Source organism: Camellia sinensis, chromosome 3 (assembly GCF_055761805.1).
Source record: "Camellia sinensis isolate YWXY chromosome 3, ASM5576180v1, whole genome shotgun sequence".
Taxonomy (NCBI): Eukaryota; Viridiplantae; Streptophyta; class Magnoliopsida; order Ericales; family Theaceae; genus Camellia; species Camellia sinensis.
The window spans coordinates 65,961,628-66,033,716 of record NC_138963.1 but is presented as its reverse complement, the minus strand read 5'-3'; the positions used below and the strand labels follow the sequence as shown (position 1 = coordinate 66,033,716).

At 33.8% G+C, this 72,089-nt stretch overlaps 2 protein-coding genes across 10 annotated transcripts; both read right to left on the bottom strand.

Moving 5' to 3' along the window:
• Window positions 1-26,243: 26,243 nt before the first annotated feature.
• Window positions 26,244-27,957, bottom strand: LOC114255830 (zinc finger (C2H2 type) family protein). Its single transcript, XM_028195380.2, has one exon. The coding sequence runs from the start codon at window positions 27,669-27,671 to the stop codon at window positions 26,562-26,564; it is 1,110 nt and encodes a 369-aa protein (XP_028051181.2). The 5' UTR covers window positions 27,672-27,957; the 3' UTR covers window positions 26,244-26,561.
• A 33,130-nt stretch (window positions 27,958-61,087) lies between these two features.
• LOC114323834 (uncharacterized) lies at window positions 61,088-65,038 on the bottom strand. Of its 9 annotated transcripts, none has more exons than XR_014364040.1 (7): window positions 64,611-65,038; window positions 63,405-63,489; window positions 63,089-63,116; window positions 62,665-62,964; window positions 62,400-62,513; window positions 61,481-61,630; window positions 61,088-61,348 (listed from the first exon to the last, which is right to left on the bottom strand). XR_014364040.1 is itself a non-coding variant. In XM_028271530.2 (7 exons), exons 1-5 carry the CDS (start codon window positions 64,652-64,654, stop codon window positions 62,492-62,494), a joined length of 540 nt encoding a protein of 179 aa, XP_028127331.2. In that variant the 5' UTR covers window positions 64,655-64,798; the 3' UTR covers window positions 61,088-61,348; window positions 61,481-61,630; window positions 62,400-62,491. The 9 variants fall into 9 exon arrangements, 8 of the variants coding, with proteins under 8 accessions (XP_028127331.2, XP_028127321.2, XP_028127315.2 ...); XM_028271530.2 differs by having other exon boundaries at window positions 63,089-63,177; window positions 64,611-64,798; XM_028271520.2 differs by having other exon boundaries at window positions 62,400-62,964; window positions 63,089-63,177; window positions 64,887-65,021.
• Window positions 65,039-72,089: the final 7,051 nt, after the last annotated feature.

Here is a 72,089-nt window from a genome sequence, read left to right as displayed (position 1 = left end):
TCTGTGTTTCAGTTTCTGCCATTTAAATAATTTATTTACCAAATTGAGTTATGTAAATGTTTTGGCTTAACTAACTATCCATGATTATTTTGTATTCCATATACTCTTGGCATGATATTTCTCACTCTGCTGTGTGCTTATAGCTGTTACCCTTTCAGGTGACAAGATGTAGGGAAAACCCATAACCTCACAAAATGGAACCCGCACGTGGATTGATGTTGAACCACTTTTTTTTTTCCTTTTTCTCTTTTTATTTTATTTTATATTTTTGCTCCCTTTTATTCTACTCAAGGCCGCTCACTGAATAATAAAATAATAAAAGCCCTATAAATGTATTTCTCTTATTAAAATAGTAAAATGGAGTAAATTCCTGTTTAATTATTTTTAGGGTAAATTATAATTTAACCCCTTGTGGTTTGCCTAAAAAACACGGAGCCCCCCTATAGTTTCATTTGTAACACTTATACCCCCTATACTTCATACCAAAGTGTAATTTTCAACGGAACTATTTGTTTAAACAGAACGTGTGCTGCATGACCATGAATGGTAAGTGGAACATTTTTTCCCGCCTAGAAACATATGGAAAATGACCAAACACCCTTATTGCCATTTATATACACAAAATGGTGTAGTGCAATAGAGCATGGATTACACTCTTGGCGAAACATTAACATCTTTATCCCTAAATGAAATTCAGTGTTTGAGCATGGGTTTCATTTACCTCAAGCATTAACATCCTTTGAGCATTGGCTTGAGCGTGGGTTTCATTTGCCTCATGCATTAATATCCTTTTGTTTGTTTCATTTACCTCAAGTTCTCTCTTTCTCATTATATAAATATACAACACCATCACTTTCCATGCAAAACCACCACCATCACCTTTTATTTCCCCTCTCATCTCACCACCATCACCTTCCATGCAAAATCACAACCAACCAACATCACCACCATCATATTCCATGCAAAACCACAACCAACTTCTTATTCCATGCAAAACCATCACTCAAAATCACCATCACAACTTCTCTCTCTACAAAACCACCACTCAAAATCACCACCACAACTTCTGTCTCTAAAAATTATCCAAACCCACTTTTCTTCTTATAATTCAAATTAGTAACAAACCCAACCCATGAAATCAAATAATTAATATGTGTAAACATTTAGATTTTTGAAATAGCATTGATGGGATTCATACCAACCAAACCCACTTTTTCTTCCCGTTTTCGACATTTCTTCGGCCCATCTTTCGAACTCCATAACTTTTGTGATTCTTAACGGTTTTATCCCGTTCTTTCACCAATCTCCTCACCGTACTTTATACTTCATCCTGCGCTACCTCGTTTTCTCACTTCTTCCTGAAATGGGTGGTTTTGGCATACTGAAAGTTGTTCGAAAACTAACGTCACACATTTCAAAGAAACATCTCCAAATCTATTTCTTTCTTTTTCATCATCCACTCTCTTCTGTTGCTTCATCTATAGCATTTTGTAAAGGGTGGTTCTTGGTTTTGATGGAGCTAGGCAATGGTGGTGCTGATGGTGATCACAGTGAGAGAGAAGATATATATATATATATAGAGAGAGAGAGAGAGAAGTCAAAGCTTGGGTTCACAATTTATCCTTCTCTCAGGTGTCTACATGTTAACTTATCAATGATAGATTCAGTTTGTTGACTGGTGGTTTATAATGGTGGTTTATAATGGCATTAAGAAGAAAATTAGAGATATAAATAAGGGTAATTTAAACTTTTTACAATTGGAGTGTGGGACCCAATTGGTTTGTTAAAGAATTTTAATTTGACTTGATTTAGGTATAATATATTTTTATATATTATATTTGAGGAGACCCAATCCAATTTGGAAACAACTAAGGTTTGATAATAAACCCTAGATTCACAATATTGTTTTCCCAAGGAAAAAAGGAGGATTGGTTTACTTTTCCCGTGGGTGTGCGTGCGGCTGCAAGGTTACAAAATTGATTTTCGGTGGGCTTTTGTTCCTGGAGCATTGTTTGAAGTTTTTGTTAACAACTTCCGCATTGAAGAAGGTGATTTGGGTTAATTATTTTGGATCTTCTTCAACTTTGGTTCTGAAGATTTTGGTTCTTCTATTCGGTAAGGTCTTTCCTCTTTGTTTATTTGTGATTATTTGGAATTCACTTAAGGGTGGTTTGTGAGACCATTAGTGTCTCGTTTGTAATCGTTTGGAACTTATTTGGTTGATAGTGGAATCGGATTTCGATCCCATGGACGTACCTCACATTGAGGGAACCACGTAAAAATTCTTATGTTGCCTTTGATTTAATTTTTCCGCATTAGTTTTTATTCCCATTGATTGATTTACTTGTGGGGAATCACATATTTTCCCTAACAACTGGTATCAGAGCTTACGGTTTATTTGGATTTATTTATTTGTGTAAATCAATAGAGGGGAATGTGGGTCGTATGTCTAGCTTCAATGGAAGCAATTGGGTAACTTGGAAAACTAAAATGGAAGACCTATTATTTTGCAAAGATTTGTATGGACCCATTGAGGGTGATTCTGGCAAACCCGAGGGTATGAAAGATGATGAATGGAATAGGCTTAATCAAAAAGCCGTTGGTGTTATCCGTCAATGGATTGATGATAGTGTGTTTCATCATGTTGCTACGGAAACTTCAGCACATGATTTATGGGAAAAATTAGAAGGCCTTTATGATAGGAAATCAGCTACAAATAAAGCTTTTTTGTTTCGTAAGTTGGTTAATTTAAAATATAAATAAGGCAGTCCTATTCCAGAACATCTGAATGAAATAAAGAGTATTGTTAACCAACTTGCTTCTATGAAAATTGTTTTTGATGATGAGTTGCAGGCTTTGATGCTATTTAGTTCTTTGCCCGAAAGTTGGGAGACTTTGGTTGTGACCGTCAGTAATTCGGCGCCCGATGGAGTTGTCACAATGGGCCAAGTCACTAGTAGCCTGTTGAATGAAGAAACTAGAAGAAAATCAGCAGGTTCCTCTCATTCGGAAGCATTCTTTGTGAGAGGCCGAAGCAAAACAAGGGGGAGGAGTAAGACTCCTCATGGTCGTGATCAAAGTCGTGACAAATCAAAAGATGGTTCTTTTTCAAAGAAAGACATTGAGTGCTATTATTGTCATGAGAAAGGGCACATGAAGCGGGAATGCCGAAAGCTCAAGAATAAGGAGAAAAGGCGTGACAAAAGTGTGGACAAGAACCAAGAAGACACAACAGCAGTTACTACCAATGGTGATCTCATGGTCGTTTGTGAAGACGATTGTATCAATTTTGTGGGCCAAGAGAGCAATTGAGTGATTGATTTCGGTGCTTCTTTTCATGTGACTTCTCGATTTGATTTCTTCACTACCTACACCGAAGGAGATTATGGTTTTGTTCGAATGGGTAATGAAGGTTCGTCCAAGATTATTGGCATGGGTGATGTTTGCTTGGAAACAAATTTGGGTTGCAAGTTGTTGCTTAAAGATGTGAGGCATGTTTCCGACATTCGCCTCAATTTGATCTCTACCGGGAAGCTAGATGATGAAGGCTACAACAACAAATTTGGTGATGGAATATGGAAGCTCACAAAGGGTTCCTTGGTGGTGGCTAAGTGTAAGAAGACTCATACACTTTATTCGATGTAAGAAAAAATTTGTAAAGGTGTTGTCAATGCACTTCAAGATGATACTTCTACCGAATTGTGGCACAAGCGGCTTGGCCACATGAGTGAAAAGGGGCTGCAAGTTTTGTTCAAGAAAGAGCTTCTACCCGGTTTGAAAGGTACACATCTTAAAACTTGTGTTCATTGTTTGGCAGATAAACAACATAGAGTTTCTTTTCATAAAAATGTTGCTTCTAGAAAAGAAAATATTTTGGAGTTGATTCACTCGGATGTTTGTGGTCCTTTAAAAGTTAGAACACATAGTGGTGCACTTTATTTTGTCACTTTCATTGATGATTATTCAAGGAAAGTTTGGGCTTTTCTACTAAAAACTAAAGATCAAGTTCTAGAAGTTTTTAAGCATTTTCAGGCCATGGTTGAAAGAGAAACAGGGCAGAAAGTGAAGTGCATCCGATCAGACAATTGTGGTGAATACATTGGGCCATTTGATGAGTATTGTCGCAGCCAAGGTATTCGGCATCAAAAGACAGTTAAGAAGACTCCTCAACAAAATGGAGTTGCCGAGATGATGAACCGCACCATTGTGGAAAGAACAAGGTGTTTGCTTTCACAAGCTAAATTGCCAAGATCCTTTTGGGGTGAGGCATTGAAGACAGCGGTTGATGTGATCAATTTGTCTCCTTCCTATCCTTTGAATGGTGATGTTCCAGAAAGAGTTTGGACCGGCAAAGATGTGTCTTATGAGCACTTGAGAGTGTTTGGTTTCCGGGCCTTTGTTCACATTCCAAAAGATGAGAGGTCCAAGCTTGATAGCAAATCAAGACAATGTATTTTTCTTGGCTATGGGCGTGATGAATTTGGTTATAGATTGTGGGATCCGGTCGACAAGAAAGTCATTCGAAGCCGTGATGTTGTGTTTCTTGAAGACCAAACAATTAAAGACTTTGGCAAAGGTGATCAACCGGAGCCAAAAACTAGTAATCTCATTGACATGGATCCATCTCCTTCATCTTCAGTTGATGATGAAAATGGGGGAGATGTGCAGCCACCTATTGAAGATATAGAGGATGATGCTAATTCTAATGAAGTTGAGCCAGAAATTGAGGAAGAGCATCCAACTCAAGAACCACCACCACAACTTGAGTTGAGGAAATCTACAAAGGACCGACAACCTTCAAGAAAGTATCCTCCTAATGAATTTGTGTTGATTTCTGATCAAGGGGAGCCTGAGAGCTACCAAGAAGCAATTGAGCATGTAAAGAAAGGTGATTGGAAAAAGGCCATGAACGAGGAGATGAATTCCTTGCTTGAAAACCAGACTTATGATTTAGCGAAGTTGCCTAAAGGGAGGAAAATTTTGAAAAATAAGTGGGTTTTCAAATTGAAGAATGATGGCAAGAATCTGAGGTATAAGGCACGTCTTGTTGTGAAAGGTTTTGGGCAAAAGAAAGGTATTGACTTTGATGAGATTTTCTCGCCAGTTGTGAAGATGTCTTCTATTCGGGTTGTACTTGGCATGGCTGCAAGTATGAACCTTGAAGTTGAGCAACTTGATGTGAAGACCGCATTTCTGCATGGTGATCTTGAAGAAGAAATTTACATGGAGCAACCGGAAGGTTTTGTGGAGAAAGGGAAAGAGAAATTTGTTTGCAAATTGAAGAAAAGTTTGTATGGTCTCAAACAAGCCCCACGGCAATGGTACAAAAAATTTGACTCTTTCATGATGAAGAATGGTTTTTCTAAAACCACTTCGGACCATTGTGTGTTTGTGAAAAATTTTCCGGATGGCAAATTTATTATTCTTTTGCTTTATGTTGATGACATGTTAATTGTTGGTCAAGATTCTACCATGATAAACAGGTTGAAATTGGAGTTGAGCAAGTCTTTTGCTATGAAAGATTTGGGACCGGCAAAGCAAATTCTTGGGACCGGATATTGCTCACGCCGTTGGTGTGGTGAGTCGTTTTCTCTCTAATCCGGGTAAAGAACATTGGGCAGCGGTAAAATGGATTCTAAGGTATCTTCGAGGGACTTCGAAGGTGTGTTTGTGTTTTGGGGATGGTAAGTCGATGCTTGATGGGTTCACAGATTCTGACATGGCTGGTGATATTGATTCTAGGAAATCTACTTCGGGGTATTTGATGACTTTTGCAGGGGGAGCTGTGGCATGGCAATCTAAATTACAAAAATGTGTTGCTGTCTCAACTACCGAAGCTGAATTTATTGCCATTACGGAAGCTTGCAAAGAAGAGTTATGGTTGAAGAAATTCTTGCAAGAATTGGGTTTAAAGCAAGAAAGGTATGTGCTTTATTGTGATAGTCAAAGTGCTATTCACTTAAGTAAAAATTCTATTTTTCATTCGAGATCGAAACACATTGATGTGAGATACCATTGGATTCGTGATGTATTAGATTCGAAATTGTTGCAACTCGAAAAGGTTCACACAGATGATAATATTTCAGATATGTTGACAAGGACTTTGTCAAGGGACAAACATTTAAAGTGTCGAACTTTGGCGGGTATGGTTGATTTCTCCACCTAAGTCGGTAGGGGGAAAATTGTTGGGTATACCTCCTTATTGGAGTGTGGGACCCAATTGGTTTGTTAAAGAATTTTAATTTGACTTGATTTAGGTATAATATATTTTTATATATTATATTTGAGGAGACCCAATCCAATTTGAAAACAACTAAGGTGATTCACAATATTGTTTTCCCAAGGAAAAAAAGAGGATTGGTTTACTTTTCCCGTGGGTGTGTGTGCGGCTGCAAGGCTACAAAATTGATTTTCGGTGGGCTTTTGTTCCTGGAGCATTGTTTGAAGTTTTTGTTAACAACTTCCGCATTGAAGAAGGTGATTTGGGTTAATTATTTTGGATCTTCTTCAACTTTGGTTCTGAAGATTTTGGTTCTTCTATTTGGTGAGGTCTTTCCTCTTTGTTTATTTGTGATTATTTGGAATTCACCTAAGGGTGGTTTGTGAGACCATTAGTGTCTCGTTTGTAATCGTTTGGAACTTATTTGGTTGATAGTGGAATCGGATTTCGATCCCGTGGACGTACCTCACATTGAGGGAACCACGTAAAAATTCTTGTGTTGCCTTTGATTTAATTTTTTCGCATTAGTTTTTATTCCCATTGATTGATTTACTTGTGGGGAATCACATATTTTCCCTAACAGAATGGTCAAGGAAAGAATGTAAGTTGATCATGATTATGAAATATTTATTTGACACTTATATCTTAGTTAAACCTCATATACTGTGTTAGTTTATCTCTACTAGGTTTTGGCTCACCCTACTTGGGGAAAACATTTTCAGGTACTGGTGACATGCCACATCCAAGGACATAGCTTGGAAGGATTTAGGGCTAAAGGCTCCATTTTTGTTATATTTGTGCTTAAATGTTTATTCAAGCCAAGGGCTTAACTTGTATAGAGATTAGGATTCTTTCTTTTGTTGTAACCAAGTGATATCTTGGAAAGATATAAGCTCGTAGGGCATGTATTTTGTTATCGTTAATTTGAACTACATGCTGTAGATTCAGAATGAATATTTTTGAATGTATAATGCATGTAGTTCCCTTTTGTAATAGAAACTCTGATGAATGAAGTAGATCATTTTATTATGTTCATAGATCTTATGGAATGGATTGTTGTATTATATTTTGAGGGGATGACATTTGATAAATCTATTTTTATGAACAATTTTAATGGTCTCAATCTATGAAAACCTCTCCAAAAAAAAAAAAAAAAAAAAAAAAAAAATTCAAAGTTGAGCAAGTTTAATATTACTTCATGCATAGCTCCGCCAGTGACCGCAAACCTTCAAAGACTTCCACCATTTGCCAACCAACTGGTCTTCCAAAACCTACCTAAGGCGTACATTTTAATACCTCGAACTAGAAAGGGCTCTCATTTAGCCAAAAATAAGATTCATATAAAAACAAGATTAATTACAAGAAACAAGTTTTCAGGACGTACCAGGTGGCTAATTCCTTATGAGAGGGACAATGAATGAATGCGTTATAGGTTTCAGTTTATGTTCCTCGGAGGGGACTTGCCTGCTACAAGGAAGAGAACATACAACAATTTATTGCTTAAATAGATTAATAAAAAGGAGAAACATAATCAAATGATGATCAAACTGAACTCTATCAACATAGAAGACATGAAACTGATTGCATACTAAATTAGCTAATATCAAGACAATAAGGAAGTTTATGGTCCTCTAAAACCTAGCCAAGGAATACATTTTAAGAACCTACCCGACCATATGGCAAGGATATCAACTGAGGTAAATGCGTAGTCCAAGAAAATCAAAAATCATGGAGGTTAGCTTCTTGAGGATGACACACTAATCACACATCCAAAATAACAATTGAAATTATGACCATTATGAGCAAAGGAATACCAAAGTCTAGAGCAAGATTAGAAGTCGGAGCATGAGCAAGAGATGCACAATATGACAACAGTACCGCATCAACAAAAAAGAAACAAACTAAATGTCAACAATGAATGACAAATGCACAAACCTTGTGAAATTTTGGACCATCAAGATATGATAAAGCACATCACATAGTAGACCATATAAGCCAAAACTAAAATACTCGAGTCTTAGACATATGTAACAAATATTCATCTCTAGAAAGCAATCAAACATAAGTTCTTGATAGATGCTAAAATAGCTCCAAAATAGTCTGCTAATCATATATGTTTACAAGTCAGCCATGACACTCATTACCTAGATACAATATGCACACAAGGAGAGAAGGGCTTGTTGCACTAATAGAAAAACTTGATATATGAAGTATTTACGATTCATTCATGTGAGTAGAAATGTGCAGCAGAGGCTTTAGACACTATAGCAGGTAAGATCTACCAGAACAAAGTTTTCAAAGTCTACTGCTTGTTTCTTCCATTAAAGGTTTCCAAGTCACCTTCAGTATGTAAATGCAAATATTTATCAGTTGACACCCAATAATGGGGGGAAAATGGCATGAAATGGGGAAAGAAATTAGTCTAAAGAAACAAGCTGGTAATTACATAAAGAATATGAAAGAATGAAATGATACCACAATGTAGCAGAAATATTTGAAAACCTTTATGGCAATGAAATGAGAAGAACCCATATTCAAACTTCCAAGTTGATAAACAAAGTAATAGAAATCTGCAAAAAAAAATGAAGAAGGTGATGAAGAATCAACCTACAGAAAAACTCAATAAAACTTGAAGGATCGAGAAATACCTTGATAGAGAGTGAATAGTGGCCGAATATCAAAATAACAAAAATAGGATTAATATCAAGACTATATCAACTTCTTGTTCCTGAGTAGCAGAGAACAATCTGAACTGAGGCAATAAACTTCTAAAGGAGTCGTTATTTTCTATCAGGATACAAAAGGAATTTAAATTAGCATAGTGTAAATTTTATTTTGAAAAGACGAGCCTCGTTCTAGTGATTTTATTGTTTGAGCCTCACAATGGAATTTAGAAAAGAAAAAAAAATACTTTATGTTATTATCATCCTCATATTATCACAGTTCTATATATGTGTGAGTAAAGTAATTATGAAAATACAAAAAGCATTTTTTTTTCCAAAACAAACAGAGCCCAAATTAGGTTATTAATTATACATAATTATAGATAGAACAATTTAGCAAAACAGAGAATATCTTAATAAATCAAAATAGAGCAATTATAGAATAAATTTCAAGCAAACAATCTCCATCTTAAAACAAGAAACATCAAATCAAAAACACAAAAAAATAGTTAAATCTCACAAAGTATCAGAGGGTGTATGACATATTATCAGATTCAGACTGTACTAAATAGGAAAAACTGAACCACAGTATTAGAGGGTTGTTTTTTCTTTTGTAAAACAATGTGTTTCCAAAAGTAGAAAACAAAAAGCGAAAGAAGAGTTGTTTTAGGAGTTATTTGGTTCACTTATATGATCTGATTATCAGTCCAGAGAATACAAAATCTAACAAGCTATCACCAAGCTAACCAAATTCAAAATAACGAATCGTGATGATGCTACGGTAGAGAACATAAGGACCTTGCAGCTTCTACTTCACTGTTGAATAACCCAAGATACATATAGCTGCAAGCAAACATCATAATCTCATATATAAAAAGGGGTTCCTAATCATTTCTACTTTGAAATTGCCATCCTAGATTTTTATCTAGCATGAGTAAAAGCACAATGGCAAGTTCTCAAAAGCCAAATCAGAGTTCCTAACACCATCTACAGGTTTGTAACTTCTAATATTTACATCTAACAATAGGATCATCTAATTAATTAGTAATAATTTTGAGTTTAAGGGCTACTCACTTCTTCCCAAGGAAATGCCCCATTTGAGCCTCCCATAGATCACATTTGTGCAAGGTCACTCCTCTATATTTTGAGCTCCCTCGAGAGAATCCAGTGCTTTGGCGACGAAGAATGTGCACAAATTCCTCTTTAGTCAGGTTGGTCATCTGCTCATTAATTTAAAGACATTTAGCTTGCAACAAATTAATTATGCTTAATATATAGACAAAAAACAAAAAATAAAAGGGTGAACAATATCTTGCCATCCATTGCCTACCTGTTTCATATCGTCTTCGTAATCATGAAGTAAAATTGATACTCCAAATCACTCTAAAACATTGAATTCAGACATTAGCCAACTACAACAATTGGGGAAAAAAAAGGATAACGACAACAAGAACACAATGGAGATATATTACCTCATCAAATCATCGCTTTCCAACCGCAACCTGCAACATCATTAACCTTTCCTAGTAATGAGCAAACCAAGAGAGGGGAGGGGAAGACAGAATTTTGTAGCAACAAAGGCTATTTTAGGAGGGCTTTTAACCTTTGTTTTGATATTTAAACATCAAACAATCAACAAGGGAGCAAGGGGGAATGATGAGTGTGGGTGTATATGAGCTTAAACTTGTGTCTTCCATTGATAAAAAGAAAACCATAGATCCAAAAGCTTAAACAATTTACAAAATTAATTTCATAACAAAATTATTTTTCCTAATGTAGTATGGCTCTCACTTATACAGTTTGTACCTAATTACGCAATCACTCTTAATTAAGTGATATGAAGTAGCAAGCAATAGCAAAGTATGGATTGATGGAAACCATGGAAGAGTGAAATAAAACTTTACCTCCAGATCCAAATCAGTTAAATCCAAATTGAACTAAAAGAAATCTAAAAGCCCGTAAATTGATAAACATCAAAATCCAATCATTTTTGGAATGAACTTGAATACAAAAAAATCAAATACAAATCAAATCAATTCTGAAGTTGAATTAAAACACAAACTATTGAAAACAATACAAATCCAAATTGTTACAGTTTAGCTAAGAAAAAAATAACACCTTACCTAGATTATTTGAAAAACTTTTTTTAAAAAGAAAAAATTGGCACATAAATTTCCAGTCCCAAAGCACACAAAAAATGCAAAACAAGTGCCTTAGATTTGGCGTTTGATTAGTCTAATAGGTATTTTGTGCTCTTCAAATTCTAAATCACTCAAATGAACAGAGATGATCAAATCGAATAGACAGAGAAAAGGAATAAGAGATTGAGATGTAGAAAGCAAAACAGTGACACTCGAATTTTTAATTTAATACTGTGATTATATAAATTACCCATGAATAGGAAATATATATATATATATATAATAAATAAATACAATTCCTTAATATATCAAAAAGTGCTTAGTGAAAGCTTGTGACATTAGCTGTTATTAATTTTAAAATATTAGATATCTTTGTTTAAAGAGATAGATTGTAGGACACTGCATTTCTTTTAATATTAAATATTTTAGTAAGTGGTAAGTGATGTTCTATAGTTAGGTGGTGAGATTTTGAGATGCGAACCTAACTTATAATTATATGTAATTTTGGGAATCATTGTGGATTACCAAAGAAGATAATAACCCTTAAACTTGCAATTCAATTCTCTTGAACCAAAAGACCAAGGTGACTCTTGGTAAAAGATAAGGGTCAAAACCAAGGGATAAATCGGAGGGCCAAGGGTGAAATGTTGCCACGTGTTCCACGTATGTGGCTCTTTGCTTGGGCCCCACACATTGGGTGGGTATAAATAGTGAAGTGAAGTAGAATGAGGAAGCACAAAACGAAGTAAAGTGTAAGGAGAAGGAGCGTAGCAAGTGAGGTTCGGGTGCACGGTGATAATAGGAGTAAATTTTTATTAAAGGTGAGTTATATTATACCTTGAGTCACTATAATATATTTTACAAATATTTTGAGTTACCACAATATATTTTATATAAGTTATGTTTTATGGTTATGTTAATATTTCAATTACGTGGATTATTTTCTGAACCCCATTTGCTTAAATTGAAACTCATGGATATGTTGGTTTAAATTTTGGAAATTATTTGACAATGATTTTATAAACAATTATTTTCCGTAAGTACCACCACGGAAGTCTCATGCCTTGGGGGCTTAAATAGACCATTGACTTTTATTTGACCACCTTGTGGTTCTCTGTTTGTCATGAATCCATTGACTTCTATTATGTTGTCACTCTAGTGACCTTTATTCTGTTCTGTTCTGCATTGTAATTGTGGTTATTTACATAATTTCTATATTTCAGTTTTTGTCACTTAAATAATTTGTTTACTCAAAGTAAGTTATGTCAATGTTTTAGCTTAAATAACTATCTATGGTTATTTTGTGCCCCTATATTCACAGTATGATATTTCTCACTCTACTATGTGCTTATAGCTGTTACCCCTTTCAAGTGACGAGATTTAGCGGGATCAAGATGGGGGATAAATCGCAGTGATTATTTATTTATTTTTATTTACTATTTGTATTTCTGATTGGACTCGTGTAATAAGATAAACAACCCAAATGACTATCTTCCTTTTTAATAAACTTTTGGTACCCATTTATTTTGCTTTAATTTATTTAATTTATCTACTTGCGCTACTACTACAGAAATTTTTTAGTATTATTTTATTTTTATTATTTTGTTACAACACCGAACCTTTGGGTACTGGGTTTGGGTGGTGACAGAAAGAAACCCTAGATTTTATACAAGATGATAATAAGAGCTCAATCAATAATAATATGTAGTATATAGCAATTTTAATTAGTCTAATCGAACAATACGTGAGCTACTTATTGTGTTCTTCATTGATCTACAAATATATATACATATGTATGTATGTATGTATGTATGTATGTATGTATAAGCAGAGAGAGATTGAGAGAGAGACTCACCAAATCTGCAACAAATTTGAAGAACAGAGATTTACTGTGGATTGAAGCTTGTAGATCTCAAATTTGACTTTGAGTGAAGATCTGCGATAGAGAGAGAAGATCTGTGATGGATAGAGCGAAGATTTGCAATGGAGCTCGAGACACAAAGAGAAGCTGTTTCACATCGTGGATTTGTAAAAGTGCATGGAGTGTGAACAAAGCGTGTATTTGATTTGGTGGAGTTTTGCAAATTTTTCATTATTTTTGATCTCTAAAGATGTTAATAATGTATTAGCAACCAAATTTATTGATCTCAAAAAGTTATGTAAATATTAAGTGAGAATATTAACAATCATTTTTATAATCTTATAAATAAATTATCATATGTTTAAATTTGTCCCTAAAAGATTATTTTTAGCGACCAAATTCAACTAGTACCTAAATATTAATCTCTAAGGTCATGTTTGATTTACAAGACTAATAGTGAAATATTAATAATCCTATTAAATTAGTGTAGTATTCACTATCCAATTGGATTAATATCCATTGGATTAATAATCTCACCCCTACCCCATTACTAATAATCTTACAAATTTATTGGATTAATTATCCATTGGATTAATAATCCTAAATCAAAATGTTAAAACAAATATAAAATAATTAAGCTCACGAATTAATAATTACAATCCCATATTATAATCCACACAATCAAACATGCTATAAAAGACTAGTTTCTTATAGTGTAATATAAGCTATGCATGATGGACATGAGAAGAGAATGCTTATTATGGCCAGTTGACAACTTGACTTTTAGTTAAAATAATTAAAAAGTTAAAAAAAATATTTAAAAAAATATTTTCAAATATATATATATATATTTTGTTCACCTTAAAAAAAAGTCAAAATTTTAAAAACTCATTAAAAAAAATTAATTCTCAAACAAGACCTGAATGTGTCTCTAGCAATTACTTTCTCCTCTAGCTACCTCATTGAGTTTAGAAATTATCGTTTGTTGTTCCTTTTGACCTAGTCTTTTAATGGATGAAAGCATTTGTTGTAATCAATGGATGTTAAGGCCTCAGAATTCATTGTGTTTGGTATCGTTTTTGATTTTATAAAATTTTGTAATTTTGAAAAAAAAAATATTAAAAATAACTTTTGATGTTTCTTTAAAAAAAAATTAGCTTATTTAAGATATAAAAAAATTCTCAAAATCAGGTTTAAAAAAAAAATCAAATAATTTTTTCCCTATATTTTCCACTAGTCAACTAAAAAATTACAAAATAAAGTGAGGAATCTACAAGTCTTCTCTAAGAAAGAATAGAGAACTATCAAATTCTATTTATGGTTCATTTGGGAAGAACTTTTTTAGTCTAATTTTTTTTTTTTTTTTGTGTGGCTAATTTAGTCTGATTAAATTAGCTCCCTTTAGGAAGAATTTTTTGACATTTTTATGAGAAAAAAATAAAATAATTACACTTTAAATGTGACATTTTATCTTATTAATTATTTAACATATTTCATCTTTTTGTATTTTTCTAATCACAACTCTTTTCCAACCATGTTTCCAAATGACACCTAAATATCTTTCTTAGTTGAGGAGTAGTGGTATAGGAAGAGACGGCCCAACGCGTAGTACCAATCAATCAATATCCAACCTTTGATGAGATTGCCCAATCCATCTCCAAAGAGGCTTCCCATAATTCCCAAAAAAATAAAATAAAAAATAAAAATCCCGACCAAAAAATAAAAATAAAAAGTTCCCTTTAATTTAGTTTTAAAATCATAATTTGAATGTAAAATTATATTTTGAAAGATAAGTTTTTTAAATAAGTTTTGAAAAGAAAAAACTTATTTGATTATGAATTTTGGGTTGTATTTTAAAATTATTTTTTAAAAGTATTTAAAAAATTTCTTAATTTTTTTTTTACAATAAATATTTTTTATTGTAAATATTTTTTTTAAAATGTGCATTGTATTTACTACATTTGTGCATTGTATTTTTTAAATATCTTTAATATTTTTTAAAAAAATTAAAATTTTATTTTTTTATTTTAAATATTTTATTATTTTTTATTTTATATATTTCATTTTTATTTTTAAATTTTTTATTTTTTTTAATATTTATTTTTTGATTTTTTAAGTATTTAACTTTTTTAAAATTTTAAAAAATTTTGGACCTCCAATATATATGTAAATCATTACAAATTATTTGGCCAATACTTAAAAAAATTAAAAAATATTTTTTTTGAAAAAATAAAAAATAATTTTTTTTTGAAGATAAAATATATATTTTTTTTGTATTAAACATAAAGTTTTGAAAAGAATTTTAAATTAAACGCTTGGTTATGAGTTTTGAAATTTTTTTGTTGAAATTATGATTCCAATCTAAAACCAAATGCTACCAAAAATTTTCCTATGTAGTGCACACTCTATTTTTTATTTTATTTTTTTGAGTTTGGTTTTTCTCCAAGTTTAACGTAAGAATAAGAATAAATTTGAATTAGTTCTATTTAATTATGCGACTCATTTCTTGTGAGAAGTCAAAGGTACATAACTATAATACATACTCATTTTTAATGGAGTAATTTTTTTAATCATCATTTTTTAAAAATAATATATTTATTCTTAATTTTTTTCTCTCTTACGTGTTACATCTCTCTTTTTTTATATTTATTTATTAAAATATCATATCAAGTGCAATAATATATGTTACATCTCTCTTTTTTTTATAATTTTTTTATATTTATTTATTATAAGTGCAATAATATATTTATTCTTAATTTTTTATCAATTTTTTTTTAAATTTAATATTTAAAAGATTTATACTTAATCTACATTATCCATAAACAAAACCTAACAAAATTATAAATACTAAAAGTACTTTACTACTTAATTTTATTATACTTTTTTTCTCACTTTTTTAAAATAAAATATTAAAATTATTTCTTATTTTTATATCTATCTTATTTATAATATTAATTGTATTAAATTTCTTAATAATTAGAATCACTTTTAATTTTATAACAATTTTTTCTAATATCAATTTATAATTTAATATTATATATATTTATTTAAGTTACATTTTTATAGCAATTATCAAATGAGTGTTTATTTTATTGTGCTATAATTTAATTAAAAATTATTATATATATATATAATTTACATTTTTATAGTACGATAGAGATAAAATTATTAAAATATACACAAATAATTTATTTAAAATTATTATGTGTTGATTTAAATAACACTTTTATAAACAATAGGACTAAGATTATCAAAATGAATAAATAAAAGTATTGTTTACCTTTAACTTTTTTCTCTCTACTATGTTACGCATCTCTGTTTTTTTTTTCTTTTTTCTTTTTTATATTAAAATTCCAAATCAATACACCCTTGCCAAAATTCTTAAAACTTAATATTTAAAAGATTTCTACTTAATCTAAATTACTCATAAACAAAACTTAATAGAATTATACATATTAAAAATATTTTACCAATTAATTTTATTCTAATTTTTCATTTTTATAAAAAATTAAATATTAAAAATATTTATTTTTATGAAATTTATTATACATTTATATATATATATATATATGTAAGTTACATTTTTATAACACGATAGAGATAAAATTATTAAGGGGCATTTTTCATAAATTCTTTTTCACCTACTTATATTCCATTTAGTTCACATTATTTTCTTATGTTTCAAAAAGTCTTATGGGTGACATATTTACTAAAATACGCCTAATAATATTCACATTTACATTGTGAATGTTCCGTGATGTGAATGCTCACACTATTAATGCGAATGTTAACAAGTCAATGTAAATATTCATATTGTCAATGTAATGTGAACATTCACACGTCAATGTGAATATTCACATTGTAAAATATGAATATTCACATCACCAAATTGCGAACTATTCAAAAAATATTTGTAAGGGTAAAAATGTTCATAAAATATCTTAACTATGAGAATTAAGATTTGATTGATCAAATGTCCAAATAATAGGACTTATTAGAATATAAGAATATCTTATAGATTAATTGGGATGTAAATACTTGAAAAAGGATTTTCTAATAAATTTCTCAATTATTAAAATACATATAAATAATTTATTTAAAATTGGTATATGTGTTGATTTAAGTAACGCTTTTATGAAACAATACAACTAAAATTATTAAAATAAATAATTAGAATCATTATTTAAATAAATATTTTATATATTCAAAAATATAAATGATTAAACTAAATTTTATAAATAAAAAAAAAAAACCTTTAAAACATATATGTTTAGCCCGTGCATCGCACGGGTTAACTACTGGTATTATTAAAAGTAATATTTTTCCATACTTGGGTGACACATTATAAGAATTTATTTTTATTATAAGAGAGTCGCGTCAGTATGTATTTTGCTAATTACATGTAGAGTTCTACACAAATTCAAATCTAATTTAAATTACACTAACTTTACCTATTTTATATGAATTCTATTTGACAAATATTTTTTTTCATATATTTTTCATGATAAATTGAGATGATCCACAAACACAATACCAATTTTGCATTACTCGTTTTTCTTCTTAATTCTTTCATAGGTATTAGCTTGTTTGGTTCCGGTTTTCTGGTTTTCAGAAAACAGTTTTCAGAAAATTCTACTTTTTTTATTTTTCATATTTTAATGTTTTCAATGATTTTTTTTTTAATATTTTAAGCAATTGTTTTTAATTTTTAGAAACACCTAACATAAATACACTTAAAAAGTACAATATTTGTGAAAAAAAATCTTTTAAAAAATACACTAAATATAAAAAAATACGAAAATTCATTCCATTTTTTTTCATATTTTTGTGTATTTAATTAATTTTTTAAAATATTTTTCACAAATATTTTACTATTTAGATATATCTAAGTAAAATGCATCAAAAAGGTATTAAAAAAATTTTTAAAATTTAAAAAATATTCACTAAAAACAAAAAAAAAAATACGAAAAATAAAAAACTCAGTTTTCAAAAAACTGAATTCAAAAAAATAAACCTAAACACATTGATTAGGAAATTTTTTTAATGCTAAATTTTTTTTTTTTTTCCTTCTTATTTTTCCGTGCATTATCCTATACCTAACACCAATTTTATATTAGGCCTAATTTGGGAACTTGTTTAAAAATCGAATTTTGACTTTTAACCTATTTTGAGTCATATCACCTCTCCAATTTTTTATAGGATTTTTCAAAAAAAGAAGGCAAAAAATTAACTTTTAACCAAATTTCTAAAACAGCCTTTATTCTATATTATGAATTTGTCGTTTAAATTTTATAGTGGTTATATATATAAAATTACATTTTTTCTTATATTATAATCACAATTCATAAGAGGAAAAACTTACACAACAATGATACTTTCAAGTAACCTTTAAAGTTTGGATTTACTACTTTAGTTACTTTTTTACTTGTTGAACAGTAAATTCTTTTATGTTTTGATATCATATTACAGATGATTAATCAATTCGCATACTGAGACGTATCTATCATTTTGATGTTTTTATTATTTTTTCTTTTTAGGTTTAGCTGTTATTATGTGGTTATTTCTTGGTTAGTGGTTATTTCTTTTATATATGTAGTTTTTAATTCATTAAAAGTATTTATTTTACAATATTATAATTATATATATATATATATATATCATATAAAATCATTATAAGATAATTCAATTACAATATATTTATATTTAATTTTTTTAACAAATTTTATATAATTTCTATTTTTACATATTTTTATATTCTAAATGAATAAAAAAGAAAATTAAATAGTTTGAATTACTTTTAATTTTATGTTACTAATTCTTCTTCTTCTAATTTTACTATTATTTTTAATATCAAAATGAGTATTTATTTTACTATTTTATAATTTAATATATATCATACAAAATTATTATATAATAATTACATTTTTATAATATAATAGAACTAGAATTACCAAAATACATAAATAATTTAACTAAAATTAATATATATATATATATATATATAACAATTTTATAAAACGATAACGCCAACATTATCAAAATAAATAATTAAAATCATACTTTAATTTTAATTTTAATTTTAATTTTAATTTTAATTTTAAATTAAAATTATTTTTTTATAGCATACATTGTACTGCCAAATATTTTTTTTTTTTTAAAAAAAATAGCACATGCATTACACGAGTCAACTGCCAGTTTTGGGCAGTATGTTAAAAGTTTATTTTTTTATTTTTTATTTTGTTAAAAAATATATGAAAAAGTAAAGAGATGATATAACTTAAAAAAAATTTAAAATTAACTTTTTGACTTTTAAGCCAACTGTCAAAATAAACTATATGAAGTTGTATTCGTTCAACGTTGATAAGCATTGGATTTTATTTAATTTTATTGTAGCAAAGAAAAAATAGTGTATGAAAAATAAAGTGGAGTGGAATGAGACTAGTTTTAAAAAGAGAGCTTTTTTGATAAATCCATTTTCTAAGAGGTTTATTCCATCCAACCCATATTCTTTTTGAGTATTCCATTAGGTCCAATTTGAGATAAGAAGACCAAAATACCCTTTTCATCTGCTTATGTTCCATTTAGTTCACATTATTTTCTTATGTTTCAATAAGTTCTATGGGTGACATAATTACCAAAATACCCTTAATGTGAATGTTCACACCGTCAATATAAATGTTTATATCGTCAATGTGTAGGGGCTCGGCTCATGTCGAGCCTCGTGGGTGCCCGAAAAAATTTGAGTCGGGCCGGGCCGGCCCACAAGCCAAAAAAATAGGCCCGACCCGGCCCGTTGATAGTATGAATATTTACATTGATAAGTTAATATTCACATTGATAGGAGTGTAAAATTGGCCTGCGGCCCGTGGGCGGCCCGAAACCATCCCGTCGCCCGGGGCGGGCCCAGGCCGGCCTGTTCACAATATGAATATTCACATTGACATATTAACATTAACATTAACATTGACAAGAGTATAAAATTGGCCCATGACCCGTGGGCAGCCCGAAGCCCGGGCCCGGGCCCGGGCCCGGGTCGGGGCGGGCCTGGCCCGGCCCGTTGACAATGTGAATATTCACATTGACATGTTAACATTTACATTGATAGGAGTGTAAAATTAGCCCGCGGCCTGTGGCCGGTCCGAAACCCGCCTACGGCTCGTGGGCTGCCCTGGGCGGGCCCGGCTAGCCCACGGCATGTGGGCGGCCCGGGGCGGGCCCGACCCGGCCTGTTGACAATGTGAATATTCACATTGACATATTAACATTCACATTGATAAGAGTGTAAAATTGACTCGCGTCCCATGGGCGGCCCGGGGCGAGCCCGGTCCGGCCCGTTGACAATGTGAATATTCACATTGACATATTAACATTCACATTTATAAGAATATAAAATTGGCCCGTTGCCCGTGGGCGACCTGAAGCCCGCACGCTTCCTAGGGCGGGCGCGGCCCGGCTCGTTGACAATGTAAATATTCACATTGACATATTAACATTAACATTAATAAGAGTGAAATTAGCCCGTGACCGGTGGGCAGCCTGAAGCCCGGCCCCGGGCCAACGCGGGCCCGGCCCGTTGACAACGTGAATATTCACATTGACAAGTTAACATTCACATTGATAAGAGTGTAACATTAGCCCGTCCCCCGTGGCTGCCCGAAACACGCCCACGGCCCGTGGGCGGCCCGAGGAGGGCCCGGCCCGGCCTGTTGACAATGTGAATATTCACATTGACATGTTAACATTCACATTGATAAGAGTGTAAAATTGACTCGCGTCCCATGGGCGGCCTAGGGTGGCTCGGGTTTGGGTCCGGGCCTACCCCGGGCTGCTGGCGAGCTTCGGGCAGCGGACAAGTTTTACACTCCTATCAATGTTAATGTTAACATGTCAATGTGAATATTCACATTGTCACGGGTCGGGCCAAGCCCGCCTCGGGCTGCGATCGGGTTTCGGGCCGCCCATGGGCTGCGGGCTAATTTTACACTCCTATCAATGTGAATGTCAACATGTCAATGTGAATATTCACATTGCCAACGGGCCGGGCCCGCCCTGGCCCGAGGTCGGGCTTCGGGCTGGCCATAGGTCACGGGCCAATTGTACACTCTTATCATTGTGAATGTTAACATGTCAATGTGAATATTCACATTGTCAACAGGCCGGGCCGGGCCCGCCCCGGGCCGTCCACGGGCCGTGGACGGGTTTCGGGCAGCCACGGGGTGCGGGCTAATTTTACACTCCTATCAATGTGCATGTTAACATGTTAATGTGAATATTCACATTGTCACGGGTCGGGCCAAGCCCGCCTCGGGCTACGGTCGGGCTTCGGGCCGCCCACGGGCTGCGGGCCAATTTTACACTCTTATCAATGTTAATGTTAACATGTCAATGTGAATATTCACATTGTTAACGGGCCGGGCCGGGCCCACCCTGGGCAGCGGCGCGGGTTTTTGAACGTCCATGGGCCGCGGACCAATTTTATACTCTTATCAATGTGAATGTTAACATGCCAATGTGAATATTCACATTGTCAACGGGTCGGACTGGGACCGCCCCGGGCCGCCTATGGGCCGCGGGCGGGTTTCGCGCCGCCACGGGACGGGGGCCAATTTTACACTCCTATTAATGTGAATGTTAACATGTCAATGTGAATATTCACATTGTCAACGGGCTGGGCCGGGCTGAGTCGGGCCCGCCCTGGGCTGTTGTCTAGTTTTATACTCTTATCAATGTGAATGTTAACATGTCAATGTGAACATTCACATTGTTAACAGGCCGGGCCGGGCCCTCCCACGGGCCGTGGGTGGGTTTCGGGCAGCTACGAGGCGCGGACTAATTTTACACTCCTATCAATGTGAATGTTAACATGTCAATGTGAATATTCACATTGTCAACGGGCCGGGCCAGCCTCGGGCTGCGGCCGGGATTTTGGCCGCCCATGGGCCGCGGCCCAATTTTATACTCTTATCAATGTGAATGTTAACATGTCAATGTGAATATTCACATTGTCAACGGGCCAGACCGGGCCCGCCCCGGGCTGCCCATGGACCGCGGACAGGTTTCGCGCTGCCACGGAACGGGGGCCAATTTTACACTCCTATTAATGTGAATTTTAACATGTCAATGTGAATATTCACATTGTCAACGGGCCGGGCCCGCCTTGGCTCGCGGGCGGGTTTCGGGCCGCCCACGGGCCAATTTATATTTCTACAAATGTGAAATTTAAAAAATGAATTTTCACATCATTAAATTGCTAATCGTTGAAAAAATATTTATAAGGGTATCAAAATTAAATATAAGGGCATAAGTGTCCAAGAAAATAGTGTAAATCAAGAAAATGGACTTTATGGAATAAAACTATACATACATGGGACTAAATGGGTTAAAAATTCCTTCATGGACTTCTTGGGTTAAAACACTTCTAAATTGGACTTATCAATAAAAATCCCTATTTTGAATAATATATATATATATATATATATATAGGATTCAGCATGGACACGTCACACAGGCATAATTCAGCATGGACAAGTGTCAAATAAAGACAGACTTGAGTTTTTATTGCACTTATAATAAAAGCACATCATTTTTAAAAACAACAATGATTCATCCCACTAAAAATATCACCACTAATAGCACTAATGCATTAAAAAAGTAAAAAAAAAAAAAACACAACTCCAAGACTAAAATATCACATCATTAATGACGGGACCCACTGCCACCTTCCTCTTAAAAATTAATCGAAATGACCGAAATATTAAAGTAACGATCTGAATTTGCTGAATCTATGGGGTAGTTTGAGCCAATTACGATTTTGGGAGGGCGGTTAGCAATTGACTTTTTTTAATAAAATTGGTGAGATATAAAATAACATATAAGAAGGATAAAATAAGAGCATTGTTATTAGGTCAAGTTTGGGAAGACAAAATAAGTGTACTTTTTGTCTTTTTAGACTAAAAAGTTGAGGTTGAAAATATGAATGTTTGGGTTAACTTTTTGACTTTTTATGGAAAAATGTGTAATAAAAAATTGTAAAAATTGATTTGTAAGAGAAAATTAGAATTGGGAGTTGTGCAGCCGTAATTGTTGACTTTTGGTGAATAGTGATAACTTTTTAACTTTTTGAGTAACTTTTTGACTTTTTGGCTTTTTGGGGTGTTCCCAAACTTGGCCTTAGTATTCTATCAATTATATTAGATTTTTTATTTTATTTCTTTTGAATATTCACTTATAAATTTTAAAATCTTTAAAACTTATTTTTACTCTCCAAATAATATTAAAAATTTTTTTGTAAAAATATTCTATCTATTCAAATGCACCACCACCACATCTCAAAAAATCTCTCTTTCAAAACCTTAATAAAACCCACGACGGTAGAATCTTTCAAAATCAGTGAAAAAAATTTGTAGTGATTAAGAATTTTTTTTTTCTAATTCATTACAAGGTTTGTCAATCTATTTGATATTTTTTTTTTTTTTTTCACACATACGATACAATGATTTTCTGTGTTTTATCTATTGCCTTACTGTACTTGTATGCACTCTGTGTGAGTAAAACTAGGTAGGATTTCACTCTTTGGTCGACCACTCAAGGGTGATTTGGCCTCCTTTGTTTGCCTGCTTCTGCGTGTACTTCGGTTAGTTGTTCCCATACAAATAGGAAATGTTTGGTTATCAATTCCTGAACAAATAAACAATGTTCGGACCTGTGTTTCCGAATTTTGGTCATATGTTCGAGAGTTCAGTCTCAAAAAAACGACAAACATTTTTTTATTATTTTTGTTATTTTTTTTCAAGAAACTTACTTTTACAAAACCATATCTTTTAAGAACACCATCAAAGTTATGAACATATTTTGAATTTTTATTTTTGTACTCCTCTCGTCTCATGGAATTGTGGTTGTCGGAAAAAATTTCACTCATTGTCATTGCGAAAGAAGTATATATAATTAAATAGTTGTCATTGTTACTGTCAGAATATTGTTGTCAAAGGATTTTCAAGGTTTTGAGGGCAGGTAAATTTTGAAATTGGGATTTGAGAAAGCTTGATGGGTAGTGATGGAGGTGTGCATTCTTATAAACCCTAACTCATGATGTAATGGGTGTATTGGCTTAATTATGAGATGGGATATCCCAAAATTTTTGATGTCTTTTTTAATAATTTTATTCGAGATTATTATTGTAATAAAAAAAAGGCTAAAAAATGAAAGGTCCAAAATAATTGATGGGGTGTTAATAGCAACACTCTAAAATAAATTAAATAAATCATACACACAAAAAATATTATAATTTATGTGTTTACTTCATAATAAAGATACGTCCACGATTATTGCAATTTTTACAACAATAATGATAGAGAGCTCTAAGAAAAAAAAGAACAAAAAACAAAAAACAAAAACAAAAACATAAGCACATACATTACATGTGGATCTCATTACTTATCACATTATTAAAACTCTTTTTAAAGTTCCAAAACTAAAACTCTAAATCTTTATTCTTTTTACAATAATTAAAAAATAATATAAAAGACGTCTCTCTATCTATTTATAAATATAAAATTAACATAACACGGAAGTAGGGGTGTTCGTGGATCGGTTTTGTGCGGTTTGCGGTTCGATTTTGACCCACCCGCATCTATTCGGTTTGGAAAAAAGCCAACCCGCAACCGTCCGCAATGCGGTTTGCGGTTTGTGCAGATAGGGTTTGTAGATGTGCAATTGGTTTGCGTTTTACACTTTTTTCTTTAAAAATTAATTTTTAAGTTTTTTTTTTTCCCCCGTAGAATTTAGGCATTAGATTCATTTTTATATATTTGTGATCATTTGATAACAATTTTCTGATGAGTTTATAAATAAAAATTGAATATCACTAGCGTTTTTGCCATGAAAAAAATGTATATCAATGCATTAAAGGTTGTACTCAATTAAAATTGTCAGTTCAGTAATCAATAATCAAACTAGAAGCTTCACCGACCACCAGAAGAAAAATTTTATTAGGAAAAAGTGGATGAGTCATCAATAAAAATCATATAAGAAACTAAGTTTAGGATTTGATAATTCTACGACATCAAGAAAGTTGAGAAATACTTAAAAATAAGAATGTTAGTGTCATAGAGAACATAATGGTACTCCTGTTAGAGTTACAAAGTTGATATATAAAAAATAATAATAATAATAATAATAATAATAATAATAATAATAATAATTAAAGTGCGGGCGATTTTTGCGAATTGCGGGTTTAACCAACAACCCGCTTGTAACCCGTAAATTTGTCATATTTCAAACAGTATCCGCCCACATTATGTTTGTGAAATCACCCATTTATATGTAGATTGAACGGTTTGAACAGTTCGGAGCCCAAGAACAAGTACTTATCATGAACTCATAGCCCAAGAACCCAAGAACCCAACACCCCCCCCCCCCCCCAAAAAAAAAACTGAACTCATAACCCAAGAACAAGTACTTACCGTGAACTCATAGCCCCCCCCCCCCCCCAAAAAAAAAACTGAACTCATAGCCCTTACCATGAACTCATAGCAACCACCCCCCCCCCCCCCCAAAAAAAAAAAAAATTGAACTCATGGCCCAAGAACAAGTACTTACCATGAACTCATAGCACCCCTCTCCCAAAACTGAACTCATAGCCCAAGAACAAGTACTTACCATGCAACCAACCCCCCCCTCCCAAAAAAACCGAACTCATAACCCAAGAACAAGTAATTACCATGAACTCATAGCCCAAGAGCAAGTACTTATCATGATTCACAGATTCAACATGCTGCTTCCTAAGCACTCAATACATTTAAAAAAAAAAAAAAAAAAAAAAAAAAAAAACAAAACCACACACAAAACATTCCCCGCAAAATCCTGAAACAAAACAATGAACCGAACACAATTGCTTAGTGCACAAGTCAACAAAGCATTTGAAATTGTTTCACTCTCTAGGTCCACATTTCCAACTCTCATTTTGTAAAGGTAAATATTTAGTTGAAGAAAAACACATTATTGTCTGTCACATGAATTTAACTGCAGACAAATACTTTTGACCTAATTACGGTTAGAATCACTAACGTTCCACTATTATGATTTGTCCTATCACAAACGAGAGAGGTTTTGATTCTCTATACGAGTGAGATTGGGTGGCACTAGCAACGATACCGTCATTCAATTTATATTTGTATAAATTGTGATCGATTTGTTGTAACCGTCGCTTAACGATTCTTCTTTTTCACACCTTTAAAATTGTATTCAAATCATAAATTTTAAAAAAATATATATATAGAAAAATAGAATAAAAAATTAATTTATATTTTATGCATATTTCTTCCATGTTTTTTTTTTATTCATTTAAATTCTTACTCAAATTTATGATCTAAATATAAATATTGCTTTTAAGATTAAAGAGTTATACATCATATTTAAAATCTTAGAAAAGAAAAAATACCTAGATTTACACAATCTCTTTAGCATTTAATATTAACCCAAGCCCAAACTGGTTAACATAACTTAAGCTTGCTTTAAACACAAATAGAGAAAGGACAACCTTAAACATAGAACAAGTCATCCTAGCTATACTCACAGGACACTTTTTGGCCCAATCAACGGTGGAGAGTGAACTTGTAGCCACACCAACACAACACCACAACCCCATGGAACACACGCCACCCGATCACAATTCACAATCAAACGGTGTACACGATCGCAAAGCAAGGAAGCACAGCCCTCGGATTAAAAACCAACAGCTCATCTTCTTCGTCCAACCTCAGATGGTCCCCCAACCCCCTACCGACAACCGAATCAAACCCGGGATCTTCCTTATCCACGAACTCCGGATCGCACCCGACTCGACCCGCAATGACCCGGCAGACGAGCATCGCGCGCTTCACGTGCATGAACTTGAACTCCTCCTCGATCTCATCAGGGATCGCCACGTGTGCCCTCCAACTGGTCGATAGCGTGGAAATTCCATCCATCTTGGGTGAGAAGCCAGACTTAACAATCCCACATACACTGCAGTACTGGTGATTACAGATGTTGGAATTACCATTTTGCCCCAAGTCACACAAGAAAGTTGCACAGTGAAACCTCAAGAGCTCATTCCCATCGGCGATACACCGCTCGTCACGCCTCCAAACGGCGCCGTTTCGCGAGGCTTTTAGTTTCACGCTCTCCCTGTACTCTTCGAACCGGGCCAGTATTTTGGAGCTGATGTGGATCTTAAGGATCCGATGGATACTCGGATTCTTCGCGTTCTGGGGCCAACCCGTTTTGAATATGATCCGAACAATGTTCTTACCCGAATCGCCATCGAAGAGCTCCGAAATGGCGTGCTTGATAGCTTGGTGTTGTTCGAGAAGGTTGGGTTTCTGGAAAATCTCACCGCAAGCGGGGCATGGGTAGATATCGTTTCGGAGGGGGAAGAATTGTTGGCCCAATGATATGTCGGATTCTGGGCGATTGCGTGGAGGGTCAGAAAGGAGAGGTTCGGGTTGTGCAAGGGAGAGGAGGATGGAAGAGTGTTGGGAGGACCTGGCGGGGGTGGTGGGCGGGTTCGGGTGGGTTTGGGAGGTGGGTTTGTGGGTGAAGATCCGTTTGAGGAAGGACCAAGAGGAAGAGAGGGCTTTGGTGGTTTTGAGCTTGAGCTTGAGAGAGAGAGGAGAGGAGTTTCGTTTCTTTTTTAATGGGTGGTGGTGGTGGTGATGGGTGGTGGATGAGAAGATGAAGCAGCCGAGGTGAGTGAGGAGGAGGAAGAGGGAGATGAAGTTGGTGAAGAATGGTCGTAAGCTCGCCATTGTTATGGGAGCTCGAGGTCTGCTATTGCCATGAATGAGTTATTAGAGAGAGAGAGATGAGAGTGGGGTGAATGATGGAAGAGAAGAGAGAGAGAGAGAGAGAGGCAGATGAAAGGAAGAATCTAAAAGGAGGGTGTGGCCTGTAGGGTGGTGGGGACAATGGTAGAATAAAGCTAAGGGTAGGTGGAACGCAACTTCATAGCATCTCTCTCTCTCTCTCTCTCTCTCTCTCTCCTTCACACTCTCTGCATATATCGTTAATGAAAAAAAAGCTTTACGCAGAGCAGAGTCACCTACTGTTATTTATTTATTTTTTATTTTCATTTTCCCATTGTTTTCTCTCTTTTGGGATTATTATTATTATTATTATTATTTTATTTTTATTTTATTTTTACTTTCTCTGTTGCAAGATAGGTTGGTGATGTATTTTTGAAGAATCCACCACCTCTTTTTCACCATTGTGTTGTGGCCCATTTTAGCAACGGGTTAAAAGTCGGTTTTTTTAGATTTTGATTTTTTCAAGTTATATCATTTTTTTTTTATATTTTTTATAAGACCAAAAAAATAAAAATAAAAATTAATTTTTAACTCACTTCTCAAAACACTCTTATATAAGAGTCTTGCTTCTCTACTTGTTACTCTATTTTTTCACTTTTAAATGCAAAAGCTTATTTTGAGAAGTGATTTTTTTTTTTTTTTGAAAAAAACGTATAAAAAAGTAGAATTATAATGTAACTTAAATAAGTTAATAAATTTTTAAGCTGATTTTTTTAGCTTTCCCCAAAGAGGCCAAAATAAGGTAACTCACGTTAATAAGTGTACACTAATTCGTTTTTGTCACAATAACTTTTTGTAAAAATAATTTTCTCAACAAATCTTAGGACATAAACGGTTTGGATTATAAGGTGGATTCTATGGAATTTGCAGAGAGTGTTCTGCCTTATAGTCAGAGTACCATGCTTTAAGCTCATGGGAGCATTTCTCAAATCTATTTTGATAATTTAAACTAATTATATTGTAATGTTTGTAAGTAAATCATCCATAAAAATAAATAAAAAAAAGTTTTGAGGGCATTTGATAATCTTATATAGTATGAGCTCTAATTCTAAAGGCTTTAGGTTCAAATCTCATCTGCCTTTTTTTATTCTTTTTATCATTGTGCGGGTAATATATTCTCTATTTCTTAACGGTTGAAGTTTTTGAGACAATTAGAGTCAATTTGGCACCATTTGATTTTTCAATAGTTTTTTTTTTTTTTTTTAATGATTTTTAAAAGAAAAAAAAAATCACTTGCAGGTCCCTCTAGGCTAGATGGACTTAAAAAGTAATTTTTTTTAATACAAATTAAAATAAATACTAAATGTATTAAAATAATTTTTTTAATTGTTGCACAACAAAGCCTTAAGCCTACAGATCCAGGTAATTGGCACAACACAAGAACAATACCATGGTCATTTTGTTAAATTTGAGGCAGATCCACCTTGATTTCAAGTCTGCTCTGCTTCAAACATGGAATTTTGGGATCATACACTACACATGGGAAGCTTACATATATGCTGTCATTTTCTCTTCTCTGCTTCCAAGGGGTATCCAAAACCCTTCACTTCTGCTCATTTTAGGGTTTTCTTGTGTATTTTTGTTTCATTGAGCTCAAGAGGTAGTAACACAGTCTTTGTCCAACTCCAATCTTTAAAAACCTACCAAACTGAAATGATATTTCTTAAAACCAACTCTGCATATAATTGCTTGGGGAGGGATATCGATAGAGAACATGTGGGCTTGTCAGATGATGTACTATTTGTCCATTTCTCTGCACTTAAGAAGCATACCAAAACTTCGAGCCGATCTATTTTCTTAAACACAAACAAAATGTCATCTAATGGCAAAGACAAAGCCCCTTCCCTCCTGTGTTAATGTTAATGGAGAGGTTGTTTAAGAGAGAGTGATTGGTAGAAGATTGGGTTCTACCATTTTGTGTAAAGACATAGAATAACAGTAGGAGATCCGATAATTGGTGATTGATTAATGACAAGAACACGTAATATCCCTAAGGTGCTTAATAATTTTCTATGTTAATGACAAAATGATAGAAAATTCTATTATACACATCCCTCGAAAGAGTGCACCATATACACACTAGTTATGTCATTTTTTTTTTAATTATGACTAATTTTCTTTTTTAGTTATGACAATATTTTAGTTGTAACTTGCTATATTTTTTATTATACCTCATGTGGCATTTGGTTATGATTTTTTTTTTTTTGAAATTATAATTCAAAAAATATAAAGTTATATCATTTTCTTCTTTAGTTATTAGGTGTATATGATACACCTTTGAAGAATGTGTACCATAATCTCTCCCTAAAACAAATGCATGCTAAAAAAATCTCATGTATAGTTATTAAGTGAAACATACATATATTTGCGAAGAATAAGAAAAAGTTAATAAAAAATTTAGAAGTATATATATTTTATAAATACTTTCTTCTAAAAAAAAATCAAAGAAAATAAAAAATATTAAAATTGTCAATGCCAAAACATCCACAATCATAATGAAAGAAAAGAATGGAAGATAATAATAACAGCTATATCTTAGAATATATGATGGGAAAGAGTTAAAATTTAGGTAAATTACTGACTTCTCTTCTAAAGTTCGAAAATAATAGAGGGAGTTTTATAAGTTAACTATAATTACATTAGGTTCACTTTAAGTTTTAATTTATAAAATATTTAATTTTTTTTATTATAATTTGTTAGTTCTATGCATTGAAAAATGATATTGTTATTTATTTTAAATTAAAATATATACTTTACCATATTTATCTTTGTATTTTTACATGATTTGCATTAATTTTACTGTCTTTACCTTACTAAAAAAAAGATCGATGTAATTATGTTGAAACTTGATGATTTTCAAATTTGTATGGTACCAACTCGACCTCCATCAACTTGCAAGGGAATGCCCTTTTATACCATGCTTAAGTTAATAGACTATACTTACAGGGAGAGAAAGAGAGATATTTAAGATTTTATGTCTGGCTTATCTTGTGTCATTCCTTCTTTTGTCTTTTATAGATACTCTTGCTATGGCCTTTTAGAGGTGATAAACCTCACATCCACCGAGCCATAAACCATATGGTTGCTCTACAAAATCCGGGCCTTAACTAACTGTATATATATTGAAATTATATATATATATATATATATATGGATAAATTATTAATAGGTCTTAATAGTTGAACTTAATTCCCAGCAAGTCTTATTGAAAATAAACCTCGGTAAATTGTCTCTAAAAATAATTTTTGTGACAATTTTTTATATATGTCACTAAAAATTGACAATTAGTGACTTTTTTTGACATGGATTTTATAAATTGTCATTAAAACTTACAATTAGTGATTTTTTTATGGTAAATTTTTCACATAGGACCTATTAACAATAAATCTATTTATTAAGATTTATTCGTAAGTACCCCTATATATATATATATATATATTTAAATTTCTAGAGAGATTAAGGTAATTTATCCTCATTTTTGTTATATTTTTGAAAAGCATCAAGATAAGGCATACGACTATAAAAATAAGTGAAATAGTAGACATTCACAATTTTAGATGCATAAATTTATTAATAATGATGTGACAAAAGATTTAGATAGTACATGACTAAATGTGTAACAAATTAAAAATTGACACTTACCGTGTCACAGCATTATGAGTAAAATTATATTTTTTTTTTTCAGTTCCGATTCGTAGCTCGAAATTAGCGTGGCGCGAATGGGCTGACATCAAAACGACATCGTTTTGATGCTTCTCTTTTTTTTTTTCCTTTTTTTCCTTTTTTTTTTGTGCAGATTTTTCTAATGAAGAAGAAAAAGAAAAGGAAGAAGAAGAAAAAAAAAATGTGAAGAAAACAACATCATCATCATCTTCATCATCTTCAACATCATCATCATCTTCATCAACAAACAAAAAAAAATTCCTCTGCAGATCCGAATCAACATTATCATCATCAATAAATTATTTTTTTTTCAGATCCGGATCTACTTAGAAAAAAAAAAAGTTTGAAAGAGGAGATCGGGCCATCGATCGTCGCCACAATCACTGTCGATCGCCTCTTCTCTTCTCTCCTCTCTTTTTTTTTTTTCTCTCTCTCTCTCTCTCTCTCTCTCTCTCCTCTCCTTTTTCCTCTCTGTTCGAAAGAATGAAAAGGAAAGAATGAAAATGAAAGAAAGAAAGAAGGAAAAAAAAAACTGCCTAAAACGGCGTCGTTTTGGGCAGTTTGGGCCATTCGAGCCGGACGAAATTCGAGCTACGAGTCATTTCTCTTTTTTTTTTTAATAATTTCAAATATTTTCTTAGTAAATATATGTAATAACCCCGACCTCTGATTAACGTTAATCCATGATTATGTGTGCCTAATTAGTAATTAAGGAGAAATACTAAATTAGAATGCATGTGTGTGTGTTGCATTGTTGTATTTATATCTGTTAGGCGTAGAAAGATCTGTTCACGTTTTAGTTTCGGTTTGCGAATTGGAAGTCTTATCGGCGTTCGAATCAGGAATTGACTTGATTTATGTGATAATTAGAATTTATAGAATTTTATGGTAAGTTTAATTAAAATTCGGTTCAGAGCGATTAAATTTGATTAAAATAGTGCCATTTGTTTACTTTTGATCAATTACCACTTAATATGCCATTTTGACTCCACTAGCTTATGTTTTCACTTCACTCCTCCATTTCTTTGATGCAAAACGTGAGGGAGAGGAAGAGTAGAGAGTGGTTGAGCTCAATTGAAGGTTTGACTAGGAGATTGAAGCTTTGGGTTAGGATCTCACTTGGAATCAACCTTAGGTAAGAATTTTAATCTTAAGCCTTGTATTTGAGACACCAAGTAAATGAACTCAAGAGGGTTAGGTAGTCAATTAAGCCAAGATTGGGGAATTGAAGCTCAATACATCCATTCATGTGTAATTCATGGCATTCGAAGTTGTTTTTCCAAGAAATTCTTGCATGCATGCACATTTCTTGCAAATTGAGGATGATTTCAAAGGTTTCTTTCATGCATGTGTTAACCTCATTTACATTTTGGTCATTCATCATGTCTTCCATTAAATTACCAGGTTTGATTATGTTTTGAAAGGTCTGAATTCAAGGAAGTTCTTGCATGTTGCATTTAAGGCACGTTCATGAAGTTGGTGTTGGAATCTTTGCACAATTGGCATGTTTTGGGCCATGATCTTTTGAAATGATACTTTAAACATGTTGTTTTATGAGTTATTATGTGTTTCTTCAAGTTCTAGCCCAGAAAAAATGAGTTTTGGATGTTCAAAGGTTGAATTTGAGCATGGTGATCAAATCTAGAAATTCCAGAAATTTGATCCACGTTCGAGCGTGGAACTTTATGCTCGAGCGTGCACTCTGAGTACATGCGCTCCGCTCGAGCGGGGAAGTTTCCGCTCGAGCGTGAAATGCATATACCAAGAAGTTGGTATGTTTTACAGTCCGCTCGAGCGAGGGTTTGAGTCTCACGCTCGAGTGGAGGTCGAGTGTCCGTCGAGCGTGAAAATCTTGCATCCAGTACTTTGTCGAGATTTACAGTTCGCTCGAGTGGGGAAGTCCACGCTCGAGCGGGGCTTCATTGTCTGCATGTCCGCTCGAGCGGGGAAAGTCACGCTCGAGTGTGGACCTTATTTTCAGCAAATTTTGAGAAATATTTTCCATTACATTCTTGCATCCTCATTCCATCCTAGGCATTCTTAGGCCATGTTTAAGACTCCATAATGAGGATTAAAAGGATAGAAACACACTAAGAGCCTACGACGTAAGTTATGTACAATTAGAACGCGTGTTTCAAGTGTGTGTCTGTTATGTGTTATGTAGGTCACGTGCCGTATATCGTTTGATCAGTCTGCTCCGTTTATCTGTCTCAAGGCCAATTGTGAATAATAACTTTGTAAAGTTATGTTCAATTATAAGTATTTTCTGAGTGATGTAAAATGATTTGTTTTCTGAGGTAATATTTTCTATATGAATGAATGGTTGTCCAATGTTTCTGAAATGTATTCGTGACATTCTTAGTCTCAAATGATAACTGTTATCTGTTCTGTTACGTCCCTTTATGGGTCAACTGTATGTCTCATGAGCCAACTGTTATGGATCCTTACGTCCTATTTATGGGTCAACTGTACGTCTCATGAGCCAATTGTACCGTCTCCGTACACGTGAGTCAACTGTATGCCTTTATGGCCGTCCATTTTATGGGTCAACTATTCTGCTAGGGCTAATGAATGTATCACGTAAATTTAAGCATACCTCATGATTTCTGTATATGATCTGGACAAGTTATGAATCTGATATGAAACTGAATTGTGATTTCTAAATCTGTACTCTGTTATTGTTCACTGAGCTTTTGCTCACAGTTTATATTATATATGTAGGTGAGCCGGCGCGTGATCAAGGCCAGAGTTGACGGCCTTCACTTCTGTTTTTGTCAGCCAACCGTTGTGCCTCCCTATGAGGTTTTGATCGAAGTCTTGTTACATGGCTGTTTTTGGGCTTATGCTAGTTTCTGTCTGCTCTGTAAAGTCGAATCTTGGGAATTACATTTTGTAAATGTTTTGTAAATATTGCTGTCCTTCGACCGATATGCTTATGTATATGCAAGTTTTAAAATATTGCTGTCCTTCGGGTTCGTGGAATGAATAATTAAATAATAAAATGTGTGTTTCCTTATAAGGCTTGTCCCACATTGAAAACTTAAGAGAATTTATGTGTGTATATAAGTTCTATGTGGTAATACTTGGGTTGGGCCACAACGGGTACTCCAAGTTTGTAGAAGGAAGGAGTTATGGATAAAATGACCCTTGGCTTAAACCATCACATGCGCGCGCGCGCCATTGGCTGAGTTGTGCTGTGCACGATTGTGGGTCGGGTCGGGTCGGGTCGATTCTAATAGTAATTTTTTAGACAATTTTTTTTTGAATTTTTTCAAAAATTCTTGCTAGAAAAATTATTTTTCCTGTACAAAATTAAATTCAAATTTTGCGCCAAATTTGAATTTAATTTTCTATCGAAATGTTACCTCCTCTAGTCCGAATTTCCCAACCGTTTAAACTTTTTTAAACTACCCAGCAGTTCCAGAAAGTTTTATTTCTTCCCAGACAGATTCAAATCTATTTCCAACGGATTTGAATTTCTTACACCTATTCGATTTGAAATTGTATCTGTTCAATTCAAATTATACCTGTTTGGACAGATCTAATGGTCACCTATCTTCCTATAATTCTAGCATTTTGTTGATTCCGAAATCCTTTTTCTTGTTTTCCTTTTATGTTCTCTTTGCATTATTCTACATACTAGTTTTTTTAGGAAAAATTTAGAGAGTATAAAACACAGGTTTTGTTCGCCGTACAAATTGTTTAGAGTACTACTACAATCTGTGAAGATCATTGTATCTTGAGAGATAGACGCCATTTATCCGTAAGTACCGAAGTGAGGCGAATCTATCTTAAGGACAGAGTGTCACACACTCGACTTGATCGTTTTTATTATTATTCATTTCGGCAAATAAAATTTGTAAGTAATTTATTTTTGTTTGTTTGATTTGGTTTCACATTATTTATTTTACACAGAAGATTGTTCCAACAATCTTAAGACAGATTCGAATTATTCTGTTTATAAAGAATTTTTTCGTTTGTTCCTGTTCTTCTTCTTACAGAAATTATTTTCTGTGATTATACAAAATAATATTCTGGTTGGAAAATACAAATAGTAGTAATATACTGTTTATTTTCTTTGACAACTAGTAGTAATATACTGGTCATCATTAATAATTCAAAATATTTATTTGTGAAATTGGTCAGAAATTAATTTGGTTTTTAGAAATAATTTATGAGTGTTCATTAATTAAAATTTTGTTTTCAGTATTTTAAATTTTAAAGTGTTACAGAAATATTTTTCAGCATGGAATTAATTTGTTTAAATAAATATTTTTATTTTCAAATTAATTGGAAATAAAATTTACAATTCTTGTTTCTTTTATTTTTATAGAATTAAATTTTGTGCTTATGGTTTTAATTTTTTGTGTAGTATAAAATTCTAATTATAATTTTTTTTTTTATAATTTAGAATTCATGGCTACTGAAACTAATGCTCAAACAAGTACTAGTATGGTGACTGCCATTGTTTCAACCTCTTCTCTTGTTGTGACTGTGCCAGTCAATCATGGTGAAAAGGCAGAGAAGTTCTTAGGAACTGATTTTAAAAGATGACAGTAGAAAATGCCATTCTATCTTACTACTCTCAACCTGACACAATTTCTCCGCGAGGATGCTCCTACTCTAAAAGAGGATGAAACCGACCGACAAGTGGTTACTGCAGTCGATGCCTAGAAACATGCTGATTTCCTTTGTCGAAACTACATCTTGAATGGACTTGACAACACTTGACAACACATTATACAACGTCTACAGCCCTATCAAGACGACAAAGGAACTTTAGGAGTCTTTGGAGAAAAGTACAAAATAGAAGACGCTAGCTCAAAGAAATTTGTGGTTGTCAAATTCTTGAATTTTGTGATGGTTGATTCTAAGACTGTGATCACCCAAGTTCAAGATCTCCAACTCATTCTGCATGACATTCATGCAGAAGGCATGTCTCTCAGTGAATCATTCTAAGTTGCTGCCTTAATTGGAAAATTACCACAAGGCTAGAAGGAATTCAAGAACTACCTCAAACACAAGCGCAAAGAAATGACTTTGGAGGAATTAATTGTGTATTTGAGGATTGAGGAGGACAACTGCAATTTTGAGAAGCGAGCTGGTAAGCATCCAATGGAGTCAAAGGCAAATGTGGTGGAACATGCTCCAAAAGTAAAAAAACGGAAGTTTTCTAGAGAAAGTTCCTTACGAGGCTCTAAAGGAGGGAAAACTAAAAAGTACAAGTTTAATGGCAAGTGTTACATTTGTGACAAAGAAGGACATCGGGTCAAAGATTGTCGTAACAAACACAAAGGCAAAGGAAGATCAAGCAAGAAGTCTGCTCAAACCAATATGGCCAAGGTGGACAAAATTTCCAATGGTGTAGATGACATAAATCTTTCTGCAGTTGTTTCCGAGGCAAATCTTATCGGAAATCCTAAAGAATGGTGGGTGGACACTGGTGTTACTCGCCACATCTGTGCCGACAAAAAGATGTTCACTTCTTATTCTGTGGTGAACAACAGCGAACAACCTTTTATGGGCAACTCCTCGACTTCTAAAGTTGAAGGACAAAGAAAGATTATTTTCAAAATGACATCTGGAAAGGACCTTACTCTCAACAATGTGCTGCATGTACCGGATATTCGCAAGAATCTTGTTTCCAGATCTTTGTTGAGTAAAAATGGGTTTAGACTAATTTTTAAAAGTGACAAATTTCTACTTAGTAAAAACGAGATGTGTGTAGGAAAATGTTACATGTCTAATAGTCTTTTCAAACTCAATGTAATGACTGTTGTACTCTTAGTTATTAATAATAATACAGCTTCTTATTTACTTAAGTCTTCAAATTTGTGGCATGGTAAACTAAGACATGTTAATTATGGATCTTTGCATAGATTAATTAATATGGAATGTTCACCCAAATTTAAAATTGATTCAAATCATAAATGTGAAATTTGTGTTGACGCAAAATTATCTAAAACTCCTTTTCATACAATTAAAAGAAAGTGAAACCACTTAAATTAATTCATAGTGACATTTGTGATTTTAAATCCATTCAAACTAGAGATGGGGAAAAAATATTTTATCACTTTCATAGATGACTATATTAGATATAGGTATATTTATTTAATTTGAACCAATGATGAAGCTTTAAAAACTTTCATTCAATATAAGAATGAAGCCGAAAATCAACTTGGTAAGAAAAATTTAAAAACTAAGAAGTAATAGAGGTGGTGAATATGAATCACCTTTTGGTGAGTTTTGTAAAGAACATGGAATAATTCATCAAACCACCGCTCCTTACTTACCTCAGCAAAATGGAATTGCTGAAAAGAAAAATAGGACTTTAAAAGAAATGATGAATACCATATTAATAAGTTTTGGATTACCTCAAAACTTGTGGGGGGAAGTAATACTTTCTGGTAATTATATTCTTAATAAAATACCCCGAAAGAAAGTGAATCAAACACCTTATGAAATATGGCATGGGAGAGTACCATCTTACAAATACTTTAAAGTGTGGGGATGCTTGGCTAAAGTGGCTATTTCTAGTCCTAAAAAGACTAAGATAGGTCCTGAAACTATTGATTGCATTTTCATTGGTTATGCCAAAAATAGTAGTGCATATCGGTTTTTGATTCATAAGTCGGAACATTCCGAAATACATGTAAATACTATTATTGAATATCAGAATGCATTATTCTTTGAACATGTATTTCCTAATAAAACTGGACAAGAGATTAGTACTAATAAAAGATCTTATGATGCTATTACTAGTCATGATCAAGAGCAAGAGCAAGGGATAGATCAAAATAAGGAAGAGGAACTTGGGCGTAGTAAACGTGCTAGAATCTCAAAATCTTTTGGTCCAAATTTTCTAACATTTTTGTTAGAAAATGAGCCTTTAACTTTTAAAGAAGTTATGTCCAGTCCTGAGGCTCCTTTATGGAAAGAGGCTGTAAATAGCGAAGTTGAATCCATCTTGCAAAATCACACTTGAGAATTGGTGGATTTACCACCAAGTTTTAAATCTCTTGAATATAAGTGGATTTTCAAGAAGAAAATGAAAGTGGATGGATTAATTGACAAATATAAGGCAAGACTTGTGGTCAAAGGATTTAGACAAAAAGAAGGTCTTGATTACTTTGACACATACTCATCAATTACTAAAATAATATCCATTATAATGCTAATTACCATGACATCTTTGCATAATCTAGAAATTCATCAAATGGATGTTAACTCAACTTTCTTAAATAGTGAGTTAGGTGAAGAAATTTACATAGAACAACTAGAAGGATTTTCTGGTCCAGGAAAAGAAAAGAAAAGAAAGTATGTAAATTGGTTAAATCATTATATGGTTTAAAACAAGCGCCAAAGCAATGGTATGAGAAATTTGACAAGGCAATGATATCAAATGGATTTAAAATAAATGAATGTGACAAATGTGTTTATATTAAAAACACAAACAATGATTATGTTATAATAGTCCTATTTGGTAGGGCTTATTTCCAGCTTATTTAGGCCCTGTTTGGTAGAGCTGTGGGAAAGTACTTATAGCTTATGCCTCAACAGCTTATAGTTTATAACTTTTAGCTTAAGCTGATTTTCAGCTTATTCTTAAAGCATCTCCTGCCCTACTCAAAGAATAAGCTGATTTCTGACTTCCAAAAAGCTATAAGCTATAAGCTATAAGCTATAAGCTAAACTAAACACATCAAAATAGCTTAAATTAAGCTGAAAGCTTAAATAAGCTGTAATTAAGCTCTGCCAAACAGGCACTTAAGCTTTTAGCTTAATTTAAGCTATTTTGATATGTTTGGTTCAACTTAACAATACATCTTATAGCTTTTTGTAAGTCAAAAATCAACTTATTCTTTGGGTGGGGGAGGAGAAGCTTAATTTATAAGTAAAAAATCAACTTATGTTCACAGCTATAAGTTATAAGCTGTTAGGTTATAAGTTATAATCACTTTTCCACAGTTCTACCAAACGGGGCCAATATGTCTTTATGTGGATGATATGCTTATCATAGGTAGTAATAATGACATGATTAAAACTACCAAGAAAATGTTGAATAAAAATTTTGATATTAAAGACATGTGGATTGCTGATGTAATACTTGGTATGAAAATTATCAAAACATCAGAAGGTTATGGTTCGTCACAATCACATTATATTGAGAAAATACTTGACAAATTCAGCAAAGCTGATGATAATCTTGCTGGAACACCTCTGGATGTTAATGTGCTTCTTTCTAAGAATATACAAGAAAGTATTTCTCAATTAAAGTATGTCCAAATTATTGGAAACTTAATGTACTTGATGAACTGTATTCGTCCAGATAAAGCTGGGGAAGAAAAAGAATGGCTTCGCCACTTCCTTGAAGATATTCCAATGTGGCTAAAACTGGTGTCTGCTATATGCATACATTGTATAGTCAATTAGCAATAGGTAGAGCACAGAGTCATATGTATAACGGTAAGTCACGACACATTCATCATCGATATAACACCGTGAGACAACTACTCTCTAATGGAATTATTTCCATTGAACATATGAAGTTTAAAGACAAAATAGCGGATCTACTAACCAAAGGGTTAGCAAGAGAGTTAGTTGAGAATTCATTGAGGGGAATGAGACTGAAGCCTATTAAATAAGAGTTACCACAATGGCAACCCAACCTAGTTGACTGGAGATCCCAATATCTAGGTTCAAAGGGACAATCGAGTTGTGTATGACTCATAAAGATCACTGGAGAGTCAAACTTCTGCCCATTTCTATGATGAAATAGAGATGTCTGCAGCGTTTTAGGTTAAGTAAAATTTTTAATAATTCTTATATCTAGGAATACCTAGTGGAGTATGGCGGATATTCTTCATAAGAATCATTTATATGAGTGTGACTTAGGCCGATTCTATGAGATTTGTGAAGGGCTATAATTCTCTAGAGCACTCATGAAAGACCAGGTTGTTCAGGACCAAAATGAACACAATAGTGAGAACTAAACTGTGTCTGGTAATATACTGTGTTAGTTATATTGTCTTGATTTACATAGATAGTTGAACAGTTCAAAACATCATGTTCACTGGTTAGCTAGTAAATCTGACAGTGTCTTACAAGGGAAGGTTCAAAGCCAAAAGCTACTTATCCTTTGCAAAATATTTCTGATTTCTGTACTCTTTGTAATTAGATCATGTTGTTACATTTTCTCTCCGTCAAATTCCATTCATGTAGGGGATTGTTGGAATTATGGTTTTTATAGGCTTGTTTTGGGTCAATTTTGAGACCAAATTTGAGTAGGTTCCATATGTTTTTTGAGGTGTGTCCAAAGAGGTAATGTTTTTCTTGCCGTATGACAAGTCACACGGTAAAGACAGTTCGTCAAAACCATTTACGAATGAATAGGAAGTTGACGCCATTTTCAGGCTCGTGGAATGAACAATTAAAGAATAAAATGTGGCTTTCCTTATAAGGCTTGTCCCACATTGAAAACTTAAGAGAACTGATGTGTGTATATAAGTTCTAGGTGGCAACAATTGGGTTAAGCCCCAAGAGGCACCCCAAGTTTGTAGAAGGGAGGAGTTATGGACAAAGTAAACCTTGGCTCAAACCATCACACGCGTGCGGGGGCCGTCGCAGGCCGGCCGACTGAACCGTGCCGTGCGCGGTTGTGAGTCGGGTCGGTTCTAATATTAATTTTTTGGACAAAATTTATTTGAATGTTTCCAGAAATTCTTGCGAGAAATATTATTATTTTTGTACAAAATTTAAATTTAATTTTCTATCCAAATATTACCTCATCCAATCCGAATTTCCTAACCGTTTAAATAGTTTTAAACTGCCCAGCAGTTCTAGACAATTTTATTTCTTCCCAGATAGATTCAAATGTGTTTCAAATAGATTTGAATTTCTTATACCTGTTCAGTTCGAAATTGTATCTATTCAATTCAAATTATACCTATTCAAACAGATCTAATGGTCACCTATCTGTCTATAAATACTTGGCCATTTCTAGCATTTTGTTGATTCCGAAATCCTTTTTCTTGTTTTCCTTTTGTGCTCTCTTTGCATTATTCTACATTCTAGTTTTTTTAGGAAAAATTCAAAGAGTATAGAACACAGGTTTTTTTCGCTGTACAGATTGTTTGGAGTGCTACTACAATCTGTGAAGATCATTGTATATTGGGAGATAGACGCCATTTATCTGTAAGCACTGAAGCGGGGGGGAATTTGTCTTAAGGACAGAGCGTCACACACTCGACTTGATTGTTTTTATTATTATTCATATCGGTAAATAAAATCTGTAAGTAATTTATTTTTGTTTGTTTGATTTGGTTTCATATTATTTATTTATTTTTCTGATGAAGAAGAAGAAGAAGAAAAAAAAATGCAAAGAAAACAACATCATCATCATCTTCATTATCTTCAACATCATCATCATCTTCATCATCTCCAACATCTTCAACATCATCATCATCTTCATCTTCATCATCTTCAACATCATCATCATTTTCATCAACAAACAAAAAAAAATTCCTCTGCAGATCCGAATCAACATTATCATCATCAATAATTTTTTTTTCCTAGATCCGGATCTACTTAGAAAAAAAAAAAAAAAGTTTGAAAGAGGAGATCAGGCCATCGATCTCCGCTACCATCACCGACCATTACTGTCGATCGCCGCCACAATCATTGTCGATCGCCTCTTCTCTTCTCTCCTTTATTTTTTTTCTCTCTCTCTCTCTCTCCTCTCATTTTCCCTCTCTGTCTGTTCGAAAGAATGAAAAGGAAAGAATGAAAATGAATGAAAGAAAGAAGGGGAACTGTAGACACCCCATTTTTGACCGTCCTCAAGACTTGGACGTCACCGCTTGAACACCCAGTGATCATCCTTGTTTGTGTTCGTCTTGAGTTCCCGAAGGTCTCGGCTACGTGCCTTGCCTCAGGACCTCTCGACTCGACTGTTTGTGTTTGGTTTTGCACCAAACACTTGTGTTTTTGCTTTGGAGGGCAGGGAATGGCTCGTGGGCCATCCCCACACATCATCGGCCATGGCTTGAGGCCACCGGCTATGTTTTGTTTCCACCGGCCAAATGTTTGGCCGGCCGGCACTATAGATGGTCGATCGGCCATCTTTTTTGGTCAAATTACATTTTTGGCCGGCCGCCCACTGTGCATCTGCTTTTGCAGATATTTTATGCTAGCTGGCATACACTTTGTTCCCCTCCATACAGTGTATGGAGGGATCTCCCTTTTGGCTAGCTTGTCATGTAAGCTTGCAAGATTGAACCTTCTATAAGAGGAGACCTCTTCTCCCTCTTTTAGGTTAGAGAAGATTTTTATAAAGAGCTCTGGTTTTAGGGTTTGAGTTGTGTATCTATCCTATACCTATATCTCTCACTTTCTTTGCCTTGTGTGTGTTTTAGTCTTACTATTGCACACAAACACCCACCATTACACCTTCCTTTAGCTACTGAGGTACTAAGAGGCTTTTCTTGAAGTTTTTAGACTGGTTTGGAGCCAAAGAAGCAGCTGGAGTGCTGTTCTTGAAAGAGGTCTTCAAGGGTAAGGACTTTACCTTTAAATACCCCATTTTTGCATAACTTTTTTACCTATCTTGCAACTGTTTTTAGGCTTTGCATATAATATATAAAAGTTTTGTTTTTGAATCCTTTAAATAGTTGTTTAAGAGTGTTTTGAGTTTTGAGGTTGTTTGACCCCTCTTAAGGCTTGTTTGGCCTTTGTTTTTGTGCTATTTTGGTGAGCTCCGGGACCATTGTGTTTGGGCTTCCTCACCACTGAAATCTTGAGGAATTTCAGTGGTGAGGATGGTGCCTTGAGGTCCCAAGAAGGAGAGGGCCACCCCCTCTCCTTGTTGTTCTTGAAAATGGCCATTTTTGCCTCTTGAGGGAGTATCTAGTTAGGTTCATGTTGATCATGCCTTAACTGATTTTTGTGCTTATATTGCCATGATATAGCATTGTGTTAAGTTGGTTTAGGTACACTATGCTTGTTTAGCACACATGCCTTGTAATGCCATGTTTTGGCCTTAACATGCTTTAGGTTTTGATCCTTGTTCTAGCATGATTTTGGCCAAGCTTTGTGAAGCTTTTGTGTTTGTTTTAGCATGCTTAAGTTCTGTTCTTGGTTGTTTTGGTCGACCATAGCATGCTTAGTATAGCCACCTTGCATTTTGGCTTGTTAGCCTTAGGTGTGTGAGTGTGTAGCATGCATTATTTGCACTATTTCAGTGGTTTGGAACCACTTACCATGTTATTTCAACCCTTATAACATGCTTGCATACTTGCATTTGATACTCCTTTGTTGCTTTAAAAGGTTGTTGCCTCATGCTCCATGAATGTGCTTCTTTGTATGCTTGCATGTTTAAGCCACTTAGATGCCATCTAGGTGTTCCCTTAGCATTGTCTAGGTCTGCCTTGAACCTGTTTTAAGTCCTATTGGCCTTGAGAGGCTAGGTTGACTTAGCCATGGTTTAAGTCTCCTTGACTTGCCTCAAATACTTGGACCAATTGCATGCCATGTTTGTCTTGTTTAAATTGGTTTGGCACCATTATTAACATGATTTCCGGAGTTTACATTGAATGCTAATTGTCCATGTTTAGGCTCTTGTAAGTTTGCTTAAAGATTGCTTGCTTGATGCTTAAGTGTTGGCCCATCAACATGTACATGTGTATGTGTGTGTAGGCCCTCATTTTCATAGCATTGGCCACTGTTTTAGGCTTGTTTGGGGGCTGCCTAAATTAGTTTAAGTCCACATCTTTGCATGTTGTTGCATGCTCACCTTGTGTGTTGTTGCATACTAGTGTGTTGTTGCATGATTGAATGAAGTCACATGCTTGCTTGCATGCTTGAACATCCATATTGTGTCTTGCATACTTGTAGATTGCATTGCTTCATGCCTTACATGCTTCTTTACTTAGGTTGTGTGCCTAATCTACATTACACATTGCATTGCCATATTGCATACTAGCCTCCATACCTAGGATGCATTGCATTGACATGCATGCTTCACCTCTTAAGTTGAGTATGATAGAGGTTGAAAGCCCCTTGGTATGTTTCTATGCATTGCATTTCATTTGAAATCAAAATGCACGACTTGGTTCCTTGGGCCATCACGCATTGAAATGCGCGATTGGTGGTCCGAGAATCAAGGAACATACCCCTTTGAGTCACAAACATGATAAGGGATGTGTTGGTGCACACATTTGCTTGAAATACGTTGTCATGCCTTGTTTTGCTCTCTGTTACTGTCAAAACAGGTTCTGCAGGAAGACTTGGCCGGTCGACTACATGGAGTGTCGACCGACCAATTATTGATGGCCGAGAGCTCAACAAATGGTCGATGACCATCCGGACATGGTCGGTGGGGTTTCCACTTGGTCGGTGGTGATCCACAGTGTCCATGGACCATACCTTGGGAGTTGTGCAATTCTCGGAGGAGCAGATTAGGGGAAACAGAGGCAAACTTGTGCATGGTAGTGGGTTTTCGAGTGGGACCGAACGCGCATACATTGGGCCTTCTTCCCGAGGCTGCTTTTATTGCTTAATTAGCTTAGTTAATTTTTTAATTAATTAATTGGTCTGTAATATTTAATTAGCTTGTAGGTTAATTAATCTGTATTATTCTTTCGGTCCCTCCGAGCGAGGGCAAATTTGTAATAAGTGTGGGTGCGTGTGTGCATGTCTTCCAACCCCCACTTCTTTCTCCCTTTTACTTACCTGCTTTTGATGGTTAGTATTAGGACATGTTTACTTTAGCATACCTTATGCTATGCATGCGTGCATTATTCATTAGTCTTGCATGCACCAAGCTCGGCGCATCATGCTAACTACATAAAGTATTTCAAATCTAACTTGAATACATGCTATCTGTGCATTTTCACATGCCATCCTTAGATTAGCCGAGCCTATTCTAGCTTACATTCTGTATGCGTTGCATTATCCACTTAACATGGACTTGGATCATGCATTGATTGCTAACATGTTCTTGTCTTGGCTCGGAGTACATTGTAAGTATTTTTATGCTTTAGCATCTCGCATGAGTGTAAATGTCAACATGACAGCATGCTTACCATGTGGCTAGATGCTTATGTGATATAAACTGCTTGAATGCCTGTGGGTGAAGGTTGGATTGTTTGAGTTGGAACAACTCATTGAAATCCATGCTTTAGACTACTTGCGAGTAGCAAATTCCAAACTGTTTTTCAAACAAACGGATATGCAATGCTTCGTTCCAAATTAGGCGATCTAGTCTATATTTTTCTGTTGTGCGCATCACATAGTAATTCTAGCTAATTAACTGGAATAAGAACACATAACGTTTTCAAAATCGGATATCATGGTTAGTAGAGGCCGATCTTCGGATCGGGCGAGCGGGGGTGCTCATAGTTGACCTTCCCCAATCGTACCCAAGTTCTCGAGCCGAGGCAACTTTAGTGATAACGGACACGTGGCCTTTGGCACCGAGTTAGGGTTTCCTAAATTCCCCCAAAATAAAATATTTAGGTGGCGACTCTGTATCTGGAAAAGCAGTCCATGTTTGGCATTTCTTTTCTAAAAATTTGTTTTCTCAAAACGATTTGCCGGATTTGGACTCTTTGGTTCAGATTAAGAACCGTGACAATTCAAGTCCGAACTGTAGCATGGGGCCCACGGGCGCGTCTACAACTGCCTAAAACGACGTCGTTTTGGGCAGTTCGGTCCATTCGAGACGGACGAAATTCGAGCTACGAGTCATTTCGCTTTTTTTTTTTTAATAATTTCAAATATTTTCTTAGTAAATATATGTAATAACCCCGACCTCTGATTAACATTAATCCATGATTATGTGTGCCTAATTAGTAATTAAGGAGAAGTACTGAATTAGAATGCATGTGTGTGTGTTGCATTGTTGTATTTATATCTGTTAGGCGTAGAAATATCTGTTCACGTTTTAGTTTCGGTTTGCGAATTGGAAGCCTTATCGGCGTTCGAATCAGGAATTGACTTGATTTATGTGATAATTAGGATTTATAGAATTTTATGGTAAATTTAATTAAAATTTGGTTCAGAGCGATTAAATTTGATTAAAATAGTGCCATTTGTTTACTTTTGACCAATTACCACTTAATAGGCCATTTTGACTCCACTAGCTTATGTTTTCACTTCACTCCTCCATTTCTTTGATGCAAAACGTGAGGGAGAGGAAGAGTAGAGAGAGGTTGAGCTCAATTGAAGGTTTAACTAGGAGATTGAAGCTTTGGGTTAGGATCCCACTTGGAATTAACCTTAGGTAAGAATTTTAATCTTAAGCCTTGTATTTGAGACACCAAGTAAATGAACTCAAGAGGGTTAGGTGGTCAATTAAGCCAAGATTGGGGAATTGAAGCTCAATACATACATGCATGTGTAATTCATAGCATTCGAAGTTGTTTTTCTAAGAAATTCTTGCATGCATGTACATTTCTTGCAAATTGAGGATGATTTCAAAGGTTTCTCTCATGCATGTGTTAACCTCATTTACATTTTGGTCATTCATTATGTCTTCCATTAAATTACCAGGTTTGATTATGTTTTGAAAGGTTTGAATTCAAGGAAGTTCTTGCATGTTGCATTTAAGGCACGTTCATGAAGTTGGTGTTGGAATCTTTGCACAATTGGCATGTTGTGGGCCATGATCTTTTGAAATGATACTTTAAACTTGTTGTTTTATGAGTTATTATGTGTTTCCTCAAGTTCTGGCCCAGAAAAAATGAGTTTTGGATGTTCAAAGGTTGAATTTGAGCTTGGTGATCAAATCTGGAAATTCCAGAAATTTGATCCACGTTCGAGCGTGGAACTTTACGCTCGAGCGTGCACTCTGAGTACATGCGCTCCGCTCAAGCGAAGAAGTTTCCGCTCGAGTGTGAAATGCATATACCCAGAAGTTGGTATGTTTTACAGTCCGCTCGAGCGAGAAAATCTACGCTCGAGCGAGGGTCTGAGTCTCACGTTCGAGCAGAGGTCGAGCGTCTGTCGAGCGTGGAAATCTTGTATCCAGTACTTTGTCGAGATTTACAGTCTGCTTGAGTGGGGAAGTCTACGCTGTAGCGGGGTTTCATTGTCTGCATGTCTGCTCGAGCGGGGAAAGCCACGCTCGAGCGTGGACCTTATTTTCAGCAAATTTTGAGAAATATTTTCCATTGCATTCTTGCATCCTCATTCAATCCTAGGCATTCCTAGGCCATGTTTAAGAGTCCATAATGAGGATTAAAAGGGTAAAAACACACTAAGAGCCTACGACGTAAGTTATATACAATTAGAACGTGTGTTTCAAGTGTGTGTTTGTTATGTGTTATGTAGGTCACGTGCCGCGTACCGTTTGATCAGTCTGCTCCGTTTATCTGTCTCAAGGCCAATTGTGAATAATAACTTTGTAAAGTTATGTTCAATTATAAGTATTTTCTGAGTGATGTAAAATGATTTGTTTTCTGAGGTAATATTTTTTGTATGAATGAATGGTTGTCCAATGTTTCTGAAATGTATTCGTGACATTCTTAGCCTCAAATGATAACTGTTATCTGTTCTGTTATGTCCCTTTATGGGTCAACTGTATGTCTCATGAGCCAACTGTTATGGATCCTTACGTCCCATTTATGGGTCAACTGTACGTCTCATGAGCCAACTGTACCGTCACCGTGCACGTGAGTCAACTATATGCCTTTATGGCCGTCCCTTTTATGGGTCAACTATTCTGCTAGGGGTAATGAATGTATCACGTAAATTTAAGCATACCTCATGATTTCTGTATATGATCTAGACAAGTTATGAATCTGATATGAAACTAAATTGTGATTTCTAAATCTGTACGGGATCATTCATTGAAACCCCTTTACTCTGTTATTGTTCACTGAGCTTTCGCTCACAGTTTATACTATATATGTAGGTGAGCCGGCGCGTGATCAAGGCCAGAGTTGACGGCCTTCACTTCTGTTTTTTTCAGCCAACCGTTGTGCCTCCCGAGGAGGTTCCGATCAAAGTCTTGTTACATGGCTGTTTTTGTGCTTATGCTAGTTTCTGTCTGCTCTGTAAAGTCGGATCTTGGGAATTACATTTTGTAAATGTTTTGTAAATATTGATGTCCTTCGAACGATATGCTTATGTATATGCAAGTTTTAAAATATTACTGTCCTTCAGGTTCGTGGAATGGATAATTAAATAATAAAATGTGTGTTTCCTTATAAGGCTTGTCCCACATTGAAAACTTAAGAGAATTTATGTGTGTATATAAGTTCTAGGTGGTAATACTTGGGTTGGGCCACAAGGGGTACTCCAAGTTTGTAGAAGGGAGGAGTTATGGATAAAATGACCCTTGGCTTAAACCATCACATGCGCGCGCGCGCCATTGGCTGAGTCGTGCTATGCACGATTATGGGTCGGGTCGGGTCGATTTTAATAGTAATTTTTTAGACAATTTTTTTTTTTGAATTTTTTCAAAAATTCTTGCTAGAAAAATTATTTTTCCTGTACAAAATTAAATTCAAATTTTGCCCCAAATTTGAATTTAATTTTCTATCGAAATGTTACCTCCTACAGTCTGAATTTCCCAACCGTTTAAACTATTTTAAACTACCCAGCAATTCCAGAAAGTTTTATTTCTTCCCAGACAGATTCAAATATATTTCCAACGGTTTTGAATTTCTTACATCTATTCGATTTGAAATTGTATCTGTTCAATTCAAATTATACTTGTTCGGACAAATCTAATTGTCACCTATCTTCCTATAAATTCTAGCATTTTGTTGATTCCGAAATCCTTTTTCTTGTTTTCCTTTTATGTTCTCTTTGCATTATTCTACATACTAGTTTTTTTAGGAAAAATTTAGAGAGTATAGAACACAGGTTTTGTTCGCCATACAAATTGTTTAGAGTACTACTACAATCTGTGAAGATCATTGTATCTTGAGAGATAGACGCCATTTATTTGTAAGTAGCGAAGTGGGGCAAATCTATCTTAAGGACAGAGTGTCACACACTCGACTTGATCGTTTTTATTATTATTCATTTCGGTAAATAAAATTTGTAAGTAATTTATTTTTGTTTGTTTGGTTTGGTTTCACATTATTTATTTTACACAGAAGATTGTTCCAACAATCTTAAGACAGATTCGAATTATTCTGTTTATAAATAATTTTTTCGTTTGTTCCTGTTCTTCTTCTTACAGAAATTATTTTCTACGATTATACAAAATAATATTCTGGTTGGAAAATACAAATAGTAGTAATATACTGTTTATTTTCTTTGACAACTAGTAGTAATATACTGGTCGTCATTAATAATTCAAAATATTTATTTGTGAAATTGGTCAGAAATTAATTTGGTTTTTAGAAATAATTTATGAGTGTTCATTAATTAAAATTCTGTTTTCAGTATTTTAATTTTTAAAGTGTTACAGAAATATTTTTCTGCATGGAATTAATTTGTTTAAATAAATTTTTTTTATTTTCAAATTAATTGGAAATAAAAGTTACAATTCTTGTTTCTTTTATTTTTACAGAATTAAATTCTGTGTTTATGGTTTTAATTTTCTGTGTAGTATAAAATTCTAATTATAATTTTTTTTTATAATTTAGAATTCATGGCTACTGAAACTAATGCTTAAACAAGTACTGGTATGGTGATTGCCATTGTTTCAACCCCTTCTCCTGTTGTGACTGTGCCAGTCAATCATGGTGAAAAGGCAGAGAAGTTTTTATGAACTGATTTTAAAAGATGACAGTAGAAAATGCTATTCTATCTTACTACTCTCAACCTGACACAGTTTCTCTGCGAGGATGCTCCTACTCTAAAAGAGGATGAAACCGACCGACAAGTGATTACTGCAGTCGATGCCTAGAAACATGCTGATTTCTTTTGCCGAAACTACTTCTTGAATGGACTTGACAACACATTATACAACGTCTACAGCCCTATCAAGACGACAAAGGAACTTTAGGAGTCTTTGGAGAAAAGTACAAAACAGAAGATGCTAGCTCAAAGAAATTTGTGGTTGTCAAATTCCTGGATTTTGTGATGGTTGATTCTAAGACTGTGATCACCCAAGTTCAAGATCTCCAACTCATTCTGCATGACATTCATGCAGAAGGCATGTCTCTCAGTGAATCATTCTAAGTTACTGCCTTAATTGGAAAATTACCACAAGGCTAGAAGGAATTCAAGAACTACCTCAAACACAAGCGCAAAGAAATGACTTTGGAGGAATTAATTGTGCGTTTGAGGATTGAGGAGGACAACTGCAATTTTGAGAAGCGAGCAGGTAAGCATCCAATGGAGTCAAAGGCAAATGTGGTGGAACATGCTCCAAAAGTAAAGAAATGGAAGTTTTCTAGAGAAAGTTCCTCACGAGGCTCTAAAGGAGGGAAAACTAAGAAGTACAAGTTTAATGGCAAGTGTTACATTTGTGACAAAGAAGGACATTGGGTCAAAGATTGTCGTAACAAACACAAAGGCAAAGAAAGATCAAGCAAGAAGTCTGCTCAGACCAATATGACCAAGGTGGACAAAATTTCCGATGGTGTAGATGACATAAATCTTTCTGCAGTTGTTTCCGAGGCAAATCTTGTCGGAAATCCTAAAGAATGGTGGGTGGACACTGGTGTTACTCGCCACATCTGTGCCGACAAAAAGATGTTCACTTCTTATTCTGTGGTGAACAACGGCGAACAACTTTTTATGGGCAACTCCTCGACTTCTAAAGTTCTCGACTTCTAAAGTTGAAGGACAAAGAAAGATTATTTTCAAAATGACATCTGGAAAGGACCTTACTCTCAATAATGTGCTGCATGTACCGGATATTCGCAAGAATCTTGTTTCCGGATCTTTGTTGAGTAAAAATGGGTTTAGGGTAGTTTTTAAAAGTGACAAATTTCTACTTAGTAAAAACGGGATGTATGTAGGAAAATGTTACATGTCTAATAGTCTTTTCAAACTCAATGTAATGACTGTTGTACTCTTAGTTATTAATAATAATACAACTTCTTATTTACTTAAGTCTTTAAATTTGTGGCATGGTAAACTAAGACATGTTAATTATGGATCTTTGCGTAGATTAATTAATATGGAATGTTCACCCAAATTTAAAATTGATTCAAATTATAAATGTGAAATTTGTGTTGACGCAAAATTATCTAAAACTCCATTTCATACAATTGAAAGAAGTGTGAAACCATTTAAATTAATTCATAGTGACATTTGTGATTTTAAATCAATTCAAACTAGAGATGGGGAAAAAATATTTTATCACTTTCATAGGTGACTATATTAGATATAGTTATATTTATTTAATTTGAACCAATGATGAAACTTTAAAAACTTTCATTCAACATAAGAATGAAGTCGAAAACCAGCTTGGTAAGAAAAATTAAAAAACTAAGAAGTGATAGAGGTGGTGAATATGAATCACCTTTTGGTGAGTTTTGTAAAGAACATGGAATAATTCATCAAACCACTGTTCCTTATCTCAGCAAAATGAAATTGCTGAAATGAAAAATAGGACTTTAAAAGAAATGATGAATACCATATTAATAAGTTTTGGAGTACCTCAAAACTTGTGGGGGGAAGCAATACTTTCTGGTAATTATATTCTTAATAAAATATCCCGAAAGAAAGTGAATCAAACACCTTATGAAATATGACATGGGAAAGTACCATCTTACAAATACTTTAAAGTGTGGGGGTGCTTGGCTAAAGTGGCTATTCCTAGTCCTAAAAAAACTAAGATAGGTCCTAAAACTATTGATTGCATTTTCATTGGTTATGCCAAAAATAGTAGTGCATGTCGATTTTTGATTCATAAGTCGGAACATTCCGAAATGCATGTAAATACTATTATTGAATCTCAGAATGCATTATTCTTTGAACATGTATTTCCTAATAAAACTGGACAAGAGATTAGTACTAATAAAAGATCTTATGATGCTATTACTAGTCATAATCAAGAACAAGAACAAGAGCAAGAGATAGATCAAAATGAGGAAGAGGAACTTGGGCGTAGTAAACGTGCTAGAATCTCAAAATCTTTTGGTCCAAATTTTCTAACATTTTTGTTAGAAAATGAGCCTTTAACTTTTAAAGCAGCTATGTCCAGTCCTGAGGCTCCTTTATGGAAAGAGGCTGTAAATAGCGAAGTCGAATCCATCTTACAAAATCACACTTGGGAATTGGTGGATTTACCACCAGGTTTTAAACCTCTTGAATATAAGTGGATTTTCAAGAAGAAAGTGAAAGTGGATGGATTAATTGACAAATATAAGGCAAGACTTGTAGTCAAACGATTTAGACAAAAAGAAAGTCTTGATTACTTTGACACATACTCATCAATTACTAAAATAACATTCATTATAACGCTAATTACCATGACATCTTTGCATAATCTAGAAATTCATCAAATGGATGTTAAATCAGCTTTCTTAAATGGTGAGTTAGATGAAGAAATTTACATAGAACAACTAGAAGGATTTTCTGGTCCAGGAAAAGAAAAGAAAAGAAAGTATGTAAATTGGTTAAATTATTATATGGTTTAAAACAAGCGCCAAAGCAATGGCATGAGAAATTTGACAAGGCAATGATATCAAATGGATTTAAAATAAATGAATGTGACAATGTGTTTATATTAAAAACACAAACAATGATTATGTTATAATAGTCCGGTTTGGTAGGGCTTATTTCCAGCTTATTTCAACTTTTAACTTAATTTAAGCTATTTTGATATGTTTGGTTCAGCTTAACAATACAGGTTATAGGTTTTTGTAAGTCAAAATCAATTTATTCTTTGAGTGGGGAAGGAGAAGCTTAATTTATAAGTCAAAAATCAACTTATGTTCACAGCTATAAGCTATAAGCTGTTAGGTTATAAGTTATAAGTTATAATCACTTTTCCACAGTTCTACCAAACGTGGCTAATATGTCTTTATGTGGATGATATGCTTATCATAGGTAGTAATAATGACATGATTAAAACTACCAAGAAAATGTTGAATAAACATTTTGATATGAAAGACATGGGGATTGCAGATGTAATACTTGGTATGAAAATTATCAAAACATCAGAAGGTTATGGTTCGTCACAATCACATTATATTGAGAAAATACTTGACAAATTCAGCAAAGATGATGATAATCTTGCTGGAACACCTTTGGATGTTAATGTGTTTCTTTCTAAGAATGTACAGGAAAGTATTTCTCAATTAAAATATGTCCAAATTATTGGAAACTTAATGTACTTGATGAATTGCATTCGTCCAGATAAAGCTGGGGAAGAAAAAGAATGGCTTCGCCACTTCCTTGAAGATATTCCAATGTGGATAAAACCGGTGTCTGCTATATGCATACATTGTATAGTCAATTAGCAATAGGTAGAGCACAGAGTCATATGTATAACGGTAAGTCACGACACATTCATCATCGATATAACACCGTGAGACAATTACTCTCTAATGGAATTATTTCCATTGAACATATGAAGTTTAAAGACAAAATAGCGGATCTACTAACCAAAGGGTTAGCAAGAGAGTTAGTTGAGAATTCATCGAGGGGAATGAGACTGAAGCCTATTAAATAAGAGTTACCACAATGGCAACCCAACCTAGTTGACTGGAGATCCCAATATTTAGGTTCAAAGGGACAACCGAGTTGCGTATGACTCATAAGGATCACTGGAGAGTCAAACTTCTGCCCATTTCTATGATGAAATAGTGATGTCTGCGGCGTTTTAGGTTAAGTAAAATTTTTAATGATTCTTATATCTAGGAATACCTAGTGGAGTATGGCGGATATTTTTCATAAGAATCATTTATATGAGTGTAAACTAGGCCGATTCTATGAGATTTGTGAAGGGCTACAATTCTCTAGAGCACTCATGAAAGACCAAGTTGTTCAGGGCCAAAATAAACACAATAGTGAGAACTAAACTGTGTCTGGTAATATACTGTGTTAGTTCTATTGTCTTGATTTACACAGATGGCTGAACAGTTCAAAACATCATGTTCACTGGTTAGCTAGTAAATCCGACAGTGTCTCACAAGGGAAGGTTCAAAGCCAAAAGCTACCTATCCTTTGCAGAATATTTCTGATTTCTGTACTCTTTGTAATTAGATCATGTTGTTGCCTTTTTTCTCCGTCAAATTCCATTCATGTATGGGATTGTTGGAATTATGGTTTTTATAGGCTTGTTTTTGGTCAATTTTGAGACCAAATTTGAGTAGGTTCCATACGTTTTTTGAGGTGTGTCCAAAGAGGTAACGTTTTTCTTGCCGTATGACAAGTCACACGGTGAAGACAGTTTGTCTAAACCATTTATGAATGAATAGGAAGCTGACGCCATTTTCAGGCTCGTGGAATGGACAATTAAAGAATAAAATGTGGCTTTCCTTATAAGGCTTGTCCCACATTGAAAACTTAAGAAAACTTATGTGTGTATATAAGTTCTAGGTGGCAATACTTGGGTTGAGCCCCAAGAGGCACCCCAAGTTTGTAGAAGGGAGGAGTTATGGATAAAGTAAACCTTGGCTCAAACCATCACACGCGTGCAGGGGCCGCCGCCGGCCGGCCGACTAAACCGTGTCGTGTGCGATTGTGAGTCGGGTCGGTTCTAATATTAATTTTTTAGACAAAATTTATTTGAATGTTAACAGAAATTCTTGCGAGAAAAATTATTATTTTTGTACAAAATTTAAATTTAATTTTCTATCCAAATATTGCCTCATCCAATCTGAATTTTCCAACCGTTTAAATTGTTTTAAACTGCCCAGCAATTCTAGACAATTTTATTTCTTCCTAGATAGATTCAAATATGTTTCAAATAGATTTGAATTTCTTATACCTGTTCAGTTCGAAATTGTATCTGTTCAATTCAAATTATACCTATTCAAACGATCTAATGGTCACCTATCTGTCTATAAATACTAGGCCATTTCTAACATTTTGTTGATTCCGAAATCCTTTTTCTTGTTTTCCTTTTGTGGTCTCTTTGCATTATTCTACATTCTAGTTTTTTTAGGAAAAATTCAGAGAGCATAGAACACAGGTTTTGTTTGCTGTACAGATTGTTTGGAGTGCTACTACAATCTGTGAAGATCATTGTATATTGGGAGATAGACGCCATTTATCTGTAAGCACTGAAGCGGGGCGAATTTGTCTTAAGGACAGAGTGTCACACACTCGACTTAATTGTTTTTATTATTATTCATTTCGGTAAATAAAATCTGTAAGTAATTTATTTTTGTTTGTTTGATTTGGTTTCACATTATTTATTTTACACAGAAGATTGTTCCAACACCTAAACCCTAAACGTATTCCTTTTCATTACCATCATAAACCCTGAACTAGAAATCAGTGGTTGAAATCTAACGTTCAAGTCGTTTCAAATCATTGCACTATACCACATCAGTTATTTCAACATTCGTTGATACTTATAGAACAATAGAGGTCGATGACAACAATTCTGATGAGGTTGGCGTTGCATTGGTAAGTTTATCTATCTTGCATTAACGATTCTACATTATTTTTAGGGATATAATCGGTTTGGTACGGTTGGTATTAGGTAAAAATTTTCACTGAACCGATAATATCAATCTTATTATTTTGAATACTGATATAGATTGCTTCTTCCATCAAACCACACCAAACCGACTCAATTGAAACGGTTCGGTTTGATGCGGTTTAATCGGTGTAGGACCTTTCAAACTTAAGTCATTTTTTTGTATAATCACCGATCTATATAAAACATTGAATTTATTATTTGTCCACCATTTCAAACATATCCAATCCATCTATTTAATAAATACTTTTCAATTCCTAGATTAACAAAAAAAAAAAAAAGTTAAAAAATACAAAGGTTTCAAGAATAATGAGCTAGAGTTAGAGTTAAGATTATAAATAATAAGAGTTTACAAACTTAGGTTATAGAGATGATAAGACTAATAATTTATTATATTTATTAATATCATTATATTGTTAGATTATATATATATATATACTATATAAATACAATATATTATGAACCGGTCACTTTCGATTTAGTTTAGTGCACAAAGTGCTTAAAGGGATATTGAATCGAAAATAAATAAAAAAAATCAAATTAAAAGCTGCACAAACCGATTATTGCTAAAAAACAGACCAAATATAGCCGATTCGATCTAGTTCAATCGGTTTGGTGATTTTTTTATTTTATTTTTCTTACATCTCTAATTATTTTTGATAGTTGTTGTTTTGTTTAAGCATGATCGGTATTGGTTTGCCGATTGTTGATGTTTTGTTCGGTAATACAGTGTTAAACAGAAACATATAGTTCAAAAGATAGGTTCCAAACAAAACTTTTATTTTCAGCACTGTTCAACCGAACAAAACCATTTATTAAGACATAAAAGGGTTTTTCCGGCGCCAAATGCACCCCGTGGATACGATTCTACGACGCGCAAGGCAAGGTCGTATTATGACTAGTCATGAAAAGTGTAACAATCCAAAATTTAAGTTGTCCCTTAAATTTTATACTAGTATTATGGTCGTATGTGATGATATATTATTAAAAATAAAAATAAATAACAATAATAATAAATTCAGAATCTAATTTAGCATTGGATTATCAAATATGAGATTAATTAGAGATTATTATTTGGGGCCAAATTAAAGCTAAAGATAGTAAATAAATAAATATAAAAATAACTGTAAATAAATAATAATAATAATAATAATAATAATAATAATAATAGATGTGGTAGTAAAATAATTAATTAATTTACTGTTGGTATACGATAGAGTGTAATTTAATTAGGTATTAATTTATTTATATAGTTATATTAGAAAATTAGGTTAAAGTGTAATTATCTTAAATATTTATTAAAGATAAGTATGAATCTAGGTAATTTATTATCAAATCTGGAGAGGATACGCAGGCCACGTTCTTACCTCCTTATAAATAGAGAGAAGGTGATCAGTGGTATGGGGAAGTAAAGGAAAAGAAGAGAGAAAGGAAAAGGAAATAGAAAAGAAAATGAGAGCGAAAGAACATCCGTGAGAAGGTAGTAAAAATAAGAAGAAAATAGTAAGAGTCAATATTAAGGTGAGTTATATTATACCTTAAGTTACCATAATATATTTTACGTATGTTTTGACTCACCATAATTTATTTTATATAACTTATATTTTATTAGTTATATTAATATGAGTTATGTTTTATAAATATTTCAGTTACGTGGATTAATTTTTGAACTTAATTTGTTTAAAATGAAACCCATGTATATGTTTGTTTATATTTTAAAGAATATTTGACTATGACCTTATAAATAATTATATTTTGTAAGTACCACACGGGAGTCCCACGCCTTGGGGAACTTAAATAACCATTGGCCTCTGTTTGGTCACCTTGTGCCTTCTGTCTGTCATGGATCCATTGACCCTCTGATTTCTGGTGTGGAGCACAGTATTATGCGAAGATATGTGCTATACTATTGTGGGAACCATCTCTATAATCCGTACGAGCCATCTCTTGAATCCGTACCTCTGTTCTGACTGTCACTCCTGTGACCTCTGTTCTGTTCTGTTCGGTACCATGGTTATGGTTATAAATTTACATAATCTCAGTTTTGCTACTTAAATGATTATTTGTTCATACTAAGTTATCTTAAATATTTTAGTTACATAACTATCTATGGTTATTTTGTATCCCTTATGCTCTTGACATAATATTTCTCACTCTGCCATGTGCTTATAGCTGTTTATCAATTTTCAGGAAACAGTGCAATTCATAAATAGCTTTTGGAAAGTCTTAGACGCGGGACTGCGGAATAGACACACACAACACTTTATGATATTTTTATATTAAAAATAGAAGCTCCAATAATTCTTTTGGTACACTCACTTAAATATTATTTCCGTTAGCATTTATTAATTTGTTTAAGAATTGGTCGAAGGTAACTTCAGTGACTGGCCATCACGATGCTTAACCTTTAGGTACGGTGAGCGGGTCATGACAAATGATATCAGAGCAATGGTTTATAAAAAAATAAATAGATCATCATTGGAGCATAGGACACATGCACATTTAAGAAGTAGGAAAGCGGGTAATTAGTACCTAAATATTATATTTTGTTAATCGATTTAATTATATGATAATTTATATGATTTTATATATATATATATATATTAATTTTTTTTTTTGTGCATAATTTGTGAAGGATAATAGATATAATTTATATTTGTTATAGCAAAAGAAGGAAAAGAAACAAAGGATGTCGGGCTCAAGCACCCATTAAAATTATAATATAATTAACTATATATAATTTTCAGTTTAGTATTTAAAAAAAATTTATTTCGACTTTTTAAAAAATTGGGTTCAAATTATAAAAATACTAATTTTGAAACTATTTTTCTTCAGTGAAAAGTTCACAGATAAAAGAAATGGGAGCTCATCTCAAATTCCTTCAACTCTTGCATATGATTCTGTCATTTCACTTCCAGTCGCTTGCTTGAGTGTGTTCTCATTTTTTTTTTTTTTTTTTTTTTGGGGAAATAAAACTAATGAAAAGTTTTTAAAGTCATCGATTGTTTCTCATTTTGACCCAAAACAATTTTTGATAACTAGGCAGTGAATTATTTTTGGTAAAGTTTTTTTTTTTTGAGGTAATATTTTCTATCAGAGTAATCATCTAATATATAATTATTGGAGTGCGCAGCGGTTAATTTACACATATGACAAATTTCGAGGACGAAATTTTTAAAAGAAAAGAAGATTGTAACAACATGAAAATTTAAGTTGTTCCTTAAATTTTATACTAGTATTATGGTTGTATGTGATGATATATTATTAAAAATAAAAATAAATAACAATAATAATAAATACAGAATCTAATTTGGCATTGGATTATCAAATATGAGATTAATTAGGGATTATTATTTGGGACCAAATTAATAGGAATATGGAATTATAATACTAGTTGGGCTAAATTAAAGTTAAAGATAGTAAATAAATAAACATAAAGTAAGAGTAAATAAATAATAATAATAATAATAATAATAATGGGTGTGGTAATAAAATAAATAATTAATTACTGTTGGTATACGATAGAGTGTAATTTAATTATGAATTAATTTATTTATATAGTTATATTAGAAAATTAGGCTAAAGTATAATTATCTTAAATATTTATTAAAGATAAATATGAATCTAGGTAATTTATTATCAAATCTAGAGAGGATATTTATAGGGAGAAGGTGATTAGTGGTGTGGGAAAGAAAAGGAAAAGAAGAGAGAAAGAGAGGAAAAGGAAATAAAAAGGAAAATGAGAGCGAAGCAACATTCGTGAGAAGGTAGTAAAAATAAGAAAAGAATAGTAAAGATCAATATTAAGGTGAGTTATATTATATCTTGAGTTACCATAATTTATTTTATATATGTTATATTTTATTAGTTATATTAATATTAGTTGTGTTTTATAAACATTTTAATTACGTGGATTAATTTCTGAACTCTATTTGTTTAAAATGAAATCTATGAATATGTTTGTTTATATTTTAAAGAATATTTGATTATGACCTTATAAACAATTATGTTTTGTAAGTACCACCACGGGAGTCCCACACCTTGGGGGACTTAAATAACCATTGGCCTCCGTTTGGTCACATTGTGACATTCTCTCTGTCATGGATCTATTGACCCTCTGATTTCTGGTGTGGAGCAAGGTACTGTGTGGAGATAAGTGCTACACTATTGTGGGAGCCACCTCTATAATCCGTACGAGCCATCTCCTGAATCCGTACGTCTGTTCTAACTGTCATTCTTGTGACCTCTGTTCTGTTCTGTTCGGTACCGTGGTTATGGTTATATATTTACATAATCTCAGTTTTTCTATTTAAATGATTATTTGTTCAGACTAAGTTATCTTAAATATTTTAGTTACATAACTATCCATGGTTATTTTGTGTTCCTTATAATTTTGGCATAATATTTTTCACTCTGCCATGTGCTTATAGTTGTTTACCAATTTTTAGGAAACAGTGCAATTCAGAAATAGCTTTTGGAAAGTCTTAGACGCGGGGCTGCAAAATAGATACACACAACACTTTATGATATTTTTATATGTAAATATCGGCATTTTTGGTTAATAAATTTTGTAATAAAAATAGAAGCTCCAATGATTATTTTGGTACCCTCACTTAAATATTATTTCTGCTCGCGTTTATTAATTTGTTTAAGAATTGACTGGGGGTAATTTTAGTTACTGGCCATCACGATGCTTAACCTTTGAGTACGAGGAGCGGGTCATGACAGAAAGTCATTCACTTCAACGGCATGTCGTAGTACGCCATTAAAAACCCTTTAACAGCAGGTCTTGTACATCATATTTGATTTTTTTACAACTACTTTTGCACGCCATTAATTCAGAGGACAAACTGCGACGTTCATTGCTAATCATTAAATATTTAATACAACGACCTATTTTGCTTGCCATAGATAACCCAAGTTTTATAGCATTTTTTGCATGCCGTAGAATATGTATATATATATATATATTTTTTAATTCAGCAGTTTCTATTTGACCTTTTTTTACAATCTAAGAAAACATTACAAACAAACTTCACAAACATACATATATATATATATATATATAAGCATTAATCAACCACCAACATATTATTTCAAACATCCAAAAAAAAAAAAAACGACTATCCATAAGTTCTGAATATACAAAAACTATCTATACATTCCAAAACATCTAAAAATTATGTTTCTAAACATCAAAAGCTATCTTTAAGTTCAAAATCATCAAAAAAAAAAAAAAAAAAAAAACTATCATTAAGTTCTAAGCCATACAAAATTTAAACAAATATATTCTTGTGAGTGCACCGTCGTGGGTTGTGCCCTCCATATCTTTGTATTAGGAAATTCCTAACAGCTTGGATTGTGAGTGCACCTTCTTGGAAGTGAACTTCTCTCTCTGGTTTTACAAGTAAAACAAGACTCAAGAATTGCAGCCAAGATTGCCATCATACCAATACAGCTAAATTGGTGAAAAACATGGAAAATCATAAGGGCGTATAAATTAACAAAAGCTAATTGAAGGGATTACCTTCTGTTGGGTCTGTAATCTAACCATCTGCTCCATTAAGCATACAAGAGCAATTGAACAGAACATCTCAACAACCCAAAGTTGGTTAGAATTCTCCAACAAATCTTATAACCCAAATCTCTATATATTTGAATTACTCAAATTCTGGACCTGATATGAGCAATAGAAACAACCAAACACAAATTCAAACCATAATCCTACACAGACTAAAAAAACCCATATGAGGACTAAATTCTTAATCATTTCAAGCAGTAAGAATATCTGGAAATATATGTATATACATATATATCCCCCGCGGAACACTGTAAAAGTTTTGTATCAAACAAATGTTTAGACTTAAACAAAGGGTTAAACATGTTATTTGGGAACCAACAGGGATGTCATTTGTTCATCAGAATTGTTCAAAAAATTTAAATGAGTGGAACTGTTCTATAGAGTGTGAGGTCATTGGAATTTGGTGCAGCTATACAAGAAAATAATAGACACCTTTTTGGTAGCCTTGAAAGTGGCTTGTGCATGTAGGCAACTTCAATGGCAGTCTATAATTAACTTTGAAATTAATTAAAAACTGATTTGTGTAGCATAATATGGCCACAAACAAAAGGTTAGTTTCATAAAGCACTAAATAATAAATTAATTTCTGTGTGCTATTTTGTTTGCTAATTTCGATAGATATCATTGTTGAACATATAGTTAGGCATAAATGCATGAACCTTTCCATTGTACCCAAACAAAAAAAGCATAAATCATCATGGACACTTATCATTATCAAAGGAGAAAAAAAAAACTTCTTGCTAGTGCTTTGAGGTTTATTTATCTACAACCATGCATATATGCATAAATCTAATGTTAATTGCTAGATCAATAAGAAACAAATTTTACGTACATGTAATTAATTAAATTCATGTATGAAAAAAACCTGGCATGCACGTCTATAAACGGACATAAAAAAGGAAAATGCTGCCTCATTAGGGAAATAGAATCCCTCATGATCTAGGCTTTCAACAACACTTATCCAGTTGGCTTCAGGAGCCTGTACTTCAACATTTAAAATTAGAAACAAGGAATGAACTTTACTAAATTGCATATGCAACAAGATAAAAATAAATAAAGCAAGATACAGAATGATGTGGAAAAAAAAAATCACAAGCTGCTTGATTGAATCAATAAGGACATCAATATACCACGAGCTCATCAATGGCATATCAGACAGACTGTCAATACCAAAAGCATAACAGCAAGGCGAATATGCATTCTGATTATCCTCAAGCCCAGCATGGGTGTGGGCAATTGTGCCAAGTATCGTAGAGACAGTGATTTCAGTTAGCAGTAAGAAAAGAGATAACATCTCCATGCATTGTGAAACATTAAATGTGCATCCATAGCCCAATTCCTTCATTATATCAGACATGCTCATCTCCTTCTCCATTTCTCCTAGAACAACATCAAAATCATTCTCATTGCCTTTGAACAAATACAAGCTCCTGGAGCAAACAAGATGAGAAACAAGGCAAATGATGATCTTAAAACAAGATACATAAATTAACAGAACAAGCATAAAGCTAATAGCATAGTTGTTTCCAGAGGAAAAACAAACACAATTAATACCTCAAGAAGGTTGCCTCATGCAATTCATCTGAAAACAAAGAAGCTAAAATAAAGTGGTCACCCTTTTTCAATTGCACTAAAGATAACATCTGCATAAATGAATCCACATGCTTGGACAGGCCCTCAGATTGATGAAGAAACATAAAAATATTTTGGATTTGCTCAGTAGAATTAACACTCACAGAGCACTGTATTGAAATTCGGTTTATCCAACATAAAGAAAGAAAGAGAAAGGACAAAGGAAAAGAAAGAAAGAAAGAAAGAAAAAAGGAGAAAAAACCTCCTCCCTGATGTTCAAATTAAAATTGAAGCTCACCTTGCACAACAACATCTCAACTGTACAATCATTATCTGTTAGGGTCACTTCAAAGTTCAGAAGTTGAACTCTTTGCAAGGCACACCTGTATAAAAGCTAGCAGCGTGAAAAAAAAAAAAAAAAAAAAAAAAAAAAAAAAAGAAGAAGAAGAAGAAGAAAAAGAAGCAACCATAGGCCAATTGCGTAGCACTGGCACTAAGCAGCACCAGCACACATGCCAGGCCAACAGAACAGCAGGCCGGCATAGCAGAACAGTAGCAGAATAACATAACTATATCTGGCTAACACCACTGCAGCATACCAACACCGGCACTAGTAACATAAACAACAAACCAGAACCAGCAACACAAACAGCATAGATAGCACAACATAAACAGGTGCAGATAGCACATACAACATAGATAATATGTAGCCAATAGCACAGACGGCACATCACAAGCAAACAACCTTACAACAGGCTACAAAAACCAGTCTACCTAGCCAAGACAATATGTAGAAGTTGCACTACAAGGTTCTGTTCAAACTCCACATACCAAAGACCATGGGAGGGAGGGGGTTGAACAAAATAGGCGCAAACAAATACAATTACTCAGCCAACCAGAGATAGCAAATAGGACCATAGCACCAACAAATTTGAGACAAACAAGGTTGTAGACAACTTACACATATAGTCCTTAATCACTCAACCCTCAACAACAATCAACACTCCAAACAGTATATAAGCTAATTCACACTCAACCCACATCAAAGATTTCCCTAACAAGAGCGCTAGCTTTACAATCTGCAGAACAAATAGTCAGAGAAAAGGAATATGGCTCACATCCTTCATCACACAAACAACAGAACCTATATGTAGAACCTCACCAAACTCAACCCTCCTCCCTACTAAAAAACCCACTTGACAACCTGCAAACTTCAAGATTAGAACATAAATATAAAATAGATTTATGACAAATTTATATGAGATTCGCAAATAAACTCATGTTAGCTACACAAAACAAGAAGTTAGAAATATAAAAAAAACAATTGATGGACACTACAATTTTAGTGGAACTATTATCCTTAGATAAGGAGCTAAAAATCATGCGTTGAGAATTCAAGAGATTTGTGAATGGACCAAAAAAGGAAATAAAAAAAAATATTTATTTCATTAATTTTTTTCTTTTCCTCCACAAATTTCACTTTAGATTGTTGATTCAAACGTACCCAAAATAGTACACTGCTTCTATTTGTGTGGTTGTACAAAGCATATCCCAGGACAACTAACAGAATGAGAACTCAAAAGAAGCCGCACCGGCTAGGCATCCCAACAAGGAGGAGTCCTCTTTCTTCCAGCCTCAAAATAATTGTTGTTAATAAATAAAAATCAACAACTAAGTTAGCAAATAAACATATTCAAGACAAGAAACAAAGAGAATAAAAATCAGCACATAAGTAGTAACAATTGGCTTAGTATCAATAAATGAACGACAACCAACTTACATGAAGAACAATGTACTTTTTCAATCAAACAAAACATCAAACACATAATAGGCACCATCAACCGCACTAATTGTAACTCTGCTCTTTTCATATCAGTATCGTGTTTATGAAGAGTAGAAGAGAAGAGGGGAAAGGGGAGAAAATCTATAGACATTTCTGTTGACATAACACCAAATAGGTAATAAGCACATCAATATAAAAAATTGCTAATATGTATTAAAAGGAAAATGATATTAAAAAAATGCTTTTAACAGAGTGTTTTCTGAAAGTAATATCTATTAAAACTCTTGAAATGGCCCATTTCAAGATGCCACTACTAGAAGAAAAAAAAAATCTGCTTTCCAAGATGATACCATAGAGGCCCATATTTCTCTTTGTTTTCAAAGGTATGGGTTTACTTCCATCTAATTGGAGAAAAAGAGAAAGAAAATAATAAAAAAAAGTTTAGACATTTGTGACATACGCAATAGACACGTTGTGGTTGAGAAATTATTTACAACATGTAAAAAAAAACAAGTCGTAAAAGTAAGAAACCATGACTTGCATTTACTGTATGTCGTTGATGTGAAGCCGTAAAAACTCAATTTTGTTGTAGTGATTATTTTCGACATTGTTTAATCGAACATAATTTCTGACGAGACAAAGAGATTTCTGTCAGTCACTGATCTCGACTGAGAGATTTCCGACGAGACGACATTTTTCATTGACAGGAGAAGGAGAAAAAGAAGGATTGTCGTTCACTGAGAAAAGGAGAAAGAGACTATCGTCGTTCATTGAGAGAAGGACTGTCAGGGGACTTGTCGTTCTTCAACATGAGAGGGTATGCAAAATTAAGTGAGAGTGCACTTGGATGTAATGATATTATGAATGGAGTAAAATTGGTATTAAGTGGAGTGCTCAAAGAAATCTTATTAAAATTTAAGATTTAGAGTGGGGGTTCAAAGAAATAAAGGGTCCAAGGAATTAAGGTCTGTGCTAATAGCTGTCCCCCTTCAATAAACCTTTTTTGGATTTTTTTCAAAAATTTTTTTTTAAAACTTTTTATATCCGGCTACATTAGGTGGAGCTAAAAATTTAAAAAAAATTTGGGACACAATTCAAAAACTAAAAATTAAATAAATAAAGACAAAAAATCCCAAAAAAAAGAGTCTTTTTCAAGCTGGATCACAAACTCAAGAGTGTCTGGCATACTGTTGAAAAAGTTTTATTTTTTTTGAATTTCTTTGTCTTTAGTATTTTTTCAAAAATTATGTCAAAACAATTTCAAAATAAACAATCTTCTGTTTCTTGGTGGTCCAAGTAATCTTCTCTTGGGCACACATATATTCTTTTGATCCCTAGATGTAAACACCCCAAACCCCCCCCCCCCCCCCCCCCCCAAAAATAAATAAATAAATAAAGAAAACCATGATGCCTAATTAAATCCATAGTTAACAATGTTAAAAGGGTACTCACTTGTACAATCTTAATCTACATTTTCAGATTGAAATTGCCAAATTAAGGAACAAGTTTTCGTGTAAAATTTAAGAGTTTGGGGAATGTGGAAAAAAACACATTTAAAAATAAATAAATAATGGAATTGGTAAATCCATTTGAACTTGTCCAAACCGAACAATTTGATTTGTATTTTGAGGGAGCGGTTAAGTTCTGTTTCCTTTTTTATATTAAATTTCATACTATTTTACATATAAAAAGTGGTTTTGAGATGTTAATTGTGTTGAGAGTCATCAATAACTCTCCTTACTCTCTAGAATCTTCTCTACGAAATATGCTAGAAGTTTCCACGTGAATTTAGAAAATTCTAGAAATATGTAGAAGATTATAGAAAGACCTAGAGAAATCTGGAAGATTCTAGAACATCATAGAAGATTCTAGAACATTGGAGAAGTTTGGAAAAATCTAGAGAAATTTAGAAAGTTTCGGAAGGTTTTAGAATATTTTAGAGAAGTATAGAAACTCTATTATGTAGTAGAGTAGTTTAGATAGTTTTAGAATGTAATGAAAGTATGAGTATATTCTAGAAAGTTCTTCAACTAGTATAAATATAAGATGAGTGCATATACTAGGTATTAGACAATTGAGTAATCAAATGAAAGAAGAGTGATGTGAGCGGTGTAATCAAGTGTGCTGCAAGAGTGTGTGCATATGTGAAGGAGTCCAAGTGTAAATAGTGTATCCATTGGGTAGTGTGTGAAGAAGGTGTTTTGAGTGCATTGTTATGTACAATTCTAGTGTACAAGTGTTTTGAGTGTTATCAATAAATGCTATATTTTTAGGTCAACTAGTGTGTCAAACTTAACAATTTGGTATCAAAACTTAGTCGTTCAGGGACTGACATGAAGAGCGATTGAGATTGATACAAGAGATTGTTGAAGTCGATGTGCACAATTACAATGACGGATTTCGAAAATGTAATTGAAGGTGTGGAAAAATTAAATTATTATAATTATGATTACTGGCGAATATGCATAGAGGCATATTCGCCACTATTTCAAACAAGTGGTATCACAACATCTTGAACAGGGCGAGCATTCTGTCCTGGTCACTAGAGCTCACTACATGTACTAAGTCGATTGGTCCAAAAAGAGTACCTCGGCAAGATTACCTAATATACCTCTCACACCTAACACTAAGAAGCGAAAAGAGGATCAAGCGATATGGCGATAATCCACATCCAAGGGTTGTGTTTTCAACATGGCAGAACCCACAACCGCCCAGCCTTTTGGCAAGCCGTTTAGGCAAGCCTCCGACAAGCCGTCTATGAATAAGAGATGGAAAACACAGTGACTTAAGAGCACTACGCAAATGCAATGCAAAGAACATGTATCTGTAAGTAAAATGTCACATCATGAAATTCAAGTCAAGTTTTTTAAATCCCCAACAAAGTCGCCAGAAACTGTATCTTGCTTTTCGTACTCCTCGAAAGGGTTTAGTCTTCTTGGATATGATAGCCTTACAGTTCGGACTTCCGTGGTTTTGAATTTGATTTCACAAGTGCAATGTGAAACGGAGAAACACAAAAGAGTCCAAATGCCGCAAACTTTTTTAGAAAATTAAGTTTGAATCAAAGATGCCAAAAATGGACTGCGATGTCAAATTTCAGAATCGCCACCTAAATATTTTTGAAAAATTTAAGAATCCATGACTCGTGCCAAAAGGCCATTAGTCCATCATCACCAAAGTGTTTCGGCTCAAGAACTTAGGTATGAGAGGGAAAGGTCCCACTCACCCGATCAAAGATCAGCCTCTACTAATCACGATGTGATTCTTATTTACATTATATGCTCTTGTTCCGATTATTATTATGTTATTGTTACTATGTGATGTCAAACAAATATAGACTAATTCGCCCAATTTGGAACACTTTGATTTTATGTTTGTTTTGAAAAGTATTTGAATATGCACCACTTGAAAAAGTGATTTCATATGTACATTAATCAAATCATCCTAACTAAAGCAAATTAGCATTCATCCACTGGCATTCAAGTGATATATCAACTAAGCACTTAGCCTTATGGTAATCATGCTTGACATGGCAACAATCACACACATGCAATATGCTAAAGCAAAAACGCTCACCTAGTATTCAACCAAGGCAAGCCAAAAGGAATAAACTAGTTAGAAAAAATACATGATCCTAACGATACAAATGGCTAATGCAAACACATACAAAATGCAAATAATAGACTCAGCTGCTAGCATGGCGTGTAAGTCAATTGAAGACATGCAATAAATCACATATTCGAATAAAGAATTTGAAATAGACATTTGATTAGTATGATGAGCCGAGCCCGTATGCATGCAAATTGAATGGATGCAAATCATGGAAGATGTTAAGGAAAATATGATGCTACCATTATAAGCAGGTAAATAAAAAAGAGAAAGAAATGGGGGTTGAAAAACATACAACTTATTACATATTTGGCCCTAACATAGGAGGGTCAAAATGTCCAAGTATCCGAACTAATTACTTATTACAAATCTGAATGAATAATAAATGACTATCTAATTTATTACAACAATAATATTGCGACAAAAATATGTAAAGAATGCACAAGGATTGCATGCACGCCGATGAAAATAGTCTTCAGAGACTGTTTTGTCTGCTTTTCTGGGAAACTGACCTGTGTTCACCCTCTGTCACTACTCTGTATTTCCCAAAATTGCTTTATATACCACACATTGGAGCCCGGCTAAGCCCAAACAAATCCGGTTGTCCCTTATTTTTTTGTTGAAAAATGTTTTTGTGCTCTGAGGTAAAAACAGTGCAGACTGAGCATTTCTAAACCATGTTTGTCCTTTCTGCTCTTCTCTATCATAAAGATAGTCAAGAGAAAAGCAGGTTTGGTTCCCAAACCATCAATAGGCGCAAGTTGACTGTGTGATGGTTTTGGGAGACGATGGGACAAAGATTAATTAATGTAACGAAAGACATACTACCCCCCTCCTATTATGAAATTAATTCAAGAAGGGAGGTAGACACGCCTCAAGACTCATCAAACATCACAAATTAGTATGTGATGAGTCTAGAAGCGATGGATTCGGTATAATGTCTGACCGAATTCAACCAATTTTATTAGTCCTTTTTACGTCAGTTTAATCGATTTTAAGCCAATTTTATTAGCCTTTTTCAACTTACCATTCTATTCTTTAATCATTTAGTCCATTAAATGGAGAGAAGTGTCAAACAAGAAGTTTTTCTTGACATGAGATAGATGTAATACTGTCACGCCCCTAAAAGTTTGGGCATGACCTATACGGAAACGGACACATACACTAGCATACATAGTATACGGGGCCTTAACGGAAGCATTAGAACTAAAATAATATACCAAACTCCATTGAGCTACCTCTAATATGCCAGGATCACATGCATCATGAACATTAGAACAAACAGTTACAAGCCAAAATTATACATTAAGCGTCAGTTACACATATACGTATACAGTCCCAGCCCTAAAGAAGGGCAATTACAAAACCATTTAAGTCATGTTCAATCAGCCTTAATGAGTAGTTAAAATACAAGTTAACATCTTAGCAAAGGTTCACAAAAATGAGTAGTCTCATCTAATGCCCGGACTCAGAAAGGTTGACAAAAAGAATGGACGTCCTGGGTCAGGGCTGACCTCCTGGTTGGTTACCTACAGAAACAGACATATCAAAAGGTGAGCCAAGCTCAGTGAATAGTAATACATAACTAAAGTAATGCCTAACTTGAGTCATAGTAAAAGAATGCATATAGATTCGTAGCTTGTCGACACTTATTGATCCACAAATCATGTCTAAAACACTTAGGAAGGAGATGTGGATATAAATATGAACTAAATGCAACTTCCCAAATGATTCTGAAAATGGATCCCTGCTCGAGTGCCCAATTTGCCGCTCAAGCGGACTGTACAATTTAACAAAAATGCTGGGAGGTCGATTTTTACACTTGAGCGGGAATTCCCCCGCTCGAGTAGACAGCGAAAAGTCTGAAAACTGCTGAGAGGTCAATTTTTACGCTCGAGCGGAAATTTCCCCCGCTCGAGCGGACCATGCAATTTCTGAAATTTTAAAATTCTAATTAAAGTTCCAACCTGATATCCAAAGCTTCAAATATGTACTTTCGTATACTAATGCAACATTCATATAGCGAGTCTGAAATTTACGCTCGAGCGGAAATTTCCCCCGCTCGAGCGGACCATGCAATTTCTGAAATTTTAAAATTCTAATTAAAGTTCCAACCTGATATTCAAAGCTTCAAATATGTACTTTCGTATACTAATGCAACATTCATATAGCGAGTCTGAATCTGTACTTATTCATAATGGCCTTAGAACTTATCTTGGGACATATTGGCTTGAACATAATGTTTTGGCTTAAAGCCCTTGTCTAGTGTGGCCCAAACTCTTAATCATGGCGGCACGAAGCCCGTAAACATAGTGGCGCAAGGCCCTTGAATAATTGGCATGGAGCCCTTGAATCATTTGGCATTAAGCCCTTGTAAATTGGCATTGAGCCCTTGTAAAGTGGCGTTAAGCCCTTGTAACTTGGCATTAAGCCCTTGTAACTTATTGTATGAACTCAAGAGGTGTCTCACACGGGTTCTAGCGGTGACTCACGCTGTAGCACTTAGTCCCGTGTAGCACTTTGTTTCATAACGTATTTACTTATACCGTATGGCCAAAGGCCCATAATCTTAAAGAATGAAAACACTTCATCTTCCCCATTTCCTTATATACACATATCAAAACATGAACGTAATTACATATCGTGTATGAACAAGATGCTAATGACGATCATTAGGTACATGTAAAGCATATTACTACTCACAGTGTTGGGACGACGTGCTACTTCCTCCCGGAGTGTGTCCTGCACACATTCAAACTTGTACATTAGTTCTTTCTTTCTTTGATAAATTAGGTCCTGATTCGTTACACTTCCATTGAATTTATAACCATTTTAAGATCATAAAAAAATAATCTAAAAATAACTGTGGGTCAAGCACGCCAAACAGAACATATAATTTTTCCTTCCTTTTCGCTCGAGCGCCCGAACTTCCGTTCGAGCAGCCGTGTCCCTGTTTTGGGGCAGTTCGATTTCAACTTAAAATTCAGCAACACCACCTCATTATACATGCCAATCAAGGTAAAATTAATGCAATATACTGACCTAACTTTACTATAACATAAATTATCATCTAAACCACACAAAGTAAACATGATTAGAAGCTTCACCACTTTTGCAAAATGACCTTATGTTCATAACACATGACATCTTATATATATATATATATATATATATATATATATATATATATATATATATATATATATCTTCATGGGGTTAGCATAAAACTAAAGATTGAAGTGTAACCTTCACATAACACCTAAATTAGGTGACAAAACAACCAATTGATAAGAAACCTCCTTTAATCAACCATAATTCCTACATAATACAAACCCTAAGTTGTCAAAACAAGAAATCATCATTCCTTGAGTTCAAGTGAAGGTTAAATGGGTTGGATGGAGCTTACCTTGATTTAAATCCCACAACTTTCCTCAATTTGGCAATCTTTCTTGTTGAATTGTGTTTCCTCCCAATTCCTCTTCTCCACACTCTTTTTTTTCTCTCCCAGGAGATGTTGAATGATGAAGTTCTCAAGTCTTAATATGCTTATATAGATATATGTTTATATAGATTTGAATAAAGATAAAATTT

What these genes read in the sequence shown, in the direction of transcription:
- LOC114323834 (XM_028271514.2), bottom strand. Translation starts at nt 64,654, where the DNA reads ATGCTTTGTACAACCACACAAATAGAAGCAGTGTACTATTTTGG. An exon ending in TTGAGATGTTGTTGTGCAAG is followed by an intron (nt 63,178 to 63,404) that starts GTGAGCTTCAAT and finishes TCATTTATGCAG; the next exon opens with ATGTTATCTTTAGTGCAATT. An exon ending in CATGAGGCAACCTTCTTGAG is followed by an intron (nt 62,965 to 63,088) that starts GTATTAATTGTG and finishes TGTTTGCTCCAG; the next exon opens with GAGCTTGTATTTGTTCAAAG.
- LOC114255830 (XM_028195380.2), bottom strand. Translation starts at nt 27,671, where the DNA reads ATGGCGAGCTTACGACCATTCTTCACCAACTTCATCTCCCTCTTCCTC.